Here is a 56618-nt window from a genome sequence, read left to right on the forward strand (position 1 = left end):
AGGGAAGACCCATCAGGAGCTCTGCATGAAAGACGATACATGCCCAAGAGGCATGGATATGATGCTCAAGGCATCCCATTTAGCATGTCTCAACAATATGTTCACGTGCAGCCTCAGGGGCCAGATTGGCTACATGTGCTCTGAACAGATTTAGCACATGGCAAGAGGACAAGGATCCTTCCTACATGGTCAGGAGTGCTTAATATGTAGTGATGTATTTGCCAGTGCTGCCTGCTTTTATGTTATAACGAAAGGGTTACATCAGCCAGGTGCTTGGGAGATGCCTCTACAAATTACCCAGCTTCAAAAGGTTGAAACATCTCCCATCTGCCAAGGGAATGTTGTATTTCCTTCCTGCTTCTCTAGGCAGAGAACAGTCATCCTTCACTCCCAAACTAGTGGGAAATAAATAAAAAAAGCAAAACCCAAACTAAAACCACAACAAAATTATATGAAATCACTATTTATTCACTGATGTCCCTGACTCTATCCCAGAACCCAAAAACATTGCAAACTCAGGATTTCTCAAACTCCTGAGAATGGAGACCACTAAACATTTCTCTGTCTTTTGCTCCTGAAATGGCCTTGGTTTGTAAATCTTCCAGCTTGGCTCTCCGATAATAATTATGGTACTTAGCCTCTATCTCCTTTCAGCTAGTTGCTAACACAGTCCAGCTGATTTCTGCAGAAGGAATGAACAAACAAATTTGAACAAGAAAATGTCAAGCCTCAGAGGACAGTAACAAAAGGGCACACTGACAGACAGCTCAGTCTAATCATCTGCACCCCAGTGTTATAGAAGGGAGCAACCATCGATCCTGCATGAAGAGGGCTGGAAGGAGATACTGCATGGGTGAGAACAGTTTGAGTATAGAAGACTTTTCAGTCCATTCTTCCAGCACTGTTTATACACTTTATTGTAATCAGTCACTGAAAATAAAAAAAAATTAGCCTTTACAATCATTTATAGTCAGACGTGTGTCCGGGCTTTTAGCTGACCTTGGGACTGCTGGTTGCCACAAGCTGCCTATCCTAGTCCCACTGCGGGACATTCATCACTCTGTATACACAAGCCAGTGAATCTGGCACTTAAAAGAGTTTCAGGAAGCTCTCAGCTGCTTTTGGGGCATGGCGATACAAGAAGAGTGACCTTAGCAGAATGCTTGCTATATAGAGAATCTCCTCAGAAAGAGAGAAATAATATTATGGTTCCCCCAAAGCAAGAGAGGTCTCATTCCCTCTACCCCTTTTCACATCTGTCCCATCACATGTTTCAGTCAGTCTGGTTGGGTCAGCTCAGAGAGCTACCCCAGCAAGGAGAAGGATGCAGATGCTTTCTACAGGATGGGTGAGCTGAACTGGCTACAGGAAGCCACAAGACCTCACAGCTGAGAAAAAGAGGATGAGCCTTTTGGCAGTGCTGATCCATTCAAGCAGCTTGCCAGGTGCACGAAACCACAGGTTCAAAGCACAGAAACTCAAACCTTTATAAAGTTTGGCCTCTTTCCTTTGGTTTTAGGTGACCAGTGCCCTTCCATGCAAAATGTGAGTCTGCCAAAAGCTGGGCTGGAGCAAGCAGCAGGCAATCAGCCTGCCAGGTGAACACCAGGACCCTCCCAGGGGCAAACAGACAAATCCAGTCCAAATTTTGTTTATTTTTGCCAGCTGAAACTGTTCGTAAATGCATCCTGATATTTTATGGCAAAAATGAAACAGTTTTGCTCTGCTCCAGAGCTCCCATTTCCAGGCCCCTGGCCAGTTAATACTTCATCTCTTGCTGCAGCGTGACCAGCAGTGGAACAAGCACTAAATGAGTCCTGCTGGTCCTTGTCTGTCAAAAATCCCAGTCTGGAGCCTGAGGGACCACGTGAGACACTGCCTGCCTACCACACCTTCTCCTGGTTTGATTTCTGCAGATCCCGTGGAGGATATGTTCCGGAAAATTCAGTCTGCAGGCACAAGTTTTGCAGCTTATCTGGCCCACATTTCTGATGTCAGGAAAAGCACTGCAAGAAAATATCTTGTTATTGAGGAGAAGCGCTCCAGAGATGTTTTTTTATTCCAGTGTAAAGGCTTTTCTTTTAGCAGGCGTTTGTCTGTGGTATTTGCAATGTAAGTATGGCAAGCAGAACCTGAAAATAGCATTGATTAGAAACTGATTCTTGAAACAAATCATGTCTGTTTCTTGGCAGAGCAGTAATGAATTCTCATAACGGAGTTTTTCCAATCCTGTAATACTTTAATTAGTTGGAATACATTAACATCTCAAAGATCATGTCAAATCACAGTTTTCAATTGCACATAATTTCTACCAGTGTTTTGGTCCACAAATTATTTTGAAATACACTAGAGATAAAATAAAACATTTTAACCCTTATAATTTTTAATAAACCCATAGGAAGAAAAAAACCCCAAACAACATTGTTCAAGAAGAAATCCAGTAATTTAAAATAAATAACTTTTGCCACAGATTTTTACATTTGATTTATTGCTTTAAAGACGAATTCCTACACCTGGTAACCTTTATTACCTCCTGCAGCCCTCCTGAGCCATGGAAACAGATTTCAGAAAGATACCCAAGGCCAATCATTTAACAAAGCAACAATACCAAATCCTTTCACCCATTCGTTTCCCAGGTCACAGAATGAAAATCTGTAGGCCTCTTATTTCCATCTTTAGCACATACTCTCAATTGAGACTTAGAAAGCAGCTTAAATTTGACTTGCAAAAGAAAGACAGGCATGTCCTTACTCCCTGGAGAAAGCCTGTAAAAGTAATGTGCTTTTTTTTATTTTGATCTTTAGAAACTTGAACTCAAGATGCTGGGTGGGAAAGGAAGGCCAAGCCAAGCAGTTGGGACAAGTAAGGTGCAGACACAGAGTCTTATCCCGTGTCAGCTGGAAAAGACCCATATTGAAAAACAGCTTCACAAGTCCCCAAATGCCATAGTTCCTGGGACATTGCTGCACATGAAATACTGCAGCTCTATGTGTGCTTTGCAGCATTTGAAACAAAACTGTCTTATGGATCTTCAGCTGTACCTATCTTAAAATTAAATATACCATTATTTGAGAAAAAAAAATTAGACCTGAAACAAAGTACACAGTCTATGGCCTCTACCCATTACTGCCCCTACCCATAACTGCAGATTAATTCAATCCTAAAACAAGACATGAACATTTTTCAAGAGCACTTTCATTTGTTTATGCAGAGGATGTGACCAGCCCCCCTGTGCTGCCTGAGGTGGATCAATACTATCACACAGGGATGAGTGCATCCATGATGAATTCCTTGAAAAAGCTTTTTTGGTAGGATACTGGGATGGAGAGACACCAAGACGTCCCAAAACTGAACACAAAGCCTGTACTGTCATTGTTCCCATCACTGCTGGCTCTTCAAATCAGTGTGGAGACACAACCATTTAAATAAGGGAAAATTGTACAATTACTATGACTCTTCGTGGTCCTGCTTTTTACAGCCTTTCCTCATACAGAATTACCAGTGGTAACAGGAGTTGCCCTAATTTTTTAGAGGTATTTTTCCAAGACATACCAAGAGAGGGACCCTGGCTACCCCTCTTCCTCTGAAGAACCATGCATTTTCTTCACTAAAACACTCTTTTGCTGAAAACAGAAGTTAAAACTCAGACCAGACTATGCTAACAAATCATAGAGCCCACTGCACAAGACTCCTCTGGGAGGATGTAAAATGTCAAGTACAGTACCCTAATCCTGCCTTGGCTGGGCACCTCAAATGTGTGCGTGTGCCCATGTACCTGTTTATGGCAAGCACTATCTTCCCACTCCTCACACAAGTACTGATTTCCTTGGAAGATAAGAGAATTAATCTGATGATAGGAGATAATCAGGATACAAATACAAAATTATTTTTGTATTTTAGTAGACACAACTCTATTTTTGTCTACTTCATATATACTTACAGTTTTGATTCCTGAACAGGAAGGAAAGGGTTTAAAAGGGATTATAAATATAGCAGAATACTTTGATATCACTTACAAAAATTCAAATTTCTCACCTTTGTCTTTAAACATTTACACAGATCTGAGGGGTTCCAAAGGGGACTTTTTATGATCCTGTTCTCTGCTCATTGCATTTAAAATCAATTAAAACCCTAAAAATGTCCTCAAGAGGCATTGATACTAGGGGAATATTCCATTTCATTAATGGTTATTTGGTTTTTGTTAAGGCTTCCTTTATCTTTAGAACACATTTGGTACAATCACGGGATAAACTAATTAGGATTAAATAATACTATGACTCAACAACATACAGGAGTTCAATGTATACTTGAATATGTTCAATAAAAAGGTGCTACTGATCCTTGTTCCAGTGGTGTTCCTCCTGTTAATTGGCATGCAAAGTGCTTTCTTCTTTCACCTTTTCACCAAGTCTTCTTCCTTATTCAGTGTGCCATAGCATGAACAGTGAGAATCCGGTTGTATTTTGCCTGTCAGTTTTTGTCCTAAGGAAATGTGGTGAGAGAAGGAAAAAACAACAACTCTGTGAAGAATTTTAATAAAACAAATTCCCCATCAATCCATCATTTAAACATTCTTAGCTCTAGTAATCATTGTTTTCATTTGACTAGTTGTAACAAACGCTTGGAAAAACCCTGAAAAATTCTTTGAAAAATCTGTTGGGAACAGGAATAGAAATTAAGTGAACAGTATATTTATTAAACATGACTAGAACATATTTGTGACTCAGTTCTCCTAGGTCATCTCATTATCTGATACCTCATTTAAACAGAGACAGAAAAAAAGCCCTACTGACCAGGAATATGTCCACAGTCAATAAAAGGAATTTGTAAAAGCTCCTCTTTTTTATTTCTTGCAATTATAATCACGCCAAGGAAAGATAGGAGACACCTGCAAAATAACAGTGGCACAGTATCATTAGAAACAGTTCACTGCATCTGAGATGAGAATTTCTTTCCATGTTTCTTTTTCAAGGACTTCCAAACCCAAGTTGCTGAGTTTATAAAGAAACACTTCTTCCTGGCAGCTCTGTAAATTTATTTTGGGCTTCTTTCAGTCTAGTTTTTGCCTCCTGAAGTTTTACTATCAGTTCCAAAGGCTCCACAGCCAAAATTACACTTCCAGCAATATATACCTAATCAGATGCCTGTGAATGTGAGACCTCAACATTTGAATCCCTGAGCAAGTCTTCACAGAGCATCCAAGCTAGCATTCTAGCATGTGCAATTTCATTAACAGCTCAGTCTAGCTGCGGACAATCGACATCTCTGTTGTTTTTCTCATTTGATTGTGTGTCTCAGGAGCAGGCTGTAAGCCAGGAGCAGTGAAAAACTGCTATGGCTGGACACATCTTCTATCTATTGTGTGTTGGACACATAACCCCTAACTCCTAGCTGCCAAATACATGGTTGCTCATCTCCAATTTTTGTGTCTTTTCCAGCAGTCAGACAAGATAGTGGCTGTGTGCACCTACTCCAGCCCAACTGCAGAAGATGAAGATGTCTGTAGTTATCAGCCCTGTTTATTTGACAGCACTGTGGCAAGACACCTCCAGCAGTTTAGGAGATCTTTTAAACATTTTGTGCCCATTATTATAACTGTCACCTCCCTCAAAAGTTGTTGTGGTGCTGATAGCCAGCAGAAGGTTTCTCCTCTCACAACACCTAGGCCATTCTTCAAAAAGATCTTTAACATACTCTGAATTTTTCTGCAGGCACGCTGTGTCTTTCGTGACACAGGCAGATGGGGGAGAGTTATTACAGTAGTGCCTTGTAGGCAAGCAGCTCATATAATTGCCCATGCCTTGGGGCAGAAAAAACCAGCCTGACACACCAGTGGAAGGTAACATGGGAGGAGATGTCTCACAGCTGTAAAAGCACCCCCTATAATTTGATATTTGGTGGAGAGCACTGACTTCTCCTTCCTGCTGGAAGAACACATGATGCTGGTTTTTCATTCCATCATGAGATTAGTAGTTCACAAGTGACTCACATTTTTACATATTTGGATTCCAAACCAGGCCTCCAAACTCCCAAAGCACAGACATCAATCTTTCCTTTAATGTTTTTTTTATCCTACTATAATGGCTATTCCATAATACTTTAATAACAAGGCGGGTTTCTTCTTACTGAGAAAAGAGATTCCACAAGGCAATGCTGTTTCAGTACAGACCTTAGTGCAGATTTTAGGCTGATACACTTACCCGAACAGAAACATGAACATGCTCAGTAAAGCTGCACTTTGGAATTCCCGATAAAATATGACCCCTGGAATGTGACAGAAACAAGAATTGCAGATCTTGACTGGCTTCCAAGTGATATGAATTACAGCTGGGAGGGTCAGGAGAAGTGTCATGCTTAAACGGAGCAAAAAAATCCCAAATAAGGTATTAATACACATTGTGATGTGTTCACTTTATGTCCTATATTCCATAATCTAGGCTTTCTCAAGATACTGCACAGGACTGGAGAAGATTTAGTCAATCAGGCTGGAACACATGCTGGGTTAGTAATTGCACAGATGCACGTATCTTTTGCATTGTCAGCAACAATTTCTGTGCAGGTCAAACTCGAGGTCTTATTCACAAGCAGCGACATACCAGTACAGCTAAGAGGTTCTTCATGGACTTCGTTAAGCTACTCCAGCAGACCATGTGGACATCTTAACTCCAATTGGGAACAGATTTTCAATAACTAACTGTGTTCCTGATGTTTACACCAAGTGAAGGGCTCCAGCAGCCAAGTTTGCCAAATCTTTCTGGCTGAAGGGATCACTAGCTCTTTCTGGTCACCCCTCTTCCAGGAATTAGCACCTCTGTAGTGGAGGTGACAGAACCAGATGTGTATCTGGATCTCAGCTGCCCCTATTAACAGCCAAGTATATTAGCTTTAAACCACTGATGAGCACAGCTCTGCTTAGAAACACCAGAGTGGGACCCAGTGCAGCTGAAGTGTTGAGTGTGTCTTTGAAGGCTGTAACTAGGGACATGGGAATCATGACACCAGGTACCTTCTACGAGCACCCCAGCAAGATTCAGCAGAGGTTGTTCTTCTAAGCCCTACACTGGTTTAACTAACCTAGTGCAAATGCATGTGTATCCACTCTCAAAGCTATTAAGCCATTCCTGAATAGGTACTTGATCTTATAAGGAGGCACCAGGCCAAATTCCCCATATGGCCACAGGAACACAACCCCCTTTTGGCACAAGTTTCTTCTCAGTCACAAAGTGTAAGTCTCTTCTAACACAGGTGTTGAGGCAATCTGTGCGTGAAGCTAACTCCCCTTCTCATTAATGGCAGCTCTGCATGAGAAACTCCTGCACAGCAATGACAGGAAAGCCCCCAGTGTGTGTTAAAATGAGTCATAAATGTTCTAACAACATGATCATTTTGGCTCATTGCTGATACAGCATCTTAGTCGTCCTCCCAGCTCATGTTCTTAATGCTGCACACCATTTCCAAGATTTGCAGTCCCTCTTTAACAATGCTGAGTTCAAAGTTCTCACCCAGAATAAAATGTTAAATGCTTAAAAAGTTTTTGTAGTCATTTTATTTCCTTCACTTAACCCAGAATTCCACCTTCTGAAATGGAATATATGCTAACTACTATGAAGCACAGCTGGTTGTCATTTGAGTAGTTTGCCAGGCTGTTAAAATTACTCTACCAGTTCGTATAGGGAGAGACTGGTGTGCACATGGTAAATGCATTTACTGGATGTCAGTATGAGGCTAGGATAAATGCAGGTAGTTCTAGTAAGCCAGCAAGGTACAGTGAATCACACATAATCTATTTTGGAAATGTTAGAATTTGATTATTTTTATAGAATTATAGAATTATTTGGGTTGGGATGAACCTTAAAGATGATCTAGTTCTAAGACCCTACCATTTATTTTGTTTCAGAAGTTGTGAAATTATTTATTTTTCAGAACTTAAACACCTATGACTTAGGGAAAACTTATTCCTGTGAAGACAAATATGACTGGTTTGGGTTCCTATTCACAGGGTTCCTATTCTTGAAAATCTGATGTTTAAAAAATCTTTCTGTAGAGGAAGAAGGTCAGAAACAAACCTGAAATGATGGCACTGGTGGTGAAGAACACAAAATTAATGGGGACAACTGCTGTTGCTTCATACAGATGCATTGCTTGATTCAAGAACCTGAAAGATAAGCATTATTGTATCTCATGCCTACAGGAGGTTCCTTGCACTTTAAGTCAGGTTAAGCCACTTCTTGTCAGTTTTACAATAAGTGTGGCCATTTCTTACCACAATAGCAAGTAGCCCTGGACAGCATACACACACTGAATTTACTTTCTGGTTTTGGCTCTGCAGAGTACAAATAAATAGGTGAAAGCAAGAAGGTTGGCATGGATGCTTCTGGCCATAGGCTTTCAATGGACATCTTTTTGAAGCATTGCTGGAAAATTTTTGTCTGCCACAGATAAGGGAGGAATGCTAGGGTATTCTTGCTTATGATCTGCATTGTTTCTTGGAAACAGTGCTGCCTGCAAGCAGCCAGGGACAAGTTGCTGTAATTCAAACTTGTGTAAGGGTACATTGGCATCATGGATATGAACATGTGAGTTCTTGTAGGAACTGTTTCACTTTTCTGAAGTCCAAATTGCTGCTACTGCTCAATCCAGCTTGGCTGAAACACCCATTTGTATGTTTATCCCTGCAATCACACCCCAGAAAAAACTCTGTCCTGCGGGGAAAGTCCAGAAAGGTGGCTTCAAGCTCCTTGGGTTGGAAACTCTCTGCCCTGCTCTTCAGAAAGGCAACATGACCTCTCACCAGAATCATGAGCAAGAGTGTGCAGGACCACAGGAGCATACATTGCACACAGACCTGCAGGACTGAGACACTGGCCATGGGGCAGCCTGCACAATCTGCAAAAAGGCAAAACAGTTAACCCACTTATACAGAGACCAGAGATATCAACATTCACCCGTAGAGTGATGAATCTGACATCGTGGATGCACCTGTAGATAGTCTGTTACGTGAATGGTCATTTCAGAGAGAAAAATCAGGAGTCTGCAGACTAAATTCAAGCCTGTAAAAAGAACCACACTTGAACATTTCACTGGTGCAATATATGCGCACAGTAAAAATCCAAGCTTGGATCTGTTTTAGCCATTAAAATAATTGCGTGGTTATTTTAGCAACTGTTGAACAGTCTCCATGGTGCTTTAAAAATAAAGAAATTCTACATATCCACAGGATAGTCAGGATTTTGAAGTCATTGAAAACACCTCATTATTTTCTCCCATTTGCAACAAACTTGGTCACAGGGATTAAAACAGTGATAGTAAGGCCTGGTGTTGGATCGAGGAGATTGTTGCAGCACAGGCTGTTCTCAGCTAATGAATGACAGTCATATAAAATAAGAGAGAAAACAAATAAAATGAAAAATTTAGACTGACAGCACTGTCCCTGTTAGAAAATGCATCCAAAAGAGTAGAGAGAAAGGGACGCTGAGCCCAGGGAATGAAATGGGCACGTTTCACTTCTGCTTTAATTTTGGCCAGCAAAAGAAAGAAAGAAAAAAATTACAAGATGGAGAGGTTAATTCGGCAGCTTCTTATTTACCAAGCTCTTATTTCCTATTGTAAATGCCCAGAGCTGTTCTCCCAGTGAAGACAAGCTGGATGTAAATCACTTTATAATCTGTTACAGGGGAGTTCCTGAGTCAGCCATGGAGAGTCAGTGCATAATAATGCATGGACTTTCTGATTCCACAAGGGAATGGTATGTTCTGCCATGAAAAAGCTGGGTTGGCTTTTCTACCGGAAAATAATCATGCAAGTAACTACTCAGGCTCACACTGGAGCAGTCTAGATGAGATTACTGAAGGCTGCTATCAGCACCAGAAGCAGTGGGACAGGCAGAAAGGGAACAGATGCTGTTCAGCTGCAAGACATATTTTACTGTGCTGCCACCCCCAGCAATCTGCAAAGGCAGCATAAACCAATCACTTCACAGACCAGAGGCCAGCAGGGGAAACTTGAAAGGTACAGTCATGCAGGATAGCAAAGTGCAGCATGCAGATTTAGCAGAGGCAGGGAGAAAGTTGGGGTAAACTCTCTTCTCCAGTCTGACTGGGGCCATAAAGCTGGGGAACAGGCATGAATAATGAAGATAATCATGGTCATTTGATTATTCAGCAATAAAGATTGCTAAAAGTAACCCCCAAACAACTACATAAGAGTAAATTTCACTTAGTGTGTTAAGACCTGTGCCAAAACTAGACAAGTAAATTTGGGAAGACCTTGTTGAAGGTGATAATGAGAGGAGGTGGTGTCCATAACAATCAATTATATATTAAGAAATAAAGTTTAAATAAACAATACAATCAGCTGGAGGCAATTTATGCATCTGTCAAGGCTCTGCCAGAATTTGTTGCCTTAAAATGCAACTTGTATCTGGAATCATTATCAGTACCAAATAAAACTGTCAGATAAAACATGTATGAAGGTTAGCAGGTAAGTAGAATCTCACTTACTTGATCTGGAAAGCACAAGAAGTTGCCATTAAAACACTCATGATATAGAAAACGGAGTAAGTTAGCTGCATTTTCCCCTTCACAGAAAGTGCTATCATGCTGGACACAGCCTTAACAGCAATGACAGTCAGTGATGCTGAAAGGGAAGGGAAGAGATTAGCAGGGCAGGACTCAGATTAGCAGTGACTTCAGTGCATCGGTGAGGGAGGACAAGGATCCAGGTCAGAGCCACAGGCCTGATCTCTTAAAATAAGACTGAGGAAGGACTTGGGCACCTAAAACAAGTGTATGATTCTATAAATGCTTGCTAAGCTCCTGTCTAAGCTCCTGACTAAGCTCAGTGGCCTTAGATCCAAGTACACTTTGTGTTTTGCCTTTAAGTCTTTTTAGCACACTGGACTCCCAGTTGAAGGTGGTACAACAGCCTCCACATCTTCAACACATACTTTATTTAGCTCCACACATACTTTATTTAGCTAATTTGAAGCCCATGTTACAGTATTCAGGAGACATCTGAGAGGTCTGGCTATCTGTTCAAAGCAGTTAGGATGCCTCTTTATAGCAGCCTGCATGTGTCACTGGCAGCCTCAAATAACTCATCATCCTCAGGATTTCTCTTCTGAAACAGGAGCTGTACGAAGTTCACTTCTGGGATCACATCCCAAAGCACCTAACTCTCCCCATGCATTATATATATATATATATATATATATATATATATATATATATATATGAAGAGCAGACAAACAACACAAGGGTCTGCACTTCATTTCAAGGGCCAGGCTCTTGAGACCATTTGCTGGATTTATCCAACAGAAAGAGTATTTCAGTAGTGTATCGTCAATCCACTTAATCACTATCATTGCATCACCACAAACAAATTTCAGACAGCAGGCAGTGGTTTTAATACATGTCACCAATTCAGACAAGTTTTTGCAAGAGAAATCTTTTAGAAAAGAGGCTGAGAGTTTAGCTAAGAGTTACTTTAGATTTCCTTTTGGAGCTCTTGGTTTGTGGAAGCTAATCCAAGAAGTCTGTGATTACTGCAAATAAAATGTAAAAAATTCAAAAAACCCTAAAAATGTCAAGAGTCAGGCTGCAGGGATGACCTTTGAAGAAGGTAATTAATTGTCAGGAGCACCATCCCCCAGCTGAGATCCAGTTCCACCTTTGTGCAGAGTTGAGGAGTGTTGGATTTCAGTGGTCTGATTCATCCTCCTGTAACATTCAGATTGGCAAGGAGACCTGTGCTGTGCAAAAGGTTCAGGCCAAAGGTTGGGAGAAAAGGAGGAGGAAGAAGAATGAATGCAGGTTTGTGGGTTTGATTGCAAGCATTTTTCTTATAGAAAGTCCAAAAGTTCAGGGGGAGTTTAAGAGTTGCATACATCCTGTGATGATCCTGTTCATCACCATGAAATTCACTGCTTTCATGACAACCTTTCCCCCCAGCACTTCACTTCTTTCTCTGTAATGGAAACAGGTGAGGTGCTTTAACAAACACAGCTGTAAAACTGAGCAGAGGTCAAACACTGGCCTGCAGTGGTGCAAATGCTATGATACAAAGTCAAAAATACACTCAAGCCCCAACAAGACATCAACATAAAACTGAGATTTGCACTCTAACATGGGGAAGTTATTATTTTAAAAGAACACTTACAGGTAAAAATTAGTATTTTGAATTGTTTTGCTAAGGGTAAAGATTGCTAAATTATTTTTATGATGAAAGGGCAATTTCCACACCTTAAAATTTTAACAAGACAGAAATGAAAGCACCAGTGGGTTTGATTGGTTTATATTCTTTGAGAAATGAAATTATCTTTTTCGTTAAAGTAACTCTGAAATGAGTTTCAAACCCTGTTTTCTCTGTCAGAATGACCTCCCCTCAAACCTAGTAGGACAAATGATGTCACTTTCCAGCTGTTTGGGCAGAAACCTCTGAAATCCCACTGTAATCTGAAATGTTTTCCCCAAACTTATGATAACTGAGCATATACATGAGCTAAGATGACTCTCTCCAAATGAATCTGCAGAGTTGTACTAAGCAAAACTTTATCAGATTTTGTCATCACCTCTGTATTTTCTTGATGGTGAAAGTAGCTTGCATATCCAGTGAAACACAGGTTTCTCTGTAAAGAAATCTTTCCACATTTAATTTACACCTGTATGAACACTCTGCCAGGACTATATCACCTTCCATGAGCACTCACCCCTTCAGCAGGCAGGGCCTTGCAAGGGCAGGGCCTGTGTCACACAGCTGGGAGCAAAGTAATGGACAATTTTTCAGCCCCTCCATCACTTTACTCAGCAGAAAGGTCAGAGACCAACCAAAGTGCTCTAAGTGTAGATTTGTGGGCACTGCCAGGATCCAGGACAGCTGCAGGAACCAGAGTCAGATGCAGTTCTGAGTGTCACGCTCAAGGGAAATGTCAGTATTTCAGAAGGTCCCGTGAACCAGGATTTGTTTGTTTGTGTCTTTTTTAACAGAGCAGAAATAATGACACATCTTTCCTCCAGTTGCATAAGCTCATAAAAACCTCAGCAGCCTCCAGCTGAAAATGTATTTTTGGTTGACTACAGCCAGACCAGGGGACTGCAACCTGCCAGGTTTGCAGCCCTGCTGCCGTTCCGCAGCTCCACGTGTCCCTTTCCCACCGGCAGCCCCGGGGCTGGCAGGACGCAGGGCAGAGGCAGCAGGGCTGTCCAGACCAACTGCCCAGCCCTCCCAGGGCTTGCTCAGAGCAGTGTCATGGTGGGCCTGCCCAGAACTGCAGCAGTGATGTGTAGGAACACATCTGGAAAGCTTCAGGCTTCCAGTTATGCAGAAGGAGAACCTGGACCTGGTCCAGGACTGCCTGGACCGTCGCTCAGGAGTGCACAGTGCTTCACACTCCTCATGGCCATGTTGGAAGCTGCAGAGCAGCTCAGGCAAGCTTTGCCGAAGCTCCAAGGCTCTGTGCTAGGAGTTGGGGATAGCTAGACTCACACTTCCCTCCTCCAAACCAAGAGCAGTTAGACCTAAGGCTCTGGGGGCTCTTCCATCTCTGCCTCATGCAGGGAGCAAGGAAATCCTGCAATGCTTCTGCAGAGCTACAGATCCTAATGTTCCTAGGGCTGGGAAACCTACACAGGAAAACTGTCCCCAAAAAGTTGTTCTGAAAGTCTGAGTTTTTCAGCAGAGTAAGAAACCACTCAGGGTTTTTACCTTGAAGGAACAGAGTTAATAAATCTGTGAAGGTTTTTACATTCAGTTAAATCCAACTTTTGTACCTGGCAAACTTTAGTGAAATTCTATTTTATCAAAACCTTCATGGTCATCTCCATTAGAAACGTAAGTCTTTGCAGACTGATAGATGCACCCACTGAAATTGGAGAAAAAAATAACCTTTAACTTGCAACGGCACCTTTCACTTCAACCAAAAACTTCTGTCCCATGAGGGTTTCACAGAGAAATGACAAGACAAGGACAGGAGAATCTGTCACTCGGGGTGGTGAAAATTCTTGATATAACCCTGCAAGCATAGGAGCTTTAGAGATGAACTCCTGACATTTCTCAAAACAGCTTCAAGTTTAACTTTATTGAAAGATGCCGATAAAATTATCTCCTGCATTTTTCCTGGTTATTGATTGTGGTGACAATGATAGAAAACACACTTCAGTGGCCCACTGAGTTCTTGTTTTTTTTCAGGAAAAATGGTGAAACATGAAATGTTGCATATGCAAATAGATAATTAAAAGTTGTTGTACAGTCACAGCATATCACTGCATTTGTTTAGAGAGCGCTTGCAAGGTCTTCAGCCGCTGTTGTAGAGAACTGATTTTCACAGCCTGTTCTCCAAAACAAAGTTTTGAATAGTCCACTTTCCCAGCATCAAAACCTAAAGAACCTTGTTATTTAATACAGAATACCACTGCACATAGCATATTAATTTGAGGGTATCGGTAAAAAGAAATAGTCCCAGCAATAAGCATAGAAACTATGTTTAATAATCAGCTTTTCTCTTCAAAAAGAGAATCCAGTAAAAATCATGTGAAATGTTTCAATGATTCTTCTTCAGCACACTGCTTTGAAATGGCTCTAATCTAAACTGTCTGGAGATGGAGTGACAAGGAATTAGCAGGACAGGAACAGGAACATTAAAATGAATAATATGTTCTTACCCAGTAGAGCTACCATCATTAACAAAACCATGATGTGTTTCACAGCCTTTCTTTTGTAAAAATAGAGGAGAATGCAGAATATTAGAATTTCTAAAATCTGAAAATAAAAGAAAAGAAAGTTAGAGCTGTGAAACTATGTAATAGATGCTTCATTCATAGTCTTTGAGATGTCGCATTCATTTTTGCTGCTCTATATGTTCAAAGCAAAGAATGGCTTTATAAAATGTCTTCTGCTAAAAAATAACTATTGACTGAGCTATTAAACAACGGTTGTCATTTATCTTTCCTGTTATAGCAAAAGTTAAACTTTGAGCATTTTTCATATCTTCAGTTTTTCATTCTGTACTTTTATCTATATTTTGTCACTGAGAAGGCTTTTTTTAATGTGAGAGCAAAGGTACCAACATTTATCAGTAAATAATAACACTTACAGAAACTCTGTCTATTAATCCTATGGAGTAAAGCACTTGGTTAAAGAAAGAGCAGTCTCTCCTTTTAGCTATAGTATTCCTAATGTCACTTACTCTTTGTAATGTGCAAGCTTTTTTTTGCTACCCTCTTTGCCCTTCTCACCATTCCTACTAAAAACCCCCCTCAAGACTTTGTCCAAATTTTCTGCCATACATCATAAGGAGGAAAGCATTTATTTCAGATGGTAGTTCTCAAATCACAGGTATCTGCCAGGACCTTACCTTGAAAAGTTCAATGACACACTAGCAGAGCACACTATTGGACACGCTGAAGCAGATCCACCTACACTATGCATGGTCCAGTTTTGCTTCTTTTATAACATGTGACAGCTAAATGACAGCTAAATTTGCTGACTTCCTGTTCATATGTCTCTGCAGATTCCCTCAGTATTTTGCCACCTACCCAAAGGGGTTGCCCAAATATCCCTCTATGCCTAAAGAGAAGAGCAAGGGCAAGGGCCATAAAGTTTCTGTGAAGCCCAGAAGACTTATGAAAGCAGGAGAGATGCACCTCTGCACTAAGGGGTGCTCAGAAGCCTGGTAGCCTTAGAGACAGCATGAAGATAGACAAGTTCATTTGTGCATGTCAGAAAGTAATCAAATGGGGGAAATAAGACAGAAAATGAGATTGTCCTCATTACTGAATCTCATTATTGTTATTTTTTGCCAACAAAGCAAATCATAGAAGCATCTGTTAATCTCATTGATTTTGTCACCAGCATACTATTTTTATGTTTTATAATGCCACTTCACTCTTAAACCAACAGCCACCATAAGGCAGCACTAGACTCAAAAGTACCCGGGTGTTGTGCTGATGAAATTCCCAAAGAGGCGATTGAACAGTTACCAGTGATGGTTATATAATGTAAGTAGCCCATTTCTCAATTTGGAGAGTGATTACAGCAGGAAAGCTGTCAGCTCTGCCCAATTACTAAAATTCTCTGCCACATTTATACCCTCCCCAATTCAGTAGTGTTTAAAAATATTAACAGAACATAATTATACTTTAATTCAATTTTTAGTTACCTTCACATGGATCCCTTGCTCCCAAAGACAACCAGGAGACAATTGCATTTCAAAACATGAAGAACACAAATTTGGATTTTATACCACCTTTCTTTAAAAGATGTCAAGTATTTATCACAAGATTAGAAAAACTAAAACAACAAAGTTGAGGGGGAGAGGGTGTTTGGTTGATGTTTATTTGTTTTTCAAATGTGTTGAATAGAATAAAGCATTTGGCTGTGGGTTAATTAAAAAAAAAAAAAAAAAACACCAAAAAAAAACCCCACAAAAACATTCCTGGATTACCAGGCTAATCCTAATTGAATAATCTTCACAATCTCTTGTGAAACACTGGTCTCATCTTCCTCCAGATTGATGTCCCTCCCCACCAGTCTTGCATACAGAGATGAAAACTTGGCCACCAGCTGGCAGAAAAGAGGCTTTTGCCTCAGTGTCATAGTAAGTAACTTGGCCAGCCTCTCCAGCTTTATTCAACAGTGCAATACTGGGTAAATCTAAATCAGGAACCAAGGCACAAGAAATGTCAAGATCTGCAGACAGGTGAGTTCATCTTGGCCTCCCTGTTGAAAACCATGACAGGGTTTTGAGGGGACTTGAAAGGAAAAGTAAAGGTGGCAGCTTTGCTTTTTGTGCCGCTGCCAAACACATCTTAGGGCCAGAGGGGAATATCACATTATCAGCCTGCAGCTACAACAGCCACCAGGTAGCTTCATTTGCTATTATGACAGGGAACAATTGGTAACAGAACAGAGAAACCTGTGATAAGTAAATATTCCCCACTCAGAAAGGTACCCATGTTAAGAAAGGAGTCCCAGAGATGCCCTAGGTATCCTCCTCCATGACACACCAGTTCACAGGATGGTGTGACTGGGACTGGGCCATGGCACCAGGTAACAGCACTGTGAACTCTGCTTCCCTCACCTGTGCAAACCTGAGCACCAATCACTCTTACCAGACCCTTGGTGTGGTTACCACAGGTTGTACAGAAACCCATGAGACAGCCCTGCTGCAGGCAGCTACATTGATTCATTTTATATCCTTGTCACGGTTTGATGCTGGTGTAATGCTACCACCCCACATGAAAATACACTTTCTCAAAATAAATGCTGTGAGATATGATCAGGAACAGAGTAGAGCAGATTTAAGTTTAGAAATAAAGGAAAAAAAACTTTATTAAGTTACTTCTACTATAAAAAGACACACACACTAAATTTAGGATGAAGACTCTCTAAAACACTCCTCCTCCCCCCACCCAATTTTTAATAAACTACAGTGAGATACTACTCGGATTCTTGATTAAGTTGCTACTCTTCAGATAATTAATACTCAGTCTATTAAGGGAGAGAGGAGTTTCTCTTGCACCATAGACCCCCCCCCCCCACCCCAGGAAACACAATTGCTTCTTCTTGTGTTTCTATGTCACACATGGCACCGCCTGGAGAAAACCTGCTAGTGTGACACTCTCTTTTTTATGTTACAGTGTTCTTACTACTGTGTATGGACAGACTGCTCATAGAGCTCTTTTAAGGATGCTTTGTTAAGGACTAAAAGAAATAACAGTTCATTTTCTTATTTTGGGACCACAGTCCCCCCTATTTTCTTCCTCCCCTGGGGCTGAGGGTCTCAAGAACAGAGATTATCTTCTTCTTGAAGACAGAGGGAATCACTACACTCTCTTTAACTCTTCTCTGTTTATTCTTGTGCTTGCAGTTGCTGAAACAGGTCTCTTGGTTTACTACTGTATCCCTTTAAAAATGCAGTCTCTGTTGTAGGAGAATTTGGTTTAGTTTATGGCTAACAAAAAAAGTTCAGCTACAAGCTACTCTACCATCTCCTCTCACTTAAAAATTTCTTCTTTTAACATTTCAGATCTTAGACTGTCTCTCTTCTACTTCAAAACAGGAGGAGTAATATTTTATAAAGCTTTCATTTTCTAGGAAAGGGTTAAAAGTCTCAGACTCCCCAGACAGCTGAAATCTCTGCCCAGAACTCCAGCTCTCACGGTTGGGCACCTTCCCCCCTCTTTCTCTTTCTTTTCTGCCAACAAATTCCAGGTGCCAACAGACTCTCTGTTTCTTTCCTTCTTGGGTGGGGGGGGAACAAAGGCATCTCAGTTTCTCTCTACTCTTTTGTCCGCAGGGGGCCCACCTGGTTCCAGTCCTTCAGCCCCTGGCCTACCTCTCTCAGGCCACATGGCTTGCCCTCGCCCACCTAGCTTGTGGCTGGGCATGGGAGAGTCTGCACTCTCCAGCGACTGGAACTAAAAAGAGAGTTCCCCTGGGAGTTCTTGCTTTTAACTTTCTGTGTTCCCAGAGGCATGTCTATGCCTTTAGTGGTTACTCCAGGTGCCAATATGCAAACCTGACTACTGATTGGTTTGACCACAACTTTCTGAAGAAATTCACTTCCGTGTCAAACCACGACAATCCTCTAGACAATCACAGCAGGGGGAAGCACCATCATCTATCCTATCACTGAGATTTCAAACTATGCAAGAACAATCACCCAAAACAAGCCAAGGGACAGTCACTGACTCAAACTGTTCCATCACAGCAGCTCTGTCATTCCACTCCCTCTTCTGCCTCAGTCCAACCCCGTGAGTGGCAGGTAATTCCAAGCAGCACCAGCTTTGACTGAACCAGGTCATCATAGCTGGCTCTGTCTATCAGCCTTCTGTTGGTCCTCATTGTTTCATCATCTCTTCTCTTGCTAAAGTTACAATGAAGCTCCACCGTGATCTCCTCCTGCTTAAAAACAAACCAACCCACCAAGAAGACACATCTGAAAGGAAACAGCCAAGCAAAATGATCAAAAGGACACTGGAGTCCCTGAGAGCAGCTCTGGAAGGGGTGCACAGGTCTGTATGTGTCGCCACTTCTACCTCCTGGGGAAACCCCAAGAGTAGCCATGGTGTAGGGCCAAAGATGGCAGTGCTGTGGCCAAACCTAGGAAGATAAATGATGTTTGCTTTTCAGGGCTGCTGTTTACTCTGCTCTGTCAAGTTTCACATACTCAGCTGGAAATCCAAACAATTAGTTCTCAGTGCTGCCCAGCAGCCTAACTATTCTTCCGTGGTTCTCTGCCACTTGGTGACCCACCTACAGGTCATCTTTAATCAGAAGACAAGGGATGTCTGTGACAATTAAGTTGCACTGCAAGCAGAGTCCATGGCTCCATGGACCCTAAAAGGGCCTCACACAGCTGGGGTGCCCCAGCTGCTGCCTAAAATTGTGTCCCGAGAATTACCCAAAACATTGCTTAATCTCATCACTGATAGCTGTGGTAGTGGTAAATATGAAGTCCAGGAATGGGAAGCTTCACATACTCTGTTTAGAGGAAATGAAGGAACTTTACCTGCTTACAATCATCTTTGCTGTTACAACTAATCTCTACTGAGGTCTCCTCAAGCCCACATTTCATCAACATTTTTTAATAATCATGTTTTCCATGCTCTACCAGAAGGCACCAAAACAAAATACCACATTGGCTGCCACAAATGCTTTTCTGGCATATACAGGATGGTCTTCTAGGCACTTCAAAAGAAAAGCAGAAATGTTTTGAACCTGATTTTGCAGAGATTAAATATTAACAACCCAATTCTTACTATGCTTCTGTTTAGGGAAACCTAACAGCTTAATCTATGATTTATGTCTTCTGTAGAGATTCTAAGTACACATAAGCAAAAGAGAAAAAAACAAGCTAGGGTAGTCATTCTTGCTCAGACATAATTATGCTACTGCAGAGTCTCAGAAGGTGACTCAAAGTTATCTTGTGGGAATTAGAGGCTACTTCTGCACAATATACCAGTGGACTGCCACATGGGGATGATTTACCACCCACAGAGAACATTTTGTACCATTGGAGCTTTGTATTTCTTAGCAGACCACACTTTGGGGCTACTTTTAGAAAGATTGTTGGACTGCATTATACTTCTGTACTGTCTCCTCATTGTATATTTATACTGGAAATTCTGCAGCTTCTGCTGCACTTTTTTATATCTCAACAGCCAACCTGTGCTAGGCATTTTACAACCAATTTTGAACAGCTTGTTCCCTGCCCAAAGAGAATGTTTACAGCAGGGTTTGTTTGATCTTCCAGCAGCATACCAGGGTAATCAGGCTGATATCTCGGTCTCTTGTGGAGCCTTTTGCTCGTCCCCTTTCTTTGGTCAGAGGAAGCTCAACACAGATGAACGTATGGAACAGAAGGAACACATAAAGTTTGATACATTGTTGAGTCAAGATTTGCTCTGTATTTGCTCCATCCTTCCCTACAACCTATGCTATACATGCAGAATTAGATGCTGGCTGAGGAAGGGAAAAGAGATAAGAGGAGAAATGAAGTTCTGAGGTTACCTACTACCTCCTCACAATGTCTCCTGGGAAGAATACAGCACAGTCTTCCTACGCATTCAATTGTATTCTTGAAAACTTTTCCTGAAGTTAAGTCAAAAAAGTCCTCAGGTGGGGAAAAACCCTTTTCCAGGAACCTGTTGTTCTCAAAAAACTGTGAATGGTATATGACACAGAAATTTCTGGTGTCACTGAGTGTGGGTAGGGAGTTTTCTCTCTCCACCACTTCAACACAAATGGGTGAATCAACAATTTAAAATCAGTGTCTAAAATGTCGGGCTACTTTATCATCTAAAAGTGGAACTGCATGGTAGAGGGTGATATTCAGTAGAAAAGAAAGAGCATTGGTATCCCTATTTTGAACTCCCTCCTCTTACTCTGCTGATTGCATGAACTTCTTGAAGCTCTTGTAGATGCTGAAGCTACCCTTACTGAGTACCCCAAAACTCTTGGGTATTGCCATGAACAGCCTCTCTACTGCCTGATTGAAAGTAGATGTTGTGACTTATACAGCATGAATATTAATTTTTTCCATTGAGCTGAATCAGCATATTTCAGGATTTTTTAAGGGGCACAAAAAAATTGAAAGAGAGTTTAAAATGCACAATTAATTGAAAGAGAGGATCAACATGTTTTATGATAGCATATAATTTGTGTTTAATCAGTAGTTAATGGATAGTTAGATGCATGTAAAGTCTGCAGGTTGGCTAAAAGATTAACATCCTTAAACTGTCTACTCAGTGGCTTTCTAACTGAGATTCCTACTAAGAAAAGCCTGGGCAGTAAGAATCTAACTTGAGTGAGTCCCTATTCTGGGAAATAGTAACTGCTTCTGAAGCTCCTATATTGCATCTTTTACATTCAGCTGGAGGAAAATATTTTCAGCTTTCCAGAGGAAAAGAGGGACAGAAATTCATCCTACTCACTCTGGTCTTGCTCCTGATGTTAATGAAATACATCAAAGAAGATGTATGGTGTTTGAAGTTTGTATACAGATACTTTAATCAAAATGGTATTTTTGTATTTGAATTCTATCTCAGGTTCAGATTAACCTAAGTGGCAGTGAAGTAGGCCACCTCTTCACATCTCAGCTCCATACCAAGCTCCTTTCAGCCAGACTTAACAACATGGGAATAAAACAGAGTGATATGAAAGACTAAAAGCAGGACCAAGAAATGGATAGTCTGATTTTTAAAAGTACAATTGCATCATATTTCAGATGAGCCCTGAAACTTAGATGTACAGGCAGACAGGGTGGCATGAACACATATATAGGAAATTTAAACAGTACCAATATTTAGGTTTTCCTTCAAGTTCCCCAAGTATCAAAATCTTTCCACTCTTGTTAATTCAGCACAATTATGACTTTCCCCTGAAATGTAGTTTAAAATTACCTTTTGTTGCTGCATATTTTCAGTTTGGATTCAGTAGGATGATGAGGGACTTTCTTTCCTTTGAAAAATCACACAATTTATCTTCAGGAGCAGTTTTTCTACCACTAATTTATAATGCTATAAAAAGCCCAGTAACCCAGTTTTTCTGATTAAGGGAGTAGTGTGAACCAGATACTCACTGAATATACCAAGAAAGGCCAGCTCACTAAGTAATTCTGCACTTGTCTTGCTGTGAGCTCCTGAGGTACATTTGGAGTGAATGTCACCAACAAGTATATCCCTGTTATTGTCAGTGTTCCTCCTTTAAAGAAAAGGACATGTTACTTTGGCAATACAGTATTTGGTAACCGTGGTCATACTTGATCTCCAGCTGATTTGAAAATAGTTTCTAGAAGAAAATTTAAGTCCATTTAAACAGATCTATACTTAGGCAATGGCATTGCCTTGCATTTGTGGTCTTATCTAGTCTAATTTTTATTAAAGACTCAAAGAATTTTGGAAATGTGAAAAGAAGTTGTCAGTAAAGCCATGCAAATTAGGCTTCCAACTCAACAATGCTTTTTTCAAATACTGTCAATTCTAAATCCAAGTGTATGCCAAAGGCGAATTAATCCTTTGTATTTCTCCCAGGCACAAGGTGCATCATGCAAACTTAGCCTGAGCTGAAAGGACAAGTTTCCTACTAGTGCATTCAGCTAGGTCATTAGCCAGTGCAAACAAACATGACTGTCCCAAGGTCAGTGTGGCCACAGAGATCTGCACCAGCCATCAACCTGCCCTGGAAGCATCAGATGCAACACACAGCTGCCAGTCCAGTGCTCAAGTGAAGCTGTCATAGGGCCAACATTCTGGCTGCTCCCTGATGTATTTGCAGATCTATGAACTGTTTTATAAAAGGATGATTTGCAATAGACTGTTCAGCCACTAGGTTGCCAGGGCCCCTTTTCAAGGTCGAACTTGCCTTATTATGCATTTAATAAAAATCTGCAAGTTCTGCCTTGTGGACATCTGCTTGTGACAAACACAGATGTTCACTGAAGTATCAAGATAGAAGTGAAATGATCCTAAGATCATAAACTGTATTGGATTAAGGAAGATATTAGCTAATCAATTTTTCTTCAAGTAATCTTTAACATTCTTGGTAAACCTATAAATTGGTGTGGAATGCAAGGCTCAGGAATACAAAACAAAGCACATCCGGAGGGATTTGTTGGCACTGCTATCTCAAACAGCTCCCTTGGAAAAGCAGAACTGTGCTATATTTATGTGCTTGCAAAACCATCACCATATTTCCCATCATACAGCTCATTCTTATGGAATGTAGCAACATTGTTAAATCCATCTTGCAAAGTCAAACTCACAGAAATAAAATAAATCAGCTGAACACTAGTTAAAGCAACACACAGTGTTTAAGGCCATAAGGGAAACATGATCAGTGAAAGGGGGGGGGGGTTGAATTTAGCAGCTGAGCTGGCAAACTTGGATTCCAAACCTAAATAAATCATATATAGTATTCCTGGAACGATACTGAGCAGATCTCTCCAACACATTCATGAGAACAGCTGTCCTCACTACAGTTTGGACAATCAAGCCTAGATGTTAGGAACCCACAGAAATATCAGGTGCTATGCATCAGGTGCAGTGTCCCAGCTGAGATGGCTTGGTGTAAAGCCCAAACCCTGAAATGTGCTTTTTTTCTCACTATTACTGTGTTCGAGGTGGGCAGTTTTGATATGCAAAAAAAATCTTGGACACAGACAAATAGTTGACAGGTTTCTACAGTGAAGACCACATTTCCCAACTGAACACTTGACAATATGATTATTTGTTCTTTGAAGTGATAAAACTAAAACCAAAGGGAAGTTATGACTTTAAATTGAGCTTGAATTTTTGTGCAATAGCTATGCAGTAAGAAAAAAAAATCTTATATTTCAATAAGTAACTCGATAACTTCCCTGATTTTATTAATTCTGTGTCGTACTCATGAAGATAATACTAAAGACAACCTCAGAGGCAAAAATAGAAAATTAAAATAAATTTGAGCAATAAGGACACATAAGGAATGAGTTATGGTTGTAAGAGCAGAGGATTTGGGAATACAGTCTTTTCTTCATGCACTGAAGATTCTCTCTCTTTTTATCACTTTTCCCCAATTTTGAAAGTATCTGCCTTGAAACACTTGCTTGGGAAAGTGGGAGTGTGAAGATGGGGGGCTGAATGAGAGTTACAGCTTGCTAAGCATATGGCAGCACACATGTCTAAATTAGCAAATGCTTACTTACCCAATATATCAGCAGTCCTCATGGTCTTCTTTAGGAAAAAGACAGAAATAAATGCACTACCTAGAATAGATATAAAAAGACCTTTATATATATACATATATTTGTTAGAATATCAAGTGCTATAGCAAAAACCTGCCCTGGGACAAGTTTAAATATATCTCTCATGGGTGTTGTTGTTGCACCATACCGTGATATAAACAGCCAGCAGTCCATTCCTGCAAGCCACCAAAACTTGGCTTTCAGACATATCCACAGGCTCTTACGTGGTTGAAAAGATGCAATACCCTTCTTATTTCCCATGCAGGGACACTGCTTATACTGCTAGGATTCAGTCATATGTGGAAATGTCAGGGAAACTGCGCACTGATCAACCTTACTGTTTCACTCCCCATTTGGCTACCAAGTCACTGTATGGACTTGCTCGAGGCAAATTGCATCATGGAACAATAAAATTCTGCTTCTTTAGCCTTCAGTGTATTAGAGGCTTATAAGCAAAGTAACAGCAGTACAACTGAGAAGAGGAAAGTCACTGCAAAAACCTAGTATTTAGTACGTGGTCATGACTCTGCAGACAAACAGAGAAAACCCCACACATGTATGGAAGCACTGTCCATGGTCTTTCAGAGTGACTTGCTCTGAGGCAGGAGAAAACTGGAAGTGAGTCCTAGAAATTATTTCCAGTTTTCTGGGAAACACTTTCTCTTGTTCAGCTCTTGCATCTGACCTCTGCCAGCTCCTAGTCCTGTCTCTTCAGGATGGGCAGCAGTGGGGAGATGAGCAGCAGCAGTGGTTAGGGCAGGTTTTGTAGTTAGCAGTTCAGTGTGGACATGTGCTAGAGAGGAAAGAAGGGCTTTGAACTTAGGATGGATGAGACTGGGAGACATGGCTCTATTTTCCAGCACACAACATCTACCTCTAAAAAGAAAAAGAGGCTGGATAAAAGGAATGAGTAAAGTCCTCTGTGAGAGGTGCATCAGCAATGTTAGATTCATTGAGAAAGCTCAAAGAAAAACTGCTCAGGAGGGACAGTGAAGGGACACATTGAAACAGAATCATGGGATGCTGCTACAAGAGCTCCCTACTTGTCTACAGCATGGTTTATTCTTGAAATAACAGTTCGACATTTTTACAACTATCTTTGCCTCTTTGTTGTTCTCATGGAAAATTTAATTTGTGGTTAGCTTGTGGAAGTACTCTAGAAAAATCTAGAGAGGTTCATACCAAGAGGTAAACAGAGAAGTGGAATTCAGCATCAGGCCTCTGTTTTCCAGTCAGCAGAAGATCAGATAGAGCAGAAGTCATAAAATTAAACTGTAGTAAGAATGATGGGGATCTGTGCAAACGAGTAAGTAATATAAGGATCTTCAACTGAAAATGCCTCATTGAAATTAAATTGCCTGATATGGTTTTCTTTATTCAACTTTTCAGTGATGACTTTGCTGGAGTGAAGACACTGATGGTATCCAGGCAACACTGGTAATAGCAGAGCTACCTAGGTTTAGAAAAAAAAGAAGGGACAAAAACCAGGAAAGAAGCAACAGCATCCAAGATAGTGCAGGAATTAATTACTGCTCTGTCTTCCTTCTGTCATAGCTTTTACAAATCCCACCTCAAACCACTCACCTAGACAGTCTCTGTCACAGCAAAGAGCTGCTGCTGAAAGGACTGACACCTCAGTGATTTTTTTTGCTGTTCTTTTTGTTTGTTTGTTTGTTTTGAGTACTCCATATCTGGACTCTCTGCATTCAGCAGAGGTCTAGTAAATGCAATTCCACTGTTGGCATCCAATTTGGGGTAAGATGAATTACGCCCAAATGTCAACTTACAGGGATCACCACCTCTGAGGCTGGCAGTGGGCACAAGATTGTGCTGGAATGCATCCAGATAATGAAACTTTTCACTCTGCTTTAATAATGAATTCAAATGCAGCATGCCCTGTCTCCAGAGATAGCTGGTATTGCACCAGAGATCATGAGCTTAACAGAATCTATGTATAATTAATACTCTATGATGTAGAGAAATATGTAGAGGAATCTAAAAATAGGAGAGGTTTTAAGAACACATACTAGACCATCTGGGAGTAGAGGAAAAGCTGCTGTAGGAAGGGAGGTACAAGTCCAAGGTGAATGAGACCCGGGAGATATTCGGAACACGAAACACAACTGTCTCTGAGGTAAGCTGCCAATGCTCCAGTTGCATTCAAGTGAAGAAGAAAAGGAAATGGGGTAAATATAAGAGAATAAGCAGAGAACAGTTACACAGACCTGATGAGATGCTGGAAAACATACATGACTGATCAGAAGCCTCACAAACTCTGGCTGTTACCTCCAGGACAAAATTTTAAGCAAGTGATGGTAGCATGGCCAAGAGAACGTGATCTTTTAATTTTACTTTTGTTAGTTTTCTGGGGTTTAAGCTCCCAGGTTTGACCTTGGGGTAATCTTCCATATTCTTCAATTTTCGAGGTAGGCTTGAATCAGATTAAAGCAAAGAATCCAAGAGCTGATTGTCTTGTTGCAGATGGGATGGGGAGGAGGAGTATGAAAGGAGCCCTGGGAATGCAGGCTGGTGTTGCCAGTTTTCTGCTGGCTTTGCAGCCTTTTCTGGCTGGCGAGACAAATGACAGACACCAAAGTGTTCCCCAGGAGCCCAGTGAGAAATCCACAGCCCTCCTTAGCTCTGCTCCTCTTCCTTAGCTCCTTTGTGCTCCCACTTACAGCCTCGGGTGCACTCAGTTGCTTAAGGCATTAACTCCTCCTGAAGAGGCAGTTTAATACACTATGCCAAAAGGCCAACACAGGCTCTCTGCTCTCCTCTCTGCTGGATGGCCTCCGAGCTGATCCTGCTTTAAGCAGGAGGTTGGGTTAGGCACTTCCTAAGGTTCCTTCTAACCTGAGCTATCCTAGAACTTGTGAACTCTTTGCAGGAGCAAGTGGGCATCCAGAGGTTAACAACTAGGCCTACCAGATACATGAATATAAGCCCTTACTGTATCCCAAATTCAGCTCTTAAATGCAGACCTGCTGAAACTCCCCAGACTCCCCTCTCCTTTCCCACCCTCCCTCAGATCACAGGTGAGGTGTCTTGCATCTTCCTACCTCTCCTCCTCTCTACCAGTGATGTTATACCTCCATACTTTCCTCCGAGCCCACTTCCCCTTGATTTCACCCCATCACCACAGTGTAAATTTAATTCCTTAACACTCAGCCCAAATTTTGCCTTTCTCATGCTAGAGTTCTTTTGTTTTTCCTCCACAGAAACTGTGCTTCCTCCTCCTCTACCATTATACTGATATGAGAAATAAATTATTGAACATTATGTTTCAGTCTGTGAGTGAATAGACTGAGAAACTTGGGCAATTGCTGTGCTAAAAAGTATGAATACATCTTTGCTATGTTTTTTTTTTGTTTGCTTTCTTTTTAAAAAAAAAAACATAGAGAGATTGAGGTCTGTGTCAAAGCGAGGAATCGTTTTCTTCTTGTTTTTTGGGGTTTTTTTCTTTTTTTTTTTTTTTTTAATTGGTTAGCAATAGAATACAGCAATACAGAAACCCAGACAAAAAATTGTGTCAAAGAGTAAGCTGGCAGTAGCTCAGGAACAAAACAAGCAATTAATCACTGTTCTGAAGCCTCGCTGGTTTTGAACCACTGTCTTTGGGAGTGCAACACACGGACAGCCCTAGGCCTGGATTATCAGCTTTCAAGTCACCAAGGCATCTCTGGTCATCTGAGAAGACTTGTGTACTTTTGGGTGAATCAGAATAATTTTTTAGCTTTTTCACTAATTATTAAGGTAAAACTTCCAGAAGTAGGCAGAGATGCAGCTCCCATTCCCAGTGACAATGGTTGCTAGATGAAGAGAAGGGCAGAAAATCTGTGAGATGATCTGTTAAGGATTAAACATCACAGAACCAACACAACCTAATGTAATCCTTGAGTTTGTTTCATGCCTTGATTGCATGCTTGTATTAATATCCATAAATTGAGAAGTAAATAGGTCCTGTAAAATGCTTGTATCTATATGACAAAGCCTTTCTTAATGCTCATGAAACTCAAATGGAAAATATGATTTGACACTACATCAAAATCAGGATTAATAAAAACTGTTGGATGGAAAAGGGGGGAAAAGGATTTGTTCAGAAGCTTAATTGTTATCTAAAAATCTCATTTTCATCATGTAAACCAGGCTGGTTTACATTCATTATTGAATGAATATATTCATTATATATTGAATGATCATATATTCACATATATTGAATGAATGTGTATTCATTACAGCACGTGAATTTCAACGTAAATTGAAAAAATCATTATTTTTTTTTTTATTATATGCAATTAAGTGACTTGAGGAAGGGCTGTAATGGTGCTACACATAGCTCAGTCAGCTGCTCATTCTCTTAGGAGAGTGATCATTTACAATTATCTCCATATGTAGGTTTTCTCCAGCACAAATAGAAATAAAGAGCAATGTGATGTGTGGGTTCTGCCACTAGCAGACAATGAATGGTGAGAATCCAGCTCATGAAAGCTGCAGCTAGGATTGGGTTTTGTTTGTTTCTTTAAGAAAGGGATAATACACAATAGAAGTAAAAGATAGAAAATACATACTGATTCATAGCATGTATTCTGTGTATTTTGTCCAATCCAGCCATAAAAAACTCAAGTGTGTGTGCATGATTTATTTTTCCTATGCAACACTATTTCACTATTAAGCTGTTTTCCTGCTACTCAAGCCATTTATGAATATGAATGATCATACTACCTCTTGTTTTTACTGTCAAATCTTACACTAAATAGTTTTTGTAACAACTGTTCATAACTTCAAATATTATTATATTCTTTCTTTTCCTCTTTTTGATTCCTAGATGAGCTTTATGCACTATTTAAAAAGATTAGTGCTTTCCTCATAAATGCATAGGCTGCTTACACTACTGTCTTCTCCAACAGTTTTCAAAAAAAAATCCACAAAATTTCATATTTGTTTTAAATGTTCATTCACTTAATCTTAACAGATTCAGTCAGGTAAAGGCAGTTAAACTCACCCATGCAGAAGAGCACTTTACCAGTGGTCTGGATGAAATACCAAGGGAAGAGAACTAGATATGATTCAAAGACTATTGCACCTCTCTCAGTTTGTGCAACAATATTTCACTTTGAGACCAAGCATTTACTCTCTTTTGTACAACTTAAGGGTGTGCTTCCATCTAATCAAGCAGTTTGAGTTCACCCAGTTGATTTTGCCCTAAATCAGTTGAGCAGGGCTCAAGTTACGGGAATGCAGTTGCTGGCAGTAACATTCCAAGATGTAACCTCAAAGTATGCTTTATATGAACAGACCCTCAGCCCATCTTCCAAGCTGAAGTGATTCAGGACCCTCTCAGGACTGAAAAACTTGAAGATGCTTCAATCCATCCCAAACACAAGCTATTATGGTCTGCCACAATAGTCAGGAAAATCTGGAGAGATTATGAGTTACTTAGTGCATTTAATTTCTGCAGCACAAATGACACCTGGGAACAAATTCATTACATCTAATTGACTTCCAAAACCTGTTCTTGGTTTATATGATGGATATTAATGCTCCACTGAATACAAAGGAAGTCATTACAGATACCTCTTGACAGCTGTCTTGCACACTGAACCTGTAACATTTCTAACATGATCAAAGATTAGTACTGGAAAAGTGGTGAACAAAACATGAAAGAATTTTCCCCATCTGAGAAACTGCTCAAAAGAGAGACCATTAAGGTGTGCTTAATTCTGGAACCTGAATTATAGGATTCCAGAATTCTATGGAATACATAGAATACATGTACATACTGCAAAGAGAAGGAAAAACCCTGAAAATCCTTTTTTTTTTTTCATCTTCTAGACAAGTACAAATAAATTATTTTAAAGAAAAGTTTGGTGAATGTTTCCTAGATATTGTTAGTAACAGAGTCCTCAGAATTCCAAGTTCTTGGGCCACAAAGATGTTACGTTACAGTGAGTGGGAGAAATCCATTTCTACAGAGAATCTTCCTAAAGTACTTCAGGAATATAACTTTCCTAAGTCTGAAGCCCCCCACTGCTGTTTACAAGAAGCATATGAAATGCAAAGGGATCTTAACAATGCCAGGCTAGGTGAGGCAAGTGTAAAACAACTCCCCACAGAATGATGAACACTGCAGAAGAAATGGTCTGAAATGCCACTGACCTTTCCTCAACTTTTCCATCCCCAAGTCATTTCTACAGGCAAAAGCAAGATGATGAGCAAAAAACCACTGCAACCTAAAATTACCCAAGCTACATGTAAAACATGAGTTTTACTTTTTAAGTATAGAAAGTTTCTTAATGATCACATCAAACATGTATTACTCCTCCACTTTAAATTAAAAATTTACTAATTTCTCCTCTTGAAGAAAACAACTGCTGTCTTCTCAAACTATTTAAAACCCTGAACAGATGTAGAGCTTGCATCATTGCAACCACACACAGAAATACTTCCACTGTGTAAGAAGAAAAATATATCATTTTTCTAGCTTAATTATAAGAAAAAAAGAATCTCTTGGCATCATGCCAATTCATAATCTTTGGTGCTGTATTCTTTTTAAAACAAGACACTGGAACAATCCAGCTCAGTAGAAAAAGGCACAAAGTTCTCACTATTTAATTAATACCGGGTTGAGTGCAAAATCCAGTTGGATGCAGTTAAATGTGGTAGCAGAGCATAATAGATGTTGGCTCCATCTATTTTAAGATGCTTCTCATCTCAGAAGTCTGGAGATATATGATGGGTACAGCCCAAATCAATTCTGGGCAGAGACTCCAGTCTGTCTTATCCTCCTCCAAACCCTGGTTTCCAAGCAAAGGAAACTCTCCTTGCAAACCCAGAGTCATGGAGACCTGCAGAGAATCCCCTAGATGACTGGACATTCTGCAAAGCGCATTTCCCCTCAGCACACCATATGTACTGCATTTCCAATGTCAGTGAGAGTCAGCCCTTACCATATGGGACATGTTGACACCGAATTTGGGAACAGAATGCTTCTCAGAAGGTTGGACTTAGGGTTCAGGTATGCATTTGGAGTTCGTTATCAAGTACTTAATTTGTTTATTAAAAAAATTAATTTATGAAAGACACACATTCAACAATGCCTCAAAAACACCTGTAAGCTAGACTCTGCAAAGGCCACCCTCCACCACTTAAAAGTGGTCACAACTTAATGAGAAAAATATTTCTTGATCTTTTAAATTGGAAAACCTGCTGCCTAAACTACCCTTGGCCCAGTTGTTAGCAGATGATGCACATGTGACTTGGGCAGTTTGTAATTGCCCTAAATGATGAACTCTTGAAATTGAAAGGATGATCTCTCTCTGGCTTTAATTTCAGAAGACAGGAAAGTATCTTGTAGTAGGAAGTGTTACTGGGAAGTTATTGTTGTAATTGTCTGTCTTCATGATTTTTACTTGCTCTTCCTTAAGGGAATGTTTGCTAGACTAAATAAAATTTCAGATATTTCTATTGTTTGGGCTATGAAATGGATACTGTCAGCTGATTTATGGGAATGGAATATAAGATATTAAAGTGCTTTCTAGGATCTTCCAGAATAAGCATTCTGGGACAGTTTAAAAAAATAAAAGTGGATAAGAATTTTGGTAAGACATAACAGTTAGGAAAATAGTTTCTTAGTATTTGTTGTAAGTAAGGGAAGTGGAGAATGAAGGAATCACCAGATGCAACATTTCTTCTTTTGCAAAAGCAAAGAAGGAATCTGCTCAGATAAAAATCAACCCTAAATGTGATCTCATCTTTTTCAGTTTAATAAATATTGAGATTTTTCTTTCTACTCACTGCTTTTTGCTTTTTCTTTCTAATTTTCTATATTTGCATTTTATTCTGTTTGGACAACAAATGAGATTAGCCAATATCCTTTGATGTTCAGAGATGTCTGACAATGCCTACAATTGTTACTGATATTACTACTGCCACCAAAATCACACTGGGATATGTCATGTTAATTTACATTTTCATCTCAGGTAATATGTCATTCCTTACTTTGAGAAATCTTTCCTACTATGCTGAACATGGCTTTATAGCTGAAATTCTGCAATAGTTTAACATTGAAGGCTGCAGTAAATTGCCTGCAGTTTCCTTCCCCCTCTTTCTCTGCTAAATTGCACCTACATATTGTTAGTTGCTTCCTTCCAGTACAGCTAGGTAGTCCACTGGGAAGGTATTTCATCTTTTCTACCTTCCCATGGAGAATCACTCACTGCAATGTCACTTCCAAGCATGCAAATGGTAGCTGGAGACCTTGCAATGTTATCACTTGCCAATAGCAAGTAAATGAGCACCAGCATATACAAAATTGTTGCGATCTGTCAGTCCTGGATGTTTCAACTGTGGATGTGAAGTGACCAGGTTAAGGGATGTAGCTGCAGCTGCAACCTTTATTCCTGTTTTTGCAGCTTCTGTACAATATTGCCCTGTCTACCCTGCTTTACACTAGCACAACATAAAGACATATTTTTAAACGTGTGTTACTTTGTCAAAGAAACAGACATCTCATACCTGAGCACCTTAATAACAAAAAAACCCACATGAAGTAAAGAGTGAGATCATATCACTTCAGCTAAAGTCCAATTAATCTGTACATAAAGGAACAAATGAACATGTTTGATAATGTCCATAAATGTACGAAACATTTCTGGAAATTTCTAGGCCCTTTCTGTCACACACTACAGAGTGTCAAGCAAGTTTGTCCACTTGATCAACATGAATCATGGTGATGGGCAGTGAACGGGCAGCAGAAACCACTTGGAGTGATGGTAACACAGAAAATGTGTTGTAAGTACTCAGAATCAGAGCACAGCTCTGAGCATGCAGCAGGATGCCAGTCCCCCTCTTTGGGGGCTTGCAGAGCTGGCAACACCTACAGCACTGGGCAGAAGCTAGCAGAGCACAGTGACACAAAAGACAAAATCATGGAAAAAGAAATATATTAGAAGAGTCTTTGTTTTAAGCTAACAGTTTTTGTCAAACTGTCAGCTCATGTAATTATATGAATAATTTCTTTTCAAACCACAATGTTAACATTTTCCTCTTGTGTTCCTGCTGCAGTTTCTGTGGTATTATTCTTCTAGCCAGAAGCAAGCATTTGATTAAAGCACATACCCGAGCAAGAAATGGCAAATGGTCTCACCTATAACAGAAACACATCCCAGTGGAGCGACAAGAGCAATGGGGGCGAATCCATAGGCTGTGAAATTGCCAACCTCTCCGAGCCCCAGGAGGGTAATCCCACACCACCAAAGCTTGCTCGTGTAGCAGGGCTTCTGCTCTGCTTGGCAAACCAGTCGGAGATGAGCGCATTTCTAGAAAATTAATTATTAGGAACAGGCATGAGTAGAAAGACTTCCATTGTGTTCTACGTCTGACAAAAGTGGAATAATTAAGGGGGCTGTCAACATCAAATTCCAGGTGTATTGAGGTTTTCTTTTTAAACAGGACTTTGAGCTTTTTGTTGCAGAGCTTTGTGTTAACTCAGTGCTGCTTCAGATGTGCTTTCTTAGCCATGGCAGAAAGAGCTGAAAAATTAGGCCTCTGAATAAACCTGAAAAATGCTAAGTGAATACTAGCTAGTGCTTCCTAGCTATCACTGCACATATTTGCTCCTGTCTCAAAGCAAAGCTCAGCAGTTGTGCTCTGAATCTGGAAACACTCAAAGGCAGGAGACAGGGCAGAATCAGAACTGTGGCAACAAACTGGGACGGGGGAACAGACAACAGGGTGTTCCTGTCTGTGAAACCTATCCTCACCACAAATACACTTTCAAAATGAAAAAGGCAACACTTAATCACATCTTCTGTAGGGAGGACTCTAAATTAATTAAATAGAATTTATGATTTGGCTACAGCCTTCTGTTTGACCTTAGAAGGAGATCATAAGTAAAGCTTTATTTTCTAAAGAAAAAACAGTTGTCACAGTTTTAACATATACTCAAGTAAGACTTCATCAACATTTCCTGTTACATGAAGAAGGTATCATTGGCACAAGTTGTAATTGTTTTTTTCTCTGGCTGTACAGCAAGAATGTGTATATAGCAAGACAATTTTTTCTTTCATCATACTGATCCTCTGAAACAGAGTCCAGGCAGTCTCCATCAAGAAAGTGTCATAACTGGGAATGATGCAATGTTTACCAAATTAATTCTGCAGATAATAATTTCCTTTCTCAAATTACTCTCCAGTCTTTCTGCACATGGGTCAAAAAAGGTGGAAATTAAATGATACAGTTATTACAGTACAAATGGTGGTAAAAGAAATTTTTTTTTCTCCATCACTTGATATTTGATTTTAGAAGTGCCCCTGCAGAGCCCAGAGAAGTTGTAAAGGATTTTCCTCATACTCCCATCCTTCTCTGTAGGCTACTTGACAGAGCATGGGACAAACAGCAATGTCTGTAATACCCCATAGCCTTAGTCAGTGCTCTTATTGAGAAGATGCAGCACATTACTGCAGCTTCACGCTGTGGAACGTGTTCAGGAGATTAAATTCTAGGAGGAAGTTTAGCCCTCCAAGGAGAAAAAGAGCAAAAGGAAAAAAAAACCATCCAAAATGGTTGTTCTATTTATATAAACAAAGAAATAAATAAAGCTCAATAAAGATACAAATTAAGTTAATATTAAATAATATTCAAATTATTATTCAAGAAGCCAAGTTTCTGCCAAAAATTAAAGAGGATAATTTCTTAACTGAATCCTGAGATGTATTTGCACCCCAGATTCTTGTAGGATTAACTTTTGAAGGCACAGTGAGATTGAAAAGATGTGCAGCAAACACAGGAAGGTGAGCTCAGCAACCCCCTACAGCCTTCTTTCTCCAGATATCTGTCTTCTTTACACAGTGATGTGTGCAAATGGTATTTAGGTGGAGGCTGTTTATAATTCAGCTGAAATACATTGCAAATGATGAGCTGTTCTTTAGCAGACAACCTGCTAGAGGGAAGAGAAGCAGGATAACGGACTACATGGTCAGAAAGGGACAGAACAAAAAAAACTGGCCTGTCCAGTTAATAGGAGTGTGAAAATAAATGCTGAGATCTAGGGAAAGTCATTATTCATATTTAGAAGATATGGTTACTAAATGAAGACCTAATTTAAAGGATAAAAACAATTCAGTTTAAATTTTCTGTCAAATGGCAAAGAGAGCCATTGGGTTTCCCTAATCAGCATATAAAAAGCTGATAGTTCAAATCCAGTAAGGGCCATTGTGATCACAAGTCAATAGAATTCTGCTTGTATGCCTTGGTACACCCCCTTGCAAAGCATCTACTTTGGCATGCAGTACCCTCAGCAGACAAAAGATATGAAATCTGAGCAACCTCATTATTATGGCTAGGCTCAATTTCCACTTCACCTTCACTTTTCTTCACTTCACTTTCACCCTTCCACTTCAGAGGTTTTCCCAGAGCCTATCCTAGCACTGTAACTACCCGCAGGCTGGAACTCATGTTGGAAAGGCAGCAGTCATCTCAACTTGCCTACCTCCTCTGGCTAAACAGGTTTCTTTCTATGGGATTTTCCAGCTAATGATGTTTAAATAGAAGGGAATCACTGAAGAGCCTTCTAGCTTTAATAAATTGGGTTACTATGAACAGAAGCTTTCATATTCCACACCTTTCTATTTCATCCTTTACAGAAAAAGCAGTAAGTAGCTTTATATGAGACCTGTACAACTCCTAAAATACTAGCTAGCAAAAACACTTCTGGACAATTTACACAAAAATGTCTTCTGTGCTTTAAAAACTTTTGTTAAAAGACCTCAAAATACAATGAAGCCTACAAGATACAGATTATAACGAAAAATGTAACTTTCTACTGAGTATATATTTTAATTATTAAAACAGAAAGGATTTTATAATTGGCATCCTACAATGCTTTACCAGAGTTGTAAGGGCAACACCTCCCTTTATTTTTATAATTTTAAATAGTGTTTACTCGGATTATTTTATCTTAATTGCAGAAGAAAAACTAAACTGGCCAAAGTTGTTTTGGGGTCCAATATTGTAAAAACCTTTATGTCTGTATGCATTTATGGAACAGGTCCTCAGAGAGCTGACTGAGAAAGATGCCCTCCTTGATCTGCTGCTTGTCAACTCTCGTGAGTGACATGGTGACTGGCGCCATCTTGGCCACAGAGACCATGAAATGTTTGAGTTTAAAATTTTTGTTGACAGGCGGAAAAGTGCAGGAAAACCTCAGCTCTGGACATGAGGAGAGCAGACTTCAGGCTGCTCAGGAACTAGTTAGAAAAGTCCTCTAGGAAATGTTTCAGTAGTGCTGGGGTCTGTCATTGCTGGTAACTTTTTAAACATCATCACCTAAGAGCACAGGAGCAGCAATTCCCCAGTGTCAGAAGTCAAGCAGAAGGCTGGCTTGGCTGAACAGGGATCTTCTTTCAGGTCTAAGGCAAAAAAGGAAGGTGTGTGCCCAGTGGAAGCAAGGTCAAGTGACCTGAAAGAATACAGAGATGCAGCTTGCCACTGTAGGGAGAAAATTCGTGTGGCCAAAGCTCAAATTGAAGATGGACAGAAATGTGGAGGACAATAAAAACAGATTTTTCAGATTTGTAATAGCAAAAAGGCAGCATAGAAATAGCATCAGCCTGTTACAGGATGAGGATGGGCACCTCACAAACAGGGAATGGACAAGGCAGAGGTGTTTAATGCATCCTTTACCTCTGTCTTCAACAGAGATGATGGACCAAGGAGGTCTCAGTGCTCTAAGATGGAGGACAATGGCTGTGAGAATGATCAAATCCCAGCTGACCCTGAACTTGTGCAGGATCTACTCCTCCAGCTGGATCCCTACAAATCTATAGAGCCTGATGGGATTCATCCAAGAATCCTCAAAGAATGAGCTGATGTAATTGCAAAATCTCTCTTGATTTTTGAACTGGGAATCTGGAGAGGTCCCACCTGACTGGAAGCTGGTGAGCATTGTCCTGATTTCAAGAAGGGCAAGAAGGAGAACCCTGAAAAATTCCTGCCAGTCAGACGGGAATCAGAATTGAGACCTGTCAGTCTCAATTCAGTGCCAGTAAAATCATGGAAAAGATTATTCTGGGAGGTATTGAAAAACACCTCAAGGTCAACGCAGTCATCGGTCACAGCCAGCACAGCTTCATGAGGAGAAAGTTCTGCTTGTCAAACCTGACTGCCTTCTGTAACAGGGTAACCCACCTAGCTGACCTAGGAAAGCCAGTTAATGTAATTTTCTTGGACTTCAGCAAAGCTTTTGATACTGTCTGTTATAGTACCCTTCCTCACTCCCAGGTTCACTGGGACCACAAGTGACTCACAGCTGGTATTTCTTTCTGGCACTTTAAAAGGAGAAGGAGTTATGAATGTTTCTTCTATTCCTGTATGACAATCACAGCACAGAACAGGCTGAGAGCTCCCAACAACCCCCAACTCCTAGCAACGATAGCAGGGCACTGCTAGATTACAGTTAATGAAAGAGAGAAGGTTTATTAAATGCAACAAAAGTTGCATTTTGAACTTCATCAAAACTAAACAGCAATGTAAGCACTTGCTAAATATAAACAACACTGAATAAAGACAAACCATATCATACCTGTATATTCAAAGAGACACTGATGATGAAATTTGAAGCAGCAGCAAGTAAAACTCCAAACAGCTGAGTCTGCAAATCACAAAGCAAAGAAATACAAAAATATTTATTAGTTTAAGAAGAACAATATAATGGTGGTTTTCTGATAGCACATTATGACCCAATCAAAACCAAATTATTGTACTTCTCAGTCACTGAGTTCATGCTGCAGTAAGTAAAGTGATAAGAAATACCTCTGCATAGCTGCTTAAGGGGGGTTGTGCGTACCTCTGCATAGGGCTTAAGTAGTAAATAAGTGGGAATTTAAAGGCTTGCTGGTTTTGCTGTCCTTCAGTAGAACACTTTCTTAAATGTCATGAAAGACAAAACTAGGCAGTTGAAAACCACAGACAGGGTTTCAGTTGAAAACCCCAGACAGGGCTTTTTCCCCCGAAAAAGGACCTAGTTTTTACATTATCCAAAGGGAAAACCATCAGTAATCAAACCATTCCTATTGGAACGCAATTATCTTAAGTGCTAACATATCCACTATTTGACAGGGCAGCCAGGAACATAGGTCTCCTGAAAATTTCTTTAATGTATTGTGTTATTTCATTAAATAATCTCCTAATCAGACTGTCTAAATTTCAGTAAGATTTGCAAGCTTTCTATGAAGCCAAGAAATTAAAAACACTCAAGCAGGATTCATTATTTTGGAAAGAAGTCATTTAAAGATGCCATTTCAGCAAGGTCAAACAACACAGACTTGATAGAGCTCCCTGTCCACTCTCAAAATGTTCTAACACATTGCAAGCCATCCTAAGTGTATTAAAAACCCATTCAAGGTCACTTCTGTAGTGCTGTGAGGAGTCCCATTAGCTTGTAGAGAAGACAAACATATCATCAGTTTTTATAAACAAGGGCATGGTAATACAACCCAGCATAACAACTGTTTCCAGGCTGTAAAGCATCATCCAACTCTGTGCTTACAGCCTCATGTTTCATGAGACTTACCCAAGAAGGTCCCTGGGCAACTCTGAACAGGCAGTGCCTACCAGCCACAGAGACTGTTACCCCTCAACATTTATAAAGAGCAACATGTTGTCCCAAAAGCACTTGGAGGGGGGATTGTTGTTGTGGCTAGATAGTTCCAGACTAAGCAAAGGCATCCCCAAAAGTGTGAAGAAACAACAGCCTTATTATAAATCAAATATAATATTTAAGCCAAGCAGCAGAATCCAACTGTTTCCAGCCCCTATGTTTCTGCAGGGGCTTGGAATCGGCAGGAGAAGCAGACAACAGAACTGCTCTGAGAGAACTGCTTGGCTGCCTGCCAGGTGTCACCAAGACATGACTGATGGGTCCAAGGGGAATTAGAGACAAGAAAGCAAGAAGTGAGAGGGCTCCCTCTGCTAACTATTACAGCATCAGTGCCACAGCTTGCGTACAAGAAGCATTCAGTGAGAAGCATTACTCAAGATTTTAGCCCACAGCCTCTGGTGCATGGCCACTGGAGGTCCTTCCCCTCTTGCATCCTCTCCCCAGGATCCTCCGCTGGGATCCAGCAGCATGTTCTGGGCTCTCCCACACACACTGTGTTTTTCATGCTCTGGGAACACACCTCGCTGGAGCCAGTGGGAAGTGTGTGATGTGACACCTCAGCACGGATGTCCCTGCTGAGATCAGCACTCACTGTTACAGGGACACAGCAGCCTCCTTCCACTCTGGGGAAATGCTGTCACATGGACACCACCCAGGCCTTGCAGAAGCAGAGGGGATGGGTTTTCCTTCCTTACACCTTAATGCTGTAGCATCAAATACTGAGCACTGATCTTGCCCAAAGTTTGACCACTTCATCCTGCCCACACAGCAGTTTCAAAAAACAGCAACTAAATCAAAACTGTTTTCTTGCTCCCTAAGACTTGTACTTTTTAAATGACAACATGCTCCCTTGTGAGGAGGTGGAGAAGTGGCCTTGTCAGCCTTGTCACGAAGTGTTTAAGAAAAAGGAGACAGAAGGGAATAGAAAACAGAAACTGCCCCCTCATTTACCCCATCGTTTTATTGCACTTACACTAGTAATTGTAACAAATCCCCACTACTCCCAGCTGAGAATTCAGTCTCTCTGTGGCTCTTCTTGTTCCAGAGGCTGATCCTATCATTATGGCTGCATCTCTGGATGCAACTCCTTGCAGCTCCTTCCTCCCAGTTTTCAGCTGGGGGTCAGAAACCTTGCACAGGACTCAGTAGGCAACCAGCACACCACGGAGAAAACACCACTGATCTTTAGCCAGACTACAAGCAGGTCTCCATCCAGCTCTTGAATGCAGCTGGTGAGCAGAGGATGAGGTCATGTGTTCCATTGGTCATCTAAAATAATGTGCTAAATCAGACCCATGTGTGGGTACTGATGATGACCTGAGTGCCTCTAGAGGCTGTGAATCAAATCTCCAGCAGTGGGTTTTCCAATGCCCTGCATCATGGGTGTCCTCCCCAGAACAGAAGTGCTTTTGCACCACAGTGGTTGCTTCACCAGGTACCTATGAGCTTGGTCAGATAGCTTGGTCAGATATCACTGTGGCACACATAAGATTTCTATTTCCACACCCCGCCCCCAAAGAGAGATCTGCTGTTAATGGCCTATTGAATGTCACTGCATGACTGATAAAAGTTGCAGCATCCCATTGTGAGATGCTCTGCCCAGAGGGAGGAGCCAAGCATTTCCACCTGGATATAACCTTGAATTTCTGTAACACCAGCATGGCTTTTCCTACACTGGATTTCCCAGAGGAACAGCTGCCTCTTCTACTGCAGGAAGACTACACCCCTTTTCTACAGGATCACTGCTCCAACAGAACCACACCTGATACTCCAGGAGAACTGCAGCCATAATTCCCAGTTGAACTGCTACCAACACCCTGACTAACAGGGTATCAGGTTGTATTCTGACTTTGTCAGTGTTGTTTTGGTTCACGGCATTGTTTATGTTATCTTTTTATTTTCTTCCCTAATAAAGAACTGTTATTCTTACTCCCATATTTTTGCCTGAGAGCCCCCCTTAATTTCAAATTTATAACAATTTGGAGGGAAGGGGTCTATTTTTTCTTTTTTTTTTTTTTTTTTTTTTTTTTTTTTTTTTTTTTTTCTGTTTCAGGGGAGGTTCCTGCCTTCCTTAGCAGAGACTTGTCTTTCCAAACCAAGACAGAATTACAGAATGGTTTGGGTTGTAACGGAGCTTAAATATAATTTAATTCCAACCTGTCTGCCATGGGCAAGGACACCTTCTACCATGTTGGTCAAAGCCCCATTCAACCTTGAACATTTCCAGGAATGGGGCATCCACAATTTCCCTGTGCAAACTGTTCTGGTGCCTCACCACCCTCATTGTGAAAAGCTTCTAGTATCTAGTCTAAATCTACCATCTTTTAGCTTAAAATCCTTATGCTGTGACATTCCTCTGTGCCTAAGTTAAGCAACCTCGTGGTCTGCACACAATAAAAAGCAGTGCACGTGTACGATCAAGGCAGCAGGCTGGGCTCAAACCTTACCCTCGTGGCTGAGGTCATCTGATGGCAATGGCCACATGTTTCACCTGAGCGCTGCTGTTGGCATATATACTGCACTGCCTGCTCCAGGCTGACAGGTGTTCATGAGCTCTGCTTAGCATGGTGATAGCACCATGCTTCCAAAGCCAGGGCTGGACAGACCCCTAAAGATTAAGAGCAGAGTACGATATCCTAAGGAGGTCAAATATCACATGGATCCATTCAGGGAGATGAGATGAAAGTACAGCAACACCATGCAGCTACAGCATGGCAAAACTGTCTCATGAGGGTTCATACTCACACATGCTTATATTAAATTAAAAAAATGAGGGGAAATGCAGTAAAAAGGAAAATTACATTGCAAACATCTCAAATCAGAGTGAATCTTAATTCAGCAGGCAATTTCGAATGAACCAGGGTTACCACATACAGCAACGCTCAGAGGAGAAAAAGCATATCTCAGGCTAGGAAAAGCGTACATGAATGAAAGACAACGTGCAACTGAAGATAGATCACAAAATTGCTGTACTGCTCTGAAAGCCACCACAGCCCTTCTGTTCCCATATTATCATGTGAAAGGCTTCATTATTTGTGCTGTGTCTGCCATTTAATATCTTTCAGAAGCTAAAGGATTGCTGGAACAGCCAGTTCAGTAAGTAATAAACATGATACTCTCTGAGTTTCCAGTTGTGATATCCAGTTGTGATATCATCCACAGCACTGCAGAACTTCCCACACATAAGTCTCAAGACAAACCTCAATTTGGGAATTCAGTTGCAGACACAACTTCAGAGCCATGGTACTACTTCAGTCAACTAAGGACTTCTACAGGAAAGAGCTTTAAATATTCAAAACTGTTGGCATAAAATGCAAGTTTCTTCATCACCAAAACTTCTATCTAGCATACAGGCCACTTTGTCAGACCCCAGATTTCAAACTGTTGACACATTCTTCCACTGCTTCCAAATGCATGAGGCTTGTCACAGAAACATCTTGCCCTTAAGTTTTCCAAAAAATAAACAACAATACAGAAATTTAATTTACTTCACTTTTATATGTTTTGGAACAAGCCATGAAAGTCACCAACCCACTTTGAAGTCCTTCCTAGACAACCCCTGAGCACACAGACCATGGACTGAGATTGTGGGTCTGCCTGCATTTTACTTGGTGGCAAAACAGGCTTGAGGAATGCTTTCCTCTGGCCTGCCACTCTCTCACTGCCTTGCTTAAGTGCCTGAAATGATCCATCCAAAACATACCCCATTACCATTATGTTCTTTATCAGCCACCTGCCAATGTTTAACATTAAAGGAGGGTCAAAATTCAAAATCCACAGCAAGGGTTTTAAAGTGGTGACCCTGTGCAGTTTGTCAGGGGTGACACTGACCTGTACAGGGGGTGCTGGGGTAAATGAGTTCAAGAAATGACAATTTTGCCTCAAGCAAGGAACCCTCAGCACTCGCCTGGCATCCCCATCCCAGCCACATGAGGGTCCTGCACAAGCTGAGGCGTGGGGGAGGGAGGTTTGAACCACCAATCAGGAGAAATGCATTTGTCAGCTGGAGTGGCAGCACACTGCTATTCAAAATAAGTGAGCAGCAGTGTGGCACTGGCTGGGTATGTCCTGCTCCCAGCACTCAGGCAGGACCTGATGCTTGTTTACCAGAGAACCTTTTCATATCATTCTGACAGTATTTTAAAGCGACATTAGCAACATTTTACATGCAAAGTCTCTATGTATTGTCAAAGTAAAATAAGGGTTTTATGGCAAATGAAAGCCAGGCTGAAATCTCTATCTTTGGCAATAATTCTACTAAGTTTATCACTTGCAGACTAAAATCTGCATTGGAGATTCAGTTATATGGTGAAATGCAATTTATCCATATTACATGTGTGTTTTCCTAAAGCACATTAAACTGCAGTTGCCAGGTCTGTGAAATGAAAACTTAGGAAAAGGAACATAATTTGCATTGACTAAAAGGTATACACCATTATTTATGGAAACTTGCTATGCCTATAAATTGAACTGATGAGCAGAAAAAACCCCAGACACTTTAAATATCTGTTTATTTAAACATAAATAAAGGCTAGTTAAACTGTTGCTCCTATTTTTTCTTGATTTCTCTACGAATTTGAGATCTAAAGATGTTCCCAACAAATTTAATGGCATGTACTGTTTCAAAAGCTATGCAACATTTCAAATAATTGGGATTTTGTCAGACCTCAATGGGTCTTACTAAAAAAAAAAGAGAAAGAGGTGGAATATGTTCTAAACTTCCAATTATGAGTTAACTCTGAAGCAAGAGGAATTCAGAGTCCTTAACAAAAAACATATTTTTCAAAGAGCTACCATGTGGAATTGGGAGAGGCTTATCATTTAGCTATTATTATTCACAGAGCTCTGGCTGTACTTAGTACTTCACAGATGTATAAATAAAACAAGGTCCTTGTTCCAATGGTTTTCATAGTGCAATTCATATACTCAGATATCAGTTAAGGTCCATATGAAGTACTGAAGGACAGCTGAAATAAGAGTAAAAGGGCAATTACCAGTGTGGGAACATGAAATGAAAATACATTTGATTTTTTCATTGTGACATAAAAGAAAAGGGGCATTGTTCAATATATGAGAAGGAGAGAGTTAAAACATTTGGCATCATCATTGTTAGAAATAGAGAGAGAAGACTTGGTAACTACATTACCTCATAAATTTAAAATTTATCGTTTTCCAGAAAAATAACAAATTTCAAAGGCTGGAATGAGAGTTTTGTAAGTTATGAAAAGGTGGGGGAACTTCAGAGGATACAGCAACTACAGAAGTGGAATTCTTTTATTTATCTCTGGGTTTTAATCACTTTCCTGAGATGCTAATTATATTCACCACTCTGATTATTTTAATTCATATACATAGCAGGTAACAAACCAAGCTGGAGAATGTGAACTGTGAAATAATGTAACTAAATTAATTTTTTATATGCTTACTAATGTTATATACAAACATATCCACCCACTGTATTGTTAACAAGCCTAGAATTATAGAGTTATTTAAGCTGAAAAAGACCTCTAAGACAATTCAGTCCAAGCATTAATCCAGTACTGCCAAGTCCACCACTGAAACTCTAAGCACTACATCTACATGTCTTTTAACCACCTTCAGGGATGGTGACTCAACCTCCTTCCTGGGCAGACTGTTCCAATGTTTGAAAACCTTTTCTTGGAAGATATTTTTCCTATGGTACTATTTAAACCTTCCCTGACAAAACCTGAGGCCATTTCTTTTTGTTCTATCACTTGTTACTAGGGAGACAAGAATCACCCACCTCATACAACCTACTTTCAGGTAGATTTAAGAGACCACTATGAGTAGCAATTTTTTTTTTTTTGTTGTTCTTTTTGAAGAGTTAAAACCAAACCTCTCAACTTCTACATTTCAATTTCTTATTGTCAGGAATGAAATCTTAAAACTAGAAACAAATGGGAGAATGGAGAAGAGGCAGAATGGATTTTTACACTGTTTCCACGAGCAGCCTGTGATACTTTGGGACACTTTAGTTCCTGGGATATTTTGCTGCATAATCAAAGACCATTTCATATTTTTAATAATGCCTGCTGGATTGCCAATAAAAACCTCTCCCATGACTGTATAAAAACATCAATCATAGTTGAAAACATATTAATAAAAGATTTTCTCAAGTACCATCACATATCATCTCCATGGCAACTACAGAAATTAAATAACAGGAAGAGCAAGAATAGGATTATAAACGTTTGCCAGTTTCCAGGTCCCATAGGAGAAACAGGGAGGCAAGCTACCACTGCCTGACCAGCTTCTCCCACAAAATGGCCAGTTGGCTTGGGGTTATGCTTATTGCTGCCCAGGAGCAGGCTTTCTGGATATTCCTGTTTGACCTAGGCTAATTCCTGGTGTACAAGGTAAGGTCCAAGCCACACCACTCCGAGCCTAGGAATATTAATCCCCAGAAGCTACAGTCTGGCTCATGGTGAGAGGCTGTGCTGTTCCTATCACATACTTAATGTGGCTCCCTGGACCCCTAAACTGAGAGCCAAGGAGGTGACACAAGGCTTATGGGAAGCTGGAGACAAGCTCAAAAGGGAGCTATCTGAACAACTGAGTGAATAGAACTGTTCAGTGTTACAACAGGCAGGGCAAGGCACAAGGAGTACTCTTAGAGAGATGTCTTACTCTGCATGCACACACAACCTCTGCATGTACACACACATGTGCCTCCAAGCCAAGCACAGAGAGCTCGTTCCCTCTTGTTATTGTAGTACAAGTCTTGCTAAAGTACAAATGAGCTATTTCTGACTCCACCTCAATCAGAAACAGAAAACCCTAAGAGAAATGTAGCCAGCTCAATACATTATTTAGCAAATCCTCAAAAGAATTTTTATATAAGAATCTCCCTTTACCAGTTGAGAGGAATGGCATACCTCTTCCAGCATGCACCTCTCCGGCATCACTTTCAAACAAAGGCAGGCTTGTCTCCCATTCTAACTCAAATAATCTTCTGTTAGCTGTAACTAACCCTTCCTTTGATCTTTAAAGAAAATGCTTCTCCACGTCACAACCTGAGTGAACATGCTCAGTTGTTGAAACACAAAGTCACCCATGTCAGACAGGGGTAAACACAGGCAGGAAACCACAATGCTTCCAAGCCAGTGGCACTTCAGAAATATTCTAACAGGAGTAACAACAGGGCAGGGAAAAAAGAAAATACCTGACTGCAATTAGAATGAAGTTGTATCCATCTGTTTAAAGACTTACTTGATTTTATGACAGGGGAAGGAGCTGCCCAAAGGCCCTTCCAGTCTGTTGTTCCTGCAGAGGAGGGGTGCTCTGCAATAGTTCTCTTGCTTTCCTTCCTGCACCTCTCACACTTGGCTCTCCTAGTTTGATTTCTAGAGTGTTAATCATTTACAGATAGTTCCTAATGCAAAAAAAAATGGGTGGACTCCAGAAGGCAGAACCTTCTGCTTAGCAGCATTATTCATTTAAATATAAACAACTGCTAGATTATCAGTGGTGACCTAAAACAAGAGGCCCTGCACTCCCTGAAATGTTCACACATATGTAGATGGGTGCCTACACATAAACACATGGCTAGATGCTTTTAGTTTGCAGATACTTATGTTAAAAACTGTTAAGATGCAAATCTTGGAATAAAAAAAAATGAACTCTAAAGAAATGGCCTCACATGCAAATTTCTTGCAAGGGCCTGAGATATAGGTAGTGGGCTCTGTGACATATTGCAGTTGTACATTTTGACATTTTACTACAAACTGTAGTTTACTGGTTTAAAATATAAAGTATTATTAGCATTTTGTAATCCATGGTGAATGCTGACATAAAGATTAGGTGTTTAGTTCACAAAAATCCAAAGCATCTACTTCATAGCTGCCTTCTGCAAGAGAAAACTAAGATCAGTGTAGCTGAATGATCCCTTCTACGTACCTTTAACACCTTTTTATATGCTCTGTTGTACTTACAGAGATAACAAGGTGGTGATGCTATTTCCCCTAGTTTTGAGTATTGTTGGTCTTTCAGCGATTGTATCTTATGTGGATTCTCCAATATAGAACTTGCTGTCTTATTTTTTCTGCTATTTTAGCATTAGTATAGGATAAAATGGTTATAGACATTATCCTTGACAGGGATTACTATGGAAATGGGGTGAGGAAGATAAATTCCTTTTCAGGAATTGAAGAGATGAAGGAGAACTGAGTATCCTTTTCATGAGCCAGATGCTATTATCTCTCACATGCATGCTTTTTAAACCATGCACTGCTCTTCAGTTTGTCCTGGCAGCCTCTGATGTGTGGTTATCACAGCAGCCAGCAGCTCAGCCTCATGCAGCTGGAGCCACTCTTCCAGCAAGATGGAGGAGAAAATTGGAAGGATAAAAGTGCAAAAACTTGTGGGTTGAGATACAGACAGTTTAATAGATAAAGCAAATGCTGCATGAGAAGCAAAGCAATTTCAGGAATTCATTTACTGCTTCCCATTGGTGTATAAGTGTTCAGCCATTTCCACAGAAGCAGGGCTCCATCATGGGTAATGGTTACCTAGGAGCACCAGTGCCAAATGTCCCCTTTTCCCCTTCTTCCCCCTGCTTTATATGCTGAGCACAACACCAAAAGGTATGGAATATTCCTTTAGTCAGCTGGGGTCAGCTGTCCCAGCTGTGTCCCCATCCTGCTTCTTGTGCATCCCCAGCCTACACATCGACGGGGCAGTATGAGGAACAAAACACACCTCAGTGCTGTGCAAGCACTGCTCAGCAGTAACTAAACATCCTGATTGCTAGCAATACTTTTTCATCATAAATCCAAAACATAGACCACATAAATTACTATGAAGAATATTAACTCTGGCAAAAACAAGTACAATAGTCAAGAGATGAAGCTAGAGACTTCATCTGGTGAAAGCTGCTATTACTTGTTTGACAGAAGCTTCTGCAGACACTACAAGCTTTGCTTTTGGTCATCTTGACAAGAAGACTGAGTCATTGCTGCATGATAACACAGATACTGAATGAAAATGTTCATGGTGCTTTAGTCACTGCTGAGGGCAAAAGCCTGTTACTTAAAGAGAGAAAAACAAAGGGAAAAAAATAATGTGATAAGAAGTCAATAAATAAAAGAACCTTGTGACAATTACAAAGCAGAAAAAAATCCCAAACCCACAACAATACGCCCCCCCAAAAATGGAAAAGAAACATTAAGAAATAGTAGGTTAGAGTCATAAAGCAAAGTAAACGGAGTCACAATCTATTTACTCCCAAGCTCAAGCCCAAAAAATTAAACTGGGTTTTAATTTAGAGTTAACTGTGTGGGTACAAATCTGTTATGCACACAAACCCCATATTTTGGTTGTTTTTCACAGGAACATATTTACAGAGGAGATGAGATATCCTTGGCTGTTGAAGAAAAGGGCTTCAAGTACAGTCTGTATCAGCTGGCAAAATTACTTTGTTTCCAGCAGGATGACAGTCAAATCATCCAACATGTTAGCTAGGACATTGGTGCAGGTTTCATCTCCCACAAGGCTGATTTAGTTCTAGGGAGTTAAATGTCAGCAAGAGGTAGACTTGGCCACAAAGGGATATGCACTTCTATGTTACTACGTCACCCCACCACCATGAAGAAGTCCCGTCCAAGGAGCCAGTGGTTGCTTTGCTCTGAGTCATTGTTTTTGTGTGTGGAGGAACTTCCTCCAAACCTTGCACTTCACCACAGACCTCTACATTACAGGGTTGTTTCTGCAAAACACAACAGGATACAAAGGGACATATAGCCAGAGAGTGGCTGTGTGCCTCATCCAAGAGTTTAACAATTCTGTGATTTCTCGCTATCATAGTTCCATAATCTCTCTTCATTTCCCCATTATGGTCAAAACAGTCCATATCACCAAATGAAGCCAAAGCTTTTAGCCCAGATGATGTAAATCAGCCATGAACGTCACTGAGGAGAGTGGAGTTATACCACTATAACCTCAGTCTAAGCAGCACACATCTGTTCAGTTTGAGATTGACTATTTACTTTTGAGTACACTGCAAATATTCCTTTCTTAAGAGCTCTGCTCCAGGCCTGGTGTTGATTCACACACCACCTGGCTGTTCTTTGAAGCTGCTGGCCACATGTTTCAAAGTCCATATCAGTCAAAGCATGGAAAACATATCTCCCAACTGCTCATTATAAACATGAGCATAACAGTTACATGTCACCAAAACTCCAAATGAAATAATCCTAGTCTTCAGTTACCAGGTTAGACAAAGGCCCCACCTCCCTTATGAGTGAAGTCGACAGTCAATTGTTTGTTCATCTTTCTAAAGTCTTGGGTTTTGAGTTTGGTCAGATTTCTGCTTGAGTAATTTGGGGGTTTTTGATTCCTTCAAAGAGGACTTAATCAGATATGGCAGACTATAAGACCATAGTAAAAGAAGGATCATTCTTAAGATCCAAAGAGCAATGCAGTCTTTGGATCACAAAATCTTAAGGGGCTGGTGTTACAGGTGAGATTTTACATGGAAGACAACTTTTATTTTAAAAATTGCATCAGTGAGTATCTTCCTGTCAATTTACCCAGACAAATTGCCTCATCAAGGAGTCAAATGAGTGCTAGGGCAAATGAAGCAGCAGAAGCACAGATTCAAGGTGAGAGCAACACTGCTCCTTTGTGTGACAGCAATGTCCTAGATCCAAACAGCGACCTCATGAAATCTCAGGAACAGACAGGTGTTGGTATGAGCAGCCAGACTTTCACCCTACATCACTTTGCAATTCACAGACACGCTGTGAGACTTGAAAATCAAGACAGTGGCCACAGCCAACTTAAAGTCATGACTTGTAGACTAGTCTAGAAGCTGGGAACAGGAAGGGCAAAGCACTACACTGAGCCAGGCACGTCCAAAGCAGTGTAAGGATTCAGATTCATCCTGTGCCTGGTCTTTCCCACTCAGTGCTGACTAAGGGAAGAGGAGAACTTGCCCTGCTCTGCTGGGTCCATAGTTTAAGCCCTCTTGTCAGCGGTAAGCTGGATATCAGACACAGCCTGCATGATGCACCCCATTTTTCTTCAACATACCATTTTGAAGCAGTCCGAAGCAAAACTAAATTCTGCACTAGGTAGGATATGTGTAATTAGTGACTCAAGTTTCTTTGCATCTTTCTTCTGCACCCCACTTTCTGACAAATGACAAGTATTGTAATGTTCCTTAGTGCCTAGAAATTTCCTAATTAACATTATTACGCCTCTTAAAACAGATCAGTGTAATTACAAAGCTCCTGTTTAACTTGCAATCACCTCAATCATCAGTAAAAAAAAAAAAAAGAAAAAATCAAACGCAAATGTCTTTTAATGTCCTCAGAAAAAAAAATACAACTCATTTTACCATAGCATCTGCTGGGAAGGGAAGCATGGAAAACAGTCTGAGATTTGTGAAAAATAGCCCAGAGAGAATCAAACAACAGACACTTGGACAAGCTATAGCTGGTGCATAGCATGGCCCCAGCTCTGCAAGAGCATTCATTTCCAGTGTCTTGCATGAGGTGTCCAGGAAGAGCTACCAAGACTTCTTCAAAATGAATTGTGAACTATCAGCCTAAATAAAATTGTTTTGCTCACCAGCTTCTGTTCTCTGTCAGGCAAGGAAACACTCCTGCAAGCAGCTTTGCTAGCAATGCTGAAGAGAAGAAAATGTCCAGAATAGATGGACTTTCAGTTCTCTCATCATCAGCATTTGTTTTGAGGCTGTGTGCCCCAAGTTCAGGATGTAGAGCTGGGTTGGTTTGCTGTTCTCTGCTGCCAGCACCACACTGGGCTTAGCAGGAAACTGCTACAGGCACATGACTCCTTCCCCCTTTGTAGGGGGAACCCAAGCAGGATACTAGAGGCCTGCCAATAACACACACTAGGAAATTCTGCTCTGGGACCCTGAGAAGTGCCTGGTGGAAACCAGATGAGCAGGTCTCTCCTCAAGCAAGCTTATAAAACTGCATACTGCCTCCAGTCTTTGGGCTACTCTCCCATTGTTCCAAACCTGCTGCCCCATGTCCAGCCTCCTCTATATTCATAGGTATAAACAGCTTCACGGTTTGCTCGCACTCTGCTTGCAGTGGTTGATGGAAAAAAACCCTATATTTCTGTGGATATTTTCAGCTCAGTCAGAGAGAAAGAGAAAGGTTTTCTAACCAGGCAAGAGCCTGGGAAGCAGTTGGGAAAGAATGTAAATAATTCTCTAATCTATCTTGTTGTTCACATTGTTTATAGATATGTTCTGCCACCGTGCGTCATTCAGTGCACACCAATGGTATGAGATGTTTTTACTCTAAGACCAATGAAATTAGTCCACAAGAATTTGAGAGCCGGGATGATACAGACATGCTTATAGTATTGTGCAAAAGGACAGGCAAGGGGTAATGCTTTCCTATACTTATTTCCCTTACCTTTGAGTCATGAGTAAGTTCCCAAGCAGCAGCTGATCTCTCTTAAGCAGCTGATCTCTCTTTAAGATGGAAGCTGCAGTCTATACGATGTGTGCTCATTTCACATCAGAGATGTGATCTTTACATCTGCAGGGACAGTTGATGTTCAGGACAGCAGAATGGATGTATGAGGTTAAAAAATGATATGGGCAATATTTTCTAACCAGTGTTCAATTTTGCCTTCTCGTGTCAGCTTCTTGGTGACACTAAAGCTAATCAGAACACAACCCTCAGCAGATCAGACCTACAGCTCTGGCAGAGCCTGAGAGCTTGTGTGCAAGTGAGCCCAGTTGTGAGTCCTGCATTTATGAGCCAAAGCCACTAATTGTTTTCTAGCAGAAACTAGTTAAATGGGCACTAAACCATGGAAAGTTGTTGGATTCTTGACAGCAGAACAACACTGGAAAATCATGCAAAGCTTCTTGCTTCTAGCTGCAGTGGGCAGAAACTGAAATATAGGAGATTCCATTGGAACATAGGAATAACTTTTTTACTGTGATGCTCACAGAGCACTGAAACAGGCTGCCCAGAGAGGTTGTAGAGACTCCTTCTCTGGAATGATTCAAAAACCTTTTGGACACAATTCTGAGTAATGTGCTCTAGGGGGGCCTGCTTGAGCAGGGAGGTTGAACCAGATGATCTCCAACCTTACCCATTCTGTGATCATGTGCTTCATTATAACATTTAACTTTTTAATTCCCCTATAAGAGATTCCAAAAGGTTGTATTTGAAAGGCTGAACAAAGCCCTCTTCCTAAGTTTTGATTTATTAGGACTGAAAATAACATACATTTCTCTAATACCTAAGAAATGGGATGCATTTTCTCCCAAACACATTTCCCAATAAGATAAAGGAAACTGAAACTGCATGAACTCTGAAATCTGATAGCTAAAGGACAACAGGATGAAATAGAGTCAGTGTTTTGATACCCTTGTTTGCTTTCAGTGAAGAGTTTTAGAATAAAGAGCTGAAGGGATGGTGTTGAACAGGAAAAACTTCACTGCAGTCTTCACAGATGAGTACACCAGCAGAAAGCTGGGTGAGGACATTTGTCTCTACTTTACCCATGCTCAGGGACTAGTTTACTGATTAACCTGAAAAAGCTAATATCTGCAGTGCATCCAGGAGGAGACTGGAAATTGAGGCATCCTATGGAGACTGAGAAAATACCATTAAAAACCCCAGTAGGGTTTGCCTTCAATTTCAACAGCCTTTCTCTTCCTTCCTGCAGAGGAAAGATGTCCTGACTGAAATCCACCTGTGCTGTGGCCATGCTGCCCTCTGACTCCCACCCACATTTCCTAGGGACACCTTGACTTGCTCTAGAGCTTTTCCTAATTGAAAGCCATGGTTGGAAATGCCATTGCTTAAGTGTTTAAAATGTCCTGGTGAATGTTTGTAGGGATGTAACATGACAAAATTTTTCTCTGGTGATGGTGCCAGCTGAAGAGACCCCCCGCTGTTTCTGGGGTGCTTCCTCAGCCAAGGCAAATGGAGCGAAAATCTTTCCATGGAGACAGCAGCTCCCTGCCTTCCTGCCTGGGGTCCCTCACAGCACAGATGAAGCAGCCCTCATGGCATCAGAAGTACCAGCAGGCACTGGAAAAAATGGCACCAAACAAGGCTCACACCTTGCTGAGACTAAGTGAAACTAGACATCCACCCCGAGTAAAGAGAGGAGTTGAAGCACTGGAGATGTTCCTCTTGAACAGAATGAGCTAAAAACCTCAATTGTGGCATTCCACACAAAATCTAGATTTCATCTTTATGATAGAAGGCAGAGTAGAAAAACCTCAACAAGAATCTGCTTAATCTGTGGGATTTCTCATCACACCTGATAGCAGCCACCACCGCTCACTGATGAGACCACGCCAGGCATCAGGCACATACTCACCACCTGACAGGCTCTGATAGGCTGCAAGGGGACAAGAGGCCACAGATCCATCTGAAGGACCCATCAGCATTGTCAACCCCTAAATACAGAGCAGAAATTATTTATTCCTACAACCCACAAAATAAGAGAATCTTTTGAGGTGTCTGTCTGGGCAGCCAGTAATAACTCAGAGTCTGTGAAGTGACAGGCATAGAGGGAAAAAGAAGCAGAAGTGAAATAAATTTCTATCTCTGGCTCAGCTTCTGCACTTGAATAACTACACACAGTGTCTACACACAAACAGACATGTGAAATGCTGAGTTACAGAAGAGTTGTTATGGGGCTCTGAGATAACATGGTCTATTGAAAGCTGTTCCTGCCCATGGCAGGGGGGTTGGAACTAGCTGGCCTGCAAGGTCCCTTCCAACCCAAATTATTCTATGATTCTATTTCATCTGAGCTCTCAGTGACTGTTCTCACACAGATGTTTTCTCCTACTCTGATAATACAAAGTCAAACCAAGATCAGTACTGTAGATAATAATCTCAACTAATCCTGCAAATTGCTTTTGTCCATAAACAACAATATTGAAAATAAGTAAAAACCTATGAGAGGTCCTGAGGGAAATAAAAATGTATTACACTGAGGCAATTACATACACTTTCTATTAAGCAGACAAAGCCCACATGTTGTGGCTTCCTACACTCATTACTCCAGCAGACACAAAAATATTACAATATTAGTTTGCAGGAAATACTTCAGGTAACTAAGTACATATCTCATCAGATTTTACTGCACCATTAAACACACCCATGTCCCATAACACACCTTGCCTAGACAGGGAGGGCTGTGGGAGCATGGCCTGGGTATTGCTGATTTCAGAGATGCAGCTCCTCAAGCAGTATCAACCAAGCTATATCCATGCTGATGTCAAGGAGAAATCCCACCTCCACTGTTTTTCCCCATGGCCATGTGTGCCCCATTCCACCCTTATGCCAACAGCTAGCATACAATCAGCCTGATTAAATGGAGGGACCTCTCAGGAGAATAATTCCAATTAAATCAAAAGAGAAATGTAATTCCAACACAAAGAGGCATTATACTACACAGCCACATGGACACAGCCACTTTAAGTTTTACCAGGAGCTGAGTGTTTACAGACATCACTGAAAGCCTACTCTAGTGCCAAGGATTTCCCTAAAGAATGTATCAGATCTGCTGCTCCTGTGTGGATGTGTCCGATGCCCATGTGGCACTAGGCAACTGCAACTGGCAGCTGTGCCAAGCCCCTCATGTCTAGGAGCTCTTGAAAAGGGGATCTCTCTCTTTCACCTCTTGATGGGGTTGAAGGGGCTGAAAAATACTCCCCCAAAAGTAATTCACCTCAGCTGTCTTGGGTTGCTCCCAGTCAGACCAGAGCCAGTGCAGTTATGGTCTCTTGTAGAGGGAGAAAACAAAGAGCTCCTTTTCAAACCAAGAGGATGAAATGAGAAAAGGGGAAGGGAGAAGAGCCCTTGTGTGAAGACCTGAAAATGGGATGATCCACTGAATCACAGCCAGGATAGCCATGAATGGGAGGAGGGAATTGTTTCTGAGGCATCCAAAAATGTAAAATGTGAAAATGGAGGTGGATAGAAGAATTTAACTGTTGGAAAAATTAAGGTGGGTGTCAACACATGACCCATAGTTACCCATTACTGCCCCAAAGCTACAACTAAAGTACATAAAAGAACAGCATATCAGTCTCACCCACAGACACCCAAGCTGCTCTAAAATATTATTAAGGTCTACTCAGAAAGCTATCACATTTAAAAAACAGCAATACTCATGCAACAACGCCAAGGAGTACAGGAGCAGGACTGGGAGGTTTTCCAAGGAAACAAACCCCCCCCACGTTGACATGCAGGTGGGTATCCCCATGCCATGGGAATTCCCTGTTGCTGCCATCTTCTTGACAGCTGGGCAAGCTCACAGCCTTGGGACCCCAATTCACAGTTCTACCTACAGTAGAACCACTGGCTCCACATTCTTATCTCCCAGTAAGTGACCCCAGCTCTGGTTCTGGGAAGCACTGCCACCAGCCATCAGCCAGGAGTCCTGCTGCTCCAGGGAGCTGTGCACAGGAATTCTCCGTTTTCCTTTGCTCTGAGAACATGGGGCTGAAAAATGCACCCTGCCAAATGGATATCCACCCAGTAGCAAATGCAGAATCCAGAGTGGAAAGTTTTTGGGACCTTCTTCAGGCTATCACCTTCTTCTGGGCTGCTCCTAGAAAAAGGAGAGCAGCTAGTTGCAAGCCATTTTATGCATAATTTATACCAATACTTTACATCATGACAAAGTGGTTTGCCTCTTATACAGAGAAAATCAAGAATGTTGGGTATCCTTCCATGCCTTCTAGTTTGTGAAACAAAAAGCAGAGAAAAGGTAAAGGGTTTAATCAACCTCCAATTCATTTTTATTGTTAGCAGATGCTTCAAATTGCTAGCTCTTAGGGGCCACTTCAGTCTCTCTTTTGCAGTTGCCTAAATCCATTGTCAGCACTGACAGCGACAGAAACACAGATGACAGAAACCAGTGCTGCTTGAGCACAGAACAGCTCTGCCCAGTTCCTGCTCAGAAAGGACTGCTCGGAGAGGGAGCCAGGGTGGTGCAGGCTGAACAATGGGGTGAAGAGGGAGCAGAGCCAGCAGCAAACAGGTGCTGGAATGGGGCTCTTCAGAGGACACAGGAGAGAGGCTGAAGTTCGTGCCCCCCTCTCCCCAAGCCCTCTTGTTGCTGGTGCTGCACGCTGGGCGCTTACCTTGTGTGTGCTGTACCAGGGGCCAGACAGGGACCCGCTCCCGGCTCCCGGTCCCCCAAAGGACGCATTCCAAGAAGCCTGGGATGATGTCCATGTCCCTGCCCTCAGGCCCCAGCCACTGGCCATGCCATGCAATGTCACACCAGTAGGGAGGGGTGGCTGCAAAGAGAGGTGAACAGGACGTGGACGTGGCACTCTCTTCTGGTGTGAGGAAGGCTTCTCACATGGATCACTCTGCACGCAGGTGTGTGCAGCCAGGAGCTGCAATTGCTGGTGTGCACCAGGACACCCTTAGCTGGAGAGTAGAGGGAGCATAGGAGAGGAAGAGGAGCTTGACAGAAGGTTTTGCTGCTCCTTCCCAGGGCATTCAGGTGCCTTTTTTTTCTGTCTCTGACTTCCCCAATGCCCCACCCTGCTCTGAAGAGGCAGCCTGGGAATTTAACTCCTTCAAATCAGTGCCTAAACCTAATGGTTAAGTATTAATTCCTCACTGCTAGATTGCAAAACTTAGAAGTTGTTGTTCCCAGAGGCAGATAGTCCCTTACATAAATTCTTACTTATGTCCTGTATTTTTCTCTTCTAACTAATTCCTGAATAGTTTCTTTGCAGAGACTTCA

General features: G+C 41.0%; 1 protein-coding gene across 1 annotated transcript; it reads right to left on the minus strand.

The window, feature by feature from the left end:
• Positions 1-4295: 4295 nt before the first annotated feature.
• NIPAL2 (NIPA like domain containing 2) lies at positions 4296-56095 on the minus strand. The gene is given in 12 exon segments (XM_053956971.1): positions 4296-4482; positions 4794-4888; positions 6201-6264; positions 8067-8155; positions 10500-10635; positions 14658-14754; positions 22079-22200; positions 24182-24241; positions 33366-33537; positions 37800-37868; positions 56002-56076; positions 56078-56095. Coding segments are annotated over 12 exon segments (1086 nt in total). The 3' UTR covers positions 4296-4393.
• Between the last annotated feature and the right edge of the window lie 523 nt (positions 56096-56618).

The sequence above is a fragment of the Vidua chalybeata genome, chromosome 1 (genome assembly GCF_026979565.1).
Source record: "Vidua chalybeata isolate OUT-0048 chromosome 1, bVidCha1 merged haplotype, whole genome shotgun sequence".
NCBI classification, from domain to species: domain Eukaryota; kingdom Metazoa; phylum Chordata; class Aves; order Passeriformes; family Viduidae; genus Vidua; species Vidua chalybeata.